The sequence below is a fragment of the Solanum dulcamara genome, chromosome 9, assembly GCF_947179165.1.
Source record: "Solanum dulcamara chromosome 9, daSolDulc1.2, whole genome shotgun sequence".
In the NCBI taxonomy this organism is placed as follows: domain Eukaryota; kingdom Viridiplantae; phylum Streptophyta; class Magnoliopsida; order Solanales; family Solanaceae; genus Solanum; species Solanum dulcamara.
The window spans coordinates 15,154,627-15,226,715 of NC_077245.1; the positions used below are offsets into that span (position 1 = coordinate 15,154,627).

A 72,089-nucleotide genomic window follows, 5' to 3' on the forward strand; every position below is an offset into this window, starting at 1 on the left:
TCTGTAATGAAATTGGTCTCAAGTCAAATTGGAATAATGTCCAATACCAGAAGAAGGAATAACAAAGTGTTTACCCAGAGATGTAACTCCAAAACCCAGGGTTCTGAATAGATTGATGATAGTGCAACTAATTGGTACCACAAAGACTATGCACAGATCCGAGTGAACAATGTCTAAGCTATAAACCGTCAATGAGGCCCAATAAGCTTTAGCCTTTTCCAACCAAATGTTCTTTTTATGACATTCAATATTCTTCCTTGATCTATAAGAAAGATCAGAACCTAATATTTATGTCTACCAAGTACCAATAATACAGATTGTCACAAAGCTCAAGAGAGTCGACCAAATAGATCACGCTGCATCAGAAGCGATTCTTAAATGGCTTCACATTGCACGGTGAACAAACCATAAGTTACCAAACCATATGGAATAGAGAGAGAAATTCCACTTTTTGCCCAATAGAAATGGAATTGAATCTATTGATAATATGAACTTGATCACACCACTAAACATTTGAGGATCTGAACTAATGAAACAAGATGACCATGCTCCTCTCTAAGAGTTGTTCCCTGACATACATAGACTATCTTTGATGCAAGAAGCTAACATAGTGTCCTACCGAGTTAATGATGGTTGGAACTTCAATTTTAGAATGTACTTGAGTGACTGGGAAATGAGTAGACTTGATGAACTGCTACTGCTTTTGGAGACCTTTCAAGGTATGTCACAGTGCCAGGACAGGATGATTTGGAAAGGCAAAGGTCAATTCACAGTAAAATCTTGTTATGACAACTTGATTTCAGGTGAACTACAAGTTAATTTTTTGCCGACAAGGCTGACACAGGAGTGGCTCTAATACCATCTGTAAAGGCCCATACCGCTAGTGATATTTCCTGCTCTGTGCCTAGATCTGCATGGCTTTAAAACGTGTCACTAGAGTGTAAGGCCTGCTTACTTATATCTCTCATGGGTTTTGTCAATGTGAGACTCTTATCCTAAGCTAAGGTGTCACGTACACTCCCTCTTATGGACTCAACGTCCTCGTTGAGGGTTGCCCCACTGCATGAGATTTGCCTACACTCAGCATTAAGGTTTGCCCCGCCTTCTCGGAATTACCTAGACTCAGTTGAAATCTGACCCACCATCGACAAAGCTAACACAAGATTTATCGGAAAGAGGGCAGAGTCACAGTTGGAAGGGAAAAATCAGGAGACAAGCCTACCAATGGGGGCTTTCTAGATGAAGGTGGTTTATGCATCAGTTAGTGATTGTGTTTTAGGCAGTGTGAGGAGTTTTGGGCCTGAGACTGGTTTGAATCATTATTTTTATAAATCAAACTTGGTTCTTTTGTTGTGTCCTTTCTCTTTGTTTGTTTCTTCATTGCATCAGTTGGTTCCTTTCTGAAGCCCATGTTACGTTTCTTTTGTTTTCTTGTGCCAGCAGCTGTTGTTTGTTTGTTTTCTTTCTTTTTCTTTTCACCTTTTTAAAAAATTTCTGAGAAAGAAAAAACTGATACACATGTAAGCTTCCCAGAACAAAAGATCCCTTTTTATTGGAAGTTTATAATTTGAAGATAATGGGAGAGCAGTTGGATGAAGATAAACATCCCAATAAAAGATTTGGAAACCTCTAGCTGCTAAAGTGCCAGAAAAATCAGACAAGAACTTCTCTAGTACAATATGAGGTTTCAAATGTAGATGTCACTTACTATGGAGTGCTGACTTCCAGATTCTTCTCTTGACACAATGGAGGCACTCCACTCCTTAAGCTTGTCCAGGACAGAACAGCTACTCTGTTCTGGTACATGTATCCTCAACCTCATGGGGGCCCGTTTAATGGGGTAATGCTTTTGAAGCTCCCGAATGACTTCCAGTGCCTGTAGAAGTTAATTGATCATTTGCAGGATATTATACCTAAAAAACACACCAACTAAAAAAGCAATCAAAACCTCACAAGATTAAGCATAGTTGTTACCTGTTTCTTTGAGCTACTATTTGGATCAACTGCGAAATGGGTATCATGCATCAAACGTTCAATCATGCTAATTGTGTATGGATGCTGAGTTTCAGGATTGATTGTCTTCTGCATAACTATGGTAGCAATATCCCTGAACTGACTTGACAACTGTGATTCCCTCTCCTTCCCTGCAACTTGCAGCTCCCCTTTGTCCAAAATCTATAATACAGAAAATATCTTTTCCGTAATCTTCTGCAGTATGATTCACGTAAAAAAAACCTTCATAATATGCTTTTCAAAAAGGGGAAGAAATGCTCACCTCCAGACAAATTTTGGTCTGATCATCAGTTCCAAAAGCCCCAATCAAATCTTTAGACTTTGCAAGTACACCCTTCGATACATTCGTGTAAACAGTATGTGACTGCAACACTTCATCCACGTCTTTCTCTCTACACCACAAAAAAAATTCCATCAACCTAACAATACTTAATCCGTCTACTATCAGGTGAATCCAAACAGTTTTTCCCTTAACCTAATTTTTTACTTCAATCCCTTTTTACACTAGTCTATTTTGTTTCTAAATATACAAACTATTCAGTATTTCACAAAAATCAATTAAACGAGGTCAGGAAAACTTACACGCCGGAACGCCATGAAAGGACCTTATTCTTATAACAAGCGATTTCGAAACGGTTACCGTGCTTCTTAAGACGCACAACTGCAACATTGGTAAGTCTCTTTTGGCCTATCGGCTGAACCAGCGTCTTCGACATCTCTATTCTCTCTGCACACTATTTCCTTCTTTCGAGTCTTCGGGGAAGAAAGGCAAAAAGCGGCAGCCAAAAGGAAAAGAGAAAATTACCAAATCAGCAACATCAAACACAAGTCAACAGAGGGAAAGGAAAGAAGAATGATGGTGAGATGCAGACAAACAAATCAGGCAAATACACGGGTCAAAAGAACAAACAGATGGAGTGGCAAACATTAACAACAACATCATTGGAATTCCTCACAAGTGTGGTTTGGGAGTTATATGCACGCACGCCTGAGTTTACTATTACCTCGCGGAGGAAATACTCAGTTCAAAAGTCACAGTTTATAAGAGGAAAATAATATATATAACATAATAAAATAAAATAAAATAAATAAATAAATAAAAATAAAATGCAATTCAAAATTTACAAGACAAGAACAATAACGATAGCAAAGTACTGTGATAAACAAAGGCAATAGTAACAAAACTATAAAGGCATGCCTAGACCTACGACCACCCTAAACCGACACACGGCAAGACACCATTCTATCCCTACTAGCCTTCTACCCTAATCCGCGACTTCCACTCTTTTCTATCTAAGGTCATGTCCTCGGTGATATGGAGTAGCGTCATATCTTGTCTAATCACCTCTCTTCAATACTTTTTCGGTCTACCTCTACCCCTCCGCATAGCCCTCAAATCCAACCGCTTGCACCTCCTAACTAGGGCGTCGACACCCCTCATCTGCACATGCTCAAACCATCTCAGTCTCGCTTCTCTCATCTTGTTGACCACAGTTGTCACTCTCACCTTCTTCCGAATAACCTCATTCCTGATCTTATCACTCCTAGTGTGTCCACACATCCATCTTAGCATCTTTATCTCCGCAACATACATCTTCTGAATATAAGAGTTCTTTACTGGTCAGTCCTCCACTCCATATAACAACGCTGGTCTAATCACAATTCTGTAAAACTTACCTTTAAGTTTATGTGGTACTTTCTTGTCACACATGACTCCAGAGGCTAGCCTCCATTTCAACCATGCTGCCCCAATGCGGTGCGTGACATCATTATCGATATCCCCACTACTCTGGATGATGGATCCAAGATATTTAAAGTTTTTTTCTTGGGGATAGGTTGGGTGGCAAGCCTCACTTCCCTGCCCTCTTCATCCATCGCAACACAAAATTTGCACTCCAAGTATTCTGTTTTGGTCTTGCTCAATATAAACCCTTTGGATTCCAGCGTTTGTCTCCAAACCTCCAACCTATCATGAACTCCGTCCCGGGTCTCATCAATTAAAACTATGTCATCCACAAATAACATACACCATGAAACCTCCTCCTGAATAGACCGTGTCAGCTCATTCATCACCAAGGCAAAAAGAAAAGGGCTCAGCATAGATCTATGATGTAGTCCCACCTGAACAGAAAAATGCTCTGAGTCACCTCCCACCGTCCTAATTCGAGTCTTGGCTACAGCATACATGTCCTTTATCGCCCTAATATACACCATCGGGACACCTTTAGCCTCCAGACACCTCCAGAGAAAATTCCTAGGAACTTTGTCATAAGTCTTTCAAGGTCAATGAACACCATATGGAGATCCCTTTTTCTTTCTTTAAATTTCTCCACCAGTCTGCGCATAAGATGGATTGCTTCAGTAATCGACCGTCCTGATATGAATCCGAACTGGTTCTTTGAGATTGACACTCCTCTCCTCACCCTCATCTCCATCACTCCCTCCCAAATTTTCATGGAGTGGCAAATAATACAACATAAAAATAATAATAATAAGAGAAATCAGACGGAGGAGGAGCTCAATGGAAAGGATAGCAAGAAAAAAAAGGGAACAGAACAACTGGTTATGAATCATTGATAAACCTGGAAGAGGATAACAAAGTTGAGGAGGAGGATGAAAACAGTGAGAACAAACATAAGCAAACACTAAAGAAAAGGGAAAGCTCTAAGCTATGGGTGGAGGCCTCATTTGGTAAACGAATAGATAAGGGTATTGGAACAAAGAAGAAGCATAATAAAAATAACTTGGAGGAGAAGGAAGAGTCACAAATAGGAAGAGAACAAAGAAAAAAGCAGGAGAAAATATAATAGCAAAACACAAACAATGACAACATGTTTGGTAGTCAAAATAAAGACAGTGAACAATCAAGGGCATATAACAAAGAGCAAGCAAACCAACATGAAAATGAAGTAGATCAAAAACATGAAAAGCAGGATAGCACTGACACTCAAAACAGCAAAGCACACAATAGGAAATTAGATATTGATGGAAAGAGGGACAAAATAGTAGAAGAAGAGGAAGAGACACATAAGGAAGAGCCAATTGAAAAACCACCTGCTAATTTTGATGATCCTGAAAAGAAGAAAACAGAATAAATGCACAAACGAATGAAGCAACAAAAGAAAAAGAGGGAGATATAATAGAATGAACACCTGATACAAGAAACCTGGATACTAACAATGAATCAGTCAATAAAAGTGGAAAAGAAGATGACCAACAAAATGAGCAAATTGATATTAGGGATGATGATGCAGAGGATAGTAATGCTAGTGTTCAATTGAATGAAGTAGCAAACAACAGAGGGGATTTGTCACCTAGACAAATATCTAAAGCAAGGACAAAAAACAGACAAACAAAATCAAGCAGAGACAAGAGTGTGCCTCCTAAGGCAGCAGGAGGTGTACATACAAGGCTATCTAGTGCCAAAGCTAGTAATCAATGAATAATTCTTTGATATGGAATATAAGCTCTGTAAACACTTAACAGGCCTTTGATAGAGTGGTAATGATGAATAGATAAAAACAGTTCAATTTTATTGCATTGATAGAGCCATTCCACCACAGGAGACATATAAATATATATAGACAATGGTTGGAAATGGGACAGCTTGGCACAATATTAATGGGAAAATTTGGGTGTTTGTCATAGAAAAATATCAAGTGGTAACAATGATGGATACAGACCAAATGTTAACTCTACAGTTAAATCAAATAGAAGGTATCCAAGAAATTACAATATCTATTATATATGCTAGCACTGACAAAAATACTAGAGTTGAACTATGGGATACACTGTATGATTTGTCAAATCAGATACATACCTCATGGCTTGTGGGAGGGGATCCCTGTTTCGTTTGAAGAGACTGAAGACTTCATACAATGTCTAAATGTTTGTTTACTATCAGACATGGGGTTCACTGGAAGCATATACACATGGTGGAATGGTAGATCTGATGAAGCTTGAATTTTCACAAGGCTAGATAGATGTCTGCATAATCAAGTGTTGATGAATAGATTTCCTAATCTCCAGGTTGAGCACTTGATCAAACAGGGCTCTGCCCATGCCCCTCTTCTGATTGATTTCAAAGAAGAAAGTAGAAATATCAAGAAATCATTCAGATTTCTTAATTTCTGGGTGGAACAAAATTCTTTTCAGGAGGTGGTTAAACAGAATTGGTCTGGAAATTTTGGATTTGATCCTTTTTTTAATGTATATAAAAAATTAAAGAAGGTGAGAAATGCACTATCTAAATGGAGTAGGGATACTTATAGAGATACTTTCAAGCAGATTGCAACATTAGACGAGGTGGTAAAAGTTCATGGGATGGAATTTGAACAACAACCTTCTCAAGACCACAGGGAAAGACTTCAAAAGTTCAGGCTGAACTCATCAAATTTCATGAAGTGGAGGAGAAGTTCTAGAAATAAAAAGCTGGAATGCAGTGGTTTAAAGATGAAAATAGGAACACTAAGTTCTTTCATGCTCATGTAAATGGCAAGAGAAAGAAACTACAACTCACAAGAATCCAAGATGTTAATGGGAATTGGCTGAAAATAGTGGAAGAAATCAATCAAGAAGCTATAAGATTCTACAGTGATCAATTTGCTGAAATTCATACTCCTACAAACTTCGATATTCTGGAGCACATTCCACAACTAATTACTGCAGAACAAAAGAAAGCAATGCATGATATTCCGGAAGCTGAAGAGGTGAAGAAAGCAGTGTTTAGTCTTAATGCAGATAGTACAGGGCAGTGTTGTGAAAGACGATCGCCTTGTCACCAATGGTAAGAGGCGAGGCGAGGCGACCCTTCATCGCCTTTTAGCTTTGTGGTGAGACGATCTTCAAAAGGAGAGAAAGGCGAGAGGAGAGAAAGGCGTCGCCTTTTGTATTTTCTTAAAAGAAGGCGACCAATTTAGAGTTTTAAAAGTTAAAAGGTAATTTTAGGATTTTCTTCAAAATTTGTACAGTTGCACTCTTAGACTTAGACTGCTACTCCAACCAGTACATTCAACTAGATTTCTCCAGCGATCCACCAGACTTTTCCGACGACTCCAAAGTCTAACCAATACATATTTCTTTTTTTCTTCTTCAGATTTCTTCTTCTTGTGTTTCTTTTTTCTTCTTCTTCTTCAGACTTCAGAGTTACTTCTACCTCTATTTTGTTTTCTATTTTTTCTCATTCAAGTTCTAGACTTTTAGTATCTACTATCTATTTTCAGTTCTTGAAGTGAAATATTTGCTAATATGTTATTGATATTGAGATTTTGATTATTTATATATGCAATTAAATATTTTAATTTTTTGATATTAATTGGCGCTGCACTTCAAAAATGTGAGTGGCTCGCCTTGTGGTGAGGCAGACCCTTGTCTCCTTTCGCCGTCCAAAACACAGGTACAAGGGGGGCAGATAGGTTCACTGGAAAAGTCTTATTAGATTTGGTTCCTTAACTATAAACTTATCGATTTTAGTTCTTTAATTATACACTTATCGATTTTAGTCCTTTAAGTATTCAAAAACTTATCAGGTTTGATTTTGTCAATTTTTTATACAAATAACTTACGTTTTATACTAACAGATAAGATTATCTATATGTATTATTGATGCAAGGTGAGAAGTATATCGAGTAATTAACTAAAATGTTTACAAGCTGATTAGACACCGTAACTATAGAAACAAGATTATTTTTTTAGAGAAAACGTCATAAATAGTCCCTTAATTATAGAAGTAGGTCTAAAATGGTCCATTAACTATATATTTACAGGATTTAGTCCTTAAACTATTCAAAAAATTATCATGTTTGGTCCCTTAACTATACTCTTAAGGGATTTTGTCCTTTAACTATTTAAAAACTTATCAGGTTGGGTCCCTTGACTATACACTTGCAGGTCGTAACTATACATTTATTGGTTTTAGTCATTTAAGTATTTAAAAAATTATCAAGTTTAGTCTCTATCCATTTTTTATATAAATAACTTAGGTTTATGTAATACCCCAAAAAAACAATTATGCCAAGACTCGAACCATTCTTCATATATGCATAGGATCGAAATCGATAACTTCTAATTATATATATGAGTTAGGATCGATTACTAAGTATTTAAAGAGTGTTAAATGTGGTGTAGATTCATAAGAGATCTCTAACACTAAGCCGAGTCCAAAGAATTTCTATTTGCTATGCTTTCATATGAGTCCGTATAAAGGTCAACTTCAAATGACCATATCTCTTAGCATATAATGAATTAGATGGATCATGACCTATCAAATTAAAGGTCTTTGAGTCTTTTTTCCAACTCCACCAAGATTGCACTATTTGGAGTTCAGAGTAAAAAGTTATGTCCTCTTAACCAGAAGGGTGCATGCCAAGTCCACGTCGCGGACTTGGTCAATCTTGGTTCAAATTTTAATTTCAGGAAAAAAATAAACTCTGGGGGAGCACATCCGCGTCACGGACCTATTCCCTGTTAGTTCAAAATTTAGCAAAAATTTCCAATTTCAAGTAAGGACAACTTGGATAATTCCATGAACATATATAAACGGACTTGGACTTATTTGAGGGTCATTTTTCACTCTTTTGACTACCCAAAACCATAAACTTCATCCCCCTCCCTTTCAAATCATCCCCTACAAAATTTCTATCAAACTCAACGAATTCAAGGCTCCTCATTGAAGACCAAGCATCAAGTTTTTCTTCAAACTTTACTCTAAGGTATGTGGGTTTCTTCATTCATGAGTTCTTCCACCCATGGAGTCCCAAAAACCCTTTCCAACTAATTCCTTCGAATTCAAGTATTAATTCTTGATGGGTACTTCTAACTTCTTCTTACTAGCATGAAACATGATTGAAATATTGGTAATTGACTCAAATTGCATGAAATTGATTACTACCTATGAATGCCCTAATTTTTTATTTTGGGTTTATGAATTTTCAAATGGGTATTGTTCAATCCTTCTCAAATTGCTAGATTATGGTTCAAATTATTGATATTATGTTCAAATAAGCTTATATTACTACTTAATTGCATAAATTATTGAATTTCAAGTAATTTCCTATCTCAAGCTATTATGGATCTTTGAAATGAATGGTGGGTTATTTGAAGTGTGTTTTGAATTGACTCAATTGATAATGTTTATGCATGGTCCTTTTGAAAAGCATGTTTGAAAAATGAATTGAATAGAACCCACCTAGTTTTACTATGTTTCCAATGAAGTTTGACTTGAAAGCATTTGACTCCAAATGAATGTTTATGAAAGCAATGTCTATGTTCAAAAATAGAGTCTTATGAAATGAAAGGGTGATGAAATGATATGAATGAATGATTATTTATGAAATAAGGACAATTCTAAGAGGTGAGTACCCGAAATATAAGGCTTGGAGGTGAGTACCCAAGTCTAAGCACTAGGGGTGAGTGCCCGGTTCACACAACCGCTTAGTTGATCCACTCAGGCATGACGGAGTCTACCTTGGCAAGTAGTATCCCCCTTTTTTCGGTGTAGGGTAACATCGGGATTCCATGTTATAACTCACATGGTTTATGTCGGTTAGCGGTCTCTCTCACAAAGGTACAAGGTCCCTCTCTTAATGTTTAAGATATTTCATATGATGTCTAGTATATCTATCACAAAATAAAGTATGTGATCTCTTTAAGTTAAAGATTTCTTTCAAAAGGTTTATGATATACTTATTTACGATTCATGGTACTTTACAAGTATATGATTTATTATAATGACTTATGATTACCTCTATAATGTTTAAGTTTCTTTCATGATTCATGATGGTTTCTATATTTCATTGACTAAGCTTCATAACTTCAAATGGTATTTCAAATGATTGCAGGTTCTAGCATGGTCCATTGCATCACCTTATTGTATCATGATATATTGCATTGCATGCTCACATACTTAGTATATTCAAAGGACTAACACATACTTTTGCCTACATGATATCACCATGTAGGGACCGGTGTTCCTCCTCCTCTACGAGGTTAGTTTGGATCACTTGAAGACTACTTTTGGTGAGTTCCCATGTTTCGAGAACAATACTCCTCCCCTTTCTAGCCTATGTTATGTTGAGACATTAAGATACTTATTTTTGGTACTTCATTGTTATTATATTTGAGAGTGAGTCAGGGACATGTCTTAGCCCCCGCCAAGTCTAAAGGTAGTTGTTGGACATATGTATGATGAACCTTGGTTATTATGATTCGTGTTATAATGATCTCCCATAGTCTCTCTTTCCCCTTTTATTTTCGCTGTTATTAATGCCATTACGATTGAAAAGGCTAAATGAATGCTAAGAGGTTTGTTTGAGATATTCTTGGATTTCTCATTCGCCGTGTCACGTCTAGGCCATAGGCTTGAGTCGTGACAGTTTATATTAACGAAATTCATGCCTCAGTGAAATTAGATTTTTAACTCATTTTTTAGTTGTTTCACTTTCCCCACTACTTTTTCTTCAGATTCTCTTACTAAAAAAAAGCCTTAACCTCAACGATTAAAATAAAATTCACGAGAAAAAAAAATATAAGTCATAATTTTATTCAATGAAAGATAAAAGGAACATATTATTGCCACTAATAGCTTGAATATGCTAAAATTTATTATAAAGAGAAAACAATTATTATCCGTTAGATGTGGGAGAGATTTATTTATATTTAGTAGAAACGAATTTTTGCAATGAGAATAAAATTCAAAGTTTTCTCTCACATGTTTCAATTCTACTCCAACGACTTTATTGAAGGGAATTTGTTTAATTTTTCAGAAGTTGAGATTTATAAAATGGTAGACTTGTAAAAAAAATAATAACTTTTTTATTTTGATTAATTTTATTATTCTGTTTATTTTATTTTACGTAGAGAAATTTGAGCAATAAGATCAAATTTCTTATTTTTCTTTTGTATGAAAAATAAATAAAAAAATCCGCGATAATTATGAACTGTTAACAGCTAAAGAAGAGAATATAGCATATTCAAGTCATTAACAACAATTATATGATTGATTTTATCCTTTATTTACTAAAATTAGGACTTATATCTTCTTTTTTCTCATTAATTTTATTTTGAATAATTGAGATTATTGTTCTTTTTATAAGAGTAATTTGAAGAAAAAGTAGCGGAGAGAGAAAAATAACTAAAAAAACAAGTTAAAAATATAATTTTAGGAAGACATGAGTTCAGCTAATATAAACCTAAACTATTTATATTTAAAAAATCACAAAGACTAGACCTGATAAATTTTTGAATATATATACTTGAATGATAAAAATTGATAAGTATATAATTAATAGACTAAAATATATAAGTGTATAGGTAACGCATTAAATATGATAAATTTTTGAATAAGAAGTATATAAGAAGGACCCGACCCTAACGAAATATTCCTCCATGTTTGCTTCCATCGTTCTCTCTCTCTCCTTCTCTCTGACTGACTAACAATGAGTTGTGAGAAGAGGAAAGCAGAAACCCCTGACGAACAGAAAACCAGCAAAGACCATAAAGCCAACTCCTTCTTTGATGTTTACGGCCCTGAGGTCCTTTACTCTAATGCTTTTTTCATCTTATGTGTATCTGTTGTTTATTTAGAAAAAAAAACTTCTTTAATGGAGTACAAAGGTTCTACTATTATATCATGAATGTGAATTCATTTTGCTTATAAATCGAAATGGGTCTCTCTAAAAAGGTCTGAAATAGTTATAGCACAACTTTTCTTGATTTTTGTTGTTGTTGTTATTGTTGTTGGGTTTCGCGAATAATTTGAATTTCATGGGTGAAGAGGAAAAATATAGTAAAGGGAGAATTTATTTGTGGAGCTTGTGGGTTGAGTTAATTTAATTGGGTTGTGTTTGGTAGAATTTTAATTGGTAAACTTGAAGAAAGAGGAGATTTTTGCTGACGAAAATTTAGTTTTATGAGGACATATGGTTTTGATAGTGGGTTGGGTTCAATGGAAATTGGTTATACATGCATTAATTTTGAAAAATAACTAGTCCTGATAGAAGCCCAAAATGTAGAAAAGAGAGATTAAAAAAGAGAGAAAAGAAAGTATCTTTTTTAACTGATAAAAGAAATATCTTTCGTGATTTGCAGATTGAGTTCATTTAAGTGGGTTATATCTTGAAGAAGAGGAATATTTTTGGGAAACTTAAGATTTGTATTAGTGAAAATTTGGAACGCTGCAGTGACATACTATTCCTGTTGTCAGCATCATTTTCCATTTGGCGATTGCTAGTTATTTTTCTTCTGGTGACGATGGTTATGTTGTAGAATTAATTGTGTCCGATCCATTATTATATGTTATTGTGCAAGACTAACTATAATGTCTGTGTGAGTGGTATTCAAGTTTTGATTGTGGTGCAGGCGAGAGCAGATATTGTTTTTAACAAACCAGAAGCCAACTCAACCTTGAATCTTCAAGTATGTTTGTAACATTCTGATCGTGGTTAATTGTTCTTATTTTACAAGAGGTTAGAGCTTGATTTATCATGCTTTATGTGACAACACAGGACGTGCAAGGGCTTGTCACCTGGGTTCTTGCTGATGGGTTCATGCCATCATGGGTTTTTATCAAAGTAATGTATTTCATTCCCTTTTTATCAAAGTAATGTATTTCTTTGCATGTTTTCCACATGTCTTTATATCTGTATCAGATGCACAAACACCTCAGTTTTTTGGAATACGCCGATGAAAATCTGGTGAGGACAGTTTGAGCTGTCCTTACCTTGAGATTTATCATTCAATTTGGTCCATTTTAAGGATTCATTGCTTACTAGATTATTTGAATATTTGATACAGATATATAAATAACCTCAGCCAGCAATGATTCTTTGCTAGGTGATTTGGATTATACTGAAAATGGATATTTAATTGCTCATTTGCATCTCCATACTAGATAGGTGATGTAGATTTTGCTAGTAAGGCACATTATGGAATTAGACACACATAATCGAAGTCTAGGTGTGTACATGGTTATATAAATAAAAAATGGAGTATCTGATATTGTGAAATTTTGTACCGTTAGATTCACTTTCTGACCCACCTGTCCGAAAAGAATCAAATCCTGTCTCCTTTCTTGTCTCTTCTTGACACATGGAATGAAGAAATCGAAGATTGCTCAAAATAGTGAGAACAATGTAAAAACATCAAAAGATCATTTTTTACAAAGGTAGCAAGTTTGTATATAAATCTTCAGCACTAAGGCTGGGATCCCAAATATTTACATCACAGAGCTACATACAACTGAGTAGGCTCAGCAACCAAAAAAAGAAAACCTATCTCTAGGTTCATCTTACAAGAATCCTAAGATGTCTACAATTGCTACAGGATCATCTATATAATCAGAACTGCACCAATAGCAAAAAATGATAATGCAGTTCATTTAATCCTATGTAAAGGACTACTAATACTTTCAAAACATCTTGAATTTCACTCCTTCCAAATGGTCCACCATATCACTGCTGGGACAATTCTCCATCTGTTTTTGTCAGTGCTACCATTTCCCTCATTGTTCCAGCTTACAAGAGCCTGACCTGCCCTCTCAGGCATAGTCCACTTTTACTTTCTGGAAAGCTTCTTCTTCCGTTGAAGTTCTATTCTGCCGAACACTATCAAACTCAGTAATTCTGGTGAGCAGTTCCTTTTTTTTTTTTCTAGATTCCCATATGTTCTTGCACTCCATTCTTTCACTTTGGACTTTAGAGGTTTTAGCTTGGAAGCTAAAATATAGTCAGTCTTCCCTTCAAATACAAAGGATGTCCACCATTCTTTGATTCTTTCATTAAAACCGTCAGTCTCCAGCCACCACCCTTCAAACTTAAAATAGGATTTTGTGTGAATCTAGCTTCCACTTGTTAGTGCAATTGGTGTATGATCTGAGCATACTCTGGGTAAAATCTCTTGCTTCACATCGTTGAAAATTTCCCCCCATTCAGTAGAATATAGTATTCTGTCAATTCTAGATGCGCTTCCCTGTTACTTCCCTTAGTCCAGGTGTTTACTTCCCCTGGTCCAGGTGTATTCCCCTCATTCCAATTGAGTATCAATCAATTCCATGTCCTCAATTACATCAGAGAACTCATTCATGTATGCCGAGGTTTTGGAGCAGTTCTTTTTCTCAGAGTCATTTTTGAAAATGTTGAAATCACCTTTCCAAACCCAAGGTCCTGTGAATAAGCTCCTTACAGCCCCTATTTCCCACCAAACTTCCTGTCTTTCCATATTGCAAGTTGGGTCATAAACACCTGTCATATACCAAGCAAAATCATTTACTCTTGACTTGAAGCTACAAGTCAGAGTATACAATCCTAAAGATCATTTTTTTATATGTTCTTTTGGTGTGAGGAAAGAATACCATGCTGTTTAGATAGTTGGACAAATGTGAATGACTCAGTTAAGTCACATTGACAACTTGCAAATATCTTCTCACTCGGACTTGGTGTTTTAGTTATAGAAATTATTGACCTATCAAAAAGGGAAAAAAGAAAAATAAATTCAATTTTGGACCTATTTCTCATCTTGGGTATTCACTTGTCGGTATGTATAGCAATTACTTAAATGCATTCACAAAGGTTCATCTGTATACTTACTTCCCTTCATTTAGTAATGTGCATTCTTAGACTCAGCTTTACACTTTATTTCCTAATTATTGTGGTTCCTATTTTATTCTCAAAAAAATTAATGTGGTTCTTATTTTTACTATTATGTCAGTGTGTGATGAGTTTGCAGATTCTGCCAGCAACACACATAGCTGCATTATCTTATATGTCATGTGAGTCATTAGGAGAATGACTATTGTTGTAAATACTGTTGAACTTTTTTTGGACTACGTCTGCTCTTTAGTTAGTTAGTAAGTTCTTGTACAGGAGCAGACACCTTCTTTTGCTGTAATTTTTTCCCTTGCATCTTCTTGATGTCTCCTAATGAAATTTCCGTCCTTCATCAAAAAAAAGAGAGTGAGTTAGTTGCAAAGATTATCTTACTTTCTTACTTGGCTTTCTCAAAAAAAAAGATTTTCTTACTTGAGCTTGAGCTCTCTTTGAAACATTATCCAATGAAATTTTGATAATACTAAGGAAATGGTTATGGTCTTACTTGCTATTGTCTCTTAAGTCATTAGCGATTCTAGGTGTTATATATCTTGAATTATTGATATACTTCACATTTGTAATTTGACGCACAGGGAGATAGAATTCTGTTAATGTGGATGTGTTTGGTTGCCTTTGGATGGTCCCCATCAATTTTCCAGTGAATAATATCTTCTTTAGAAGTTAAACACAGTTTCGACTGTTCCTCTCTCTTTTTGCGTGCAGAATAAGCCTTTGATCCCTAAAGTGGTAATGCTGTATGTCCCTGGCCTTGATGCATCTCTATATCTATCACAGTCTAAAGTGCTCAAAGGTTTCAAAGAATGCTGTGGTGTTCCGAGGCCAGTTTTAGCTCTCAGGTTGGTAATAGTTTGAATAATCAATATGTTACTCGTGTTACTTGTTTTTTTTGGTCACTCTTGTGTAAGTGGAAGTTATGTTTTCTTCTACTTATTAGTTTTTTTTTCATGGTAGTTGTGTATCAGATGGAAATCAGACAATAGATGCACTTCTCACGTGCAAATCAAAGAGGAAAAGGAAAGTAGCTGATCACATTTCACCGAAAATTACCCAGTCATCTGAACAAGGTCCGAATCTGATCCAAGAAAAACTTTCCAGAAGTCTTTGTTGCAAGTCTGCTATTTTGATTTCATTTCCTGTTAATTAGAGGTTCATTTTCTTGTGGAAGGAGGTCTAGAAATGACATGTCTGTAATGCAGGCACCATCTCCTCCAACTATATATCAGCAGGATTGCTATGATCTGTGTTGTTTTATAAATTTGTCTGCACCTGTCTAAGATCTATGTATGATACACCTTTTTTGTCCTAGAAGTTTTGGAAAAGTATCATGGATGGTTTCTGCTAGAATGTTTAGAGAACTGGGTGAAAATTGCCCTTTTCTGATCAGTTAAAAATATTTCATCAAAAGTAAATGGGCGAAGCCAGTGTACAAGGGGGCAGGGGCATACCAAATAGTAAAAAGACCTAAGCGATTGTTTTCTACGAAAGACACCCAATCTTCAATACAATAAGGAACCGCGAGGTTGCACCAAAAAGAAATGAGGGATAAGAGGCTACTCCTTAACTGTACAATATTCATCTCTACATCCTCAAAAGCTTTTCTATTTCTCTCTCTCCATACAACCCACTTCAGTGCAAGTGAGGTGACGCTCGAAGCTAAATGTTGTCTTCTTCTTTTCCTGCGTCTCCCACTGACCATTAACCCTTTAATTGGGCCTGAATCGCCCAATAGATTCCAAACCATGTCAAGATTTCCCACCATAACCTCGGAGGAACTGGAGGTGGCACTAGAGGTGGAGCTGGGGGTCCTGTAAGGCTCCTGAGGTGGTAAGGATCCTGGAGGGGACTCAGAAGATGTCTCCCTCTTGGCGTAATGTGGAGATTGTGGTGGGAAATGGAAGAAAACTGATTTCTGGGAACACTGATTGGCCAGAATAGCCTGAAGTTCAGCTTTCCTGTTTTGTACACAACTCAAAAGCAGGTTATGATCAATCAAATGTGGAGTTAACAAAGATGGGATTTAATTTTCAGAAGAGCCTTTAATGATTGGGAAGTTGGGGCATTATCTACATTGTTAATTTACTGGAATCTTTTGCTGCTTATCTGACTGTCCAGACAGACTTAGATGGAAGCTGAATAGCAAAGTGATTTTCTCAGTTAAATCTGTATACTTAAAGTATACTTGAAGCTGAATCAAAGAGGCCCTGAGAATGTGTATTGGCCTTGGAAACAGGTTTGGAAAGTGAATATATTAGTGAAGGTGTCATGTTTTGTCTGGCTGGAAATTAGGAAAGCATGCTTAACCCAAGAAAAATTACAAAGAAGAGGTTTTTTGAAGATACTAGCAGTTCTAGCCAGAAAATTAGGATGAATTGTCTTAGTTTGTTCTTTTTTTTGTGTGTGTAAACAGAATGTGGGGGGAAATAGGGGACCTGGTAGATCTATTAGGCAATATTTGAGATTATAGGCTTATGGATGGGTCTTTATACTTTTTTGGGATCTGTAAAACTCTTAACTTAGCATCTTTTCTGGTGTTAAGTTTTTCTTTTAATACAACTGTTACCTTACTCAAAAAATGAAAAAAGAATGAGTATTATGTAACACAAACATTAAAGTAAAATAGTTGGAATTAAACAGAGTTACATGAGTATTATGCTATAGGAAGATATCTAACAAGATGATAGACAAGTTCCATAGAGCGGTTGTGAGACTAGTAATGTTATATAGGAGTGAATGTTGAGCCTCTAAGATCAATATACATTCACGAGTGCAGATGTTAAAGATGGATGAGACACGCTAAACTGGATATGATTAGAATAACATATGTGATCTGACAAACACGATAAGTAGCATAAATAGAGGATAATTGGAGAAATACATCTGAAAGCCTAGGTATGACTATGATTGTTATAGTGAAAACAATAGCAAACATACCCAACGTGATCCCACAAGCGGGGTTTGGAGAAGGTGGGGGTGTACGCAGACCGTACTCCTATCTTGTGTGAGGTAGAGTGGTTGTTTTTGATTACTGTGATTGTTGAAGGTGATAAAAGAGGATGAGGTAGAACTAAAAATACAGAAAAGAAAGTTATTTCGGAAGATTTAAAATCTTTCGGAATGGATGCATGTTTGGGTAAGAATATAACACATGATAACAATTAATCCCCACATAAAACAATACTAACTAGCTGGAATTAAACTACTTGTTTCTGCATGGGTATGCCCGAGATTCATTTAAAATACACAATGAAATTGATTTAAATGAATAAAGAAGATCATAAAACTGACCCCAATCAACTGATCTAAAAATAGGAAAGAAAAATAACAACCCTGGCAATGTGGGTTAATGCTTACTTGATTGATTGGGTTAGTTATATTGTTGGAGGAATAAATTGAAAAGTAACTTCCTTCCCTCTGCCACTCTCTTATGTTGTTTTTCTGTAATACCCAATTTGGCAGGCACTTCTTAGGCCTCATTTGTTTGCACTTACTCGCGGTCTGAATCTGAATGGTTTACATTGGGATTTAAGTGCTTATTTGGTTTGAATAGGTCTTAATCATTAAGATTTTGAACAAAGTCTTATATTAAAAGGTATTTTTGTTTGGATAATTTTCATAATCACTCTATTTGCAACTTCTCACCACCACCACTAACCAATAATCATCTCTGGTATCACAACCACCATTATCACTTTCATCCACAGCCTCATCGCCAACCACTAACCACCACTGCTTCCAACAACTACTATCAGTCGCTACTACACTTACGACTTCCATCATTTTAATCATATCCACTGCCACCACCACCTTTGTCACTACCGTCGCCACCTTCATCGCCACCTTCACTGCCACTATCAATCACTCTCACCACTGTGCCCAATCCCTACTACCAACCATCTCCATCATCACAACTAGCACCTATGCCAACTACCACCAACACCATTGTCAACCACCACATATTTTTCAGCCACCACCACCAACTCTACCAACTACTAAATTCAACCAATTCCACCATCACAACCATCACCACCACTACCAACCGCCATTATCATGCTAGTCATTACAACACCAACTATCTCCACCATCATGACTATCATCACCACCGTTAATTGCCACTAGCTCCATCATCACCACCACTACTGCCACTACAAACCATGTCCACCCATCACTAGTGAACATAAATGTTATTTAATCAAATAATGATTTTATTAAATTTATATATTTTTCTAATATTTTATTACTTTTTAGTTGAATTGTATATTTATTATGTTTTAAAATAGATAAGTTATGCACATTCAGATATTGAAAAAAAAAACAATTTTAACCATTCAGTGCTCAAAGACCAACTTTAAAACAAATCTTTCGGTGTTTAGATCCAGTGTTATCAAAGGCGCTTAAGCCCTAAAGCGAGGCTCAAAACGTGTTGAGGGTTTCATCTCGCTTGTTGTGCGCTTCAGTGTCGTCATCAAGGCTCTAAGACATACTTTTCCTTGTGAATGAGCATTTCCTAAAGAGACGACGCTAAATCATTGATATTTCACTTGATCGTAAAAACAATCAATTTCTTTTTCCATATATTTGTTATTTATGCTTATAATTATTAGTCTTGGACTAAACATGTATATATTTGTATGTTTTCTCTATTTGCACGCTTTCTCAATAAAGCCCACAAACCTTAGAGCTTTTTTGCGCTTTTCGCTTTTGATAACACTGTTTAGATCTAGAGATGACATCTTAATCATTTAGATGTGCATTCAGATGTGATCTTAATGCAGACAAATGGGGCCTTCATCATCCTCTTATTTATGCAGGTGCTGAGGCTCCCAATAAGGAGACTGTGTCCTTTGCAGACCTCAAGAAGGATATACCATTTCCCCTTAGTTATTACACACTTTCGGACAAGGAACTAGAAGAAAATGGATACTGTTATGAGCAACAAGGTGACATGCATTCCAAGAACTTGAAATTTATTGAATTACTAGGTTAAGATTATTGACAGTTGATCTTGGTATTTCATTACCATGTAGAATTTCTTTCAACGCTTCCTGCTCCTTCAGGAACACCTCCACATGAAGTTTTGGCCCTTGACTGCGAGATGGTAATTTAACAACAATTTGTTCAACTTTATTTGTTCACCACAATGTTGTGATTTAGTATTTAAACGTACTTATATTGCATAATCAATGCTGTCTTCTATCTTCATTTCCTTACTCCTTAGATATAAATATTGGAGAGGATGAGAGCATTTTAATTATGACAGGTAGTCATGTTTTGGATGAGATATGATTTACAGTAGCTTAACTATTTACTGCATATATGTTTCTTTGACTAGGTTGGTGATGGGAGGAGATGTTGGTTTATGTGATTTAATAGTGATGTTTACTCCTTAGATATAAATATTGGAGAGGATGAGAGCATTTTAATTATGACAGGTAGTCATGTTTTGGATGAGATATGATTTACAGTAGCTTAACTATTCACTGCATCTAGGTTTCTTTGACTAGGTTGGTGATGGGAAGAGATGTTGGTTTATGTGATTTAGTAGTGATGTTTATAGTATATAAAATATCAGTTTTGAAGTAATGGTACTAAAAGTTGTGCTCAGACTAGTTGGACTTGGAGTTCTGAAGATGGTAGAAGAAAGAGTTCTGAAGATGGTATGAGAAGTATATACATCCTTTACTATCAGTGTGTTCCACTGCAAATAGTCGTTGTTTTGAACCTCAAATGTGGTCTGTCTTATCTATGCTATTCAATGGTATAAAGGGTCTTCTGCTGCTTGCCATTGCGTATACATTTTATACCAAAACAATAACTTGTAATGTATATTCTTTGGACAGGCTGACTGTATATTATGCTTGCTGTTCTTAATTTGTTTCTCTAACATAGTTACCTTTTTTTAATTTTTTATAAAGTTATATTTACTTGTTTGTCATTGTTCTTTAAACTGGAAGCTTTGCATACAAATCTCATTTCATTTTGGTAAAAATATATGTTTTTGTAGTGTATTACAAGGGAAGGCTTTGAGCTTACCAGAGTGACATTAGTGGATGTTGAAGGACAGGTTTGCTTCGTCTTATTTCTTTTCTTGCTCTATTTTTTGTCCCACACTTGCATTACAATGAGGTAATCTATCTTTTGCTTTAATAGTTCCATTTTCTTCAAAACTGTTTCCTGATCATGTATTTTGTCCATAGCTAGTTTTTTGACTATGTAAAAAATGCCATTTGCCTTGATCTTTTTGATGTTCTATTGTTTTTTGGTCCTTCTGAGGGGTGGTCCTTAATTAGTTTTTATGAACCAGCCTTGTCAAAAAGCTTTTATTTTAAATATGATCCAGCTGGCATATATGCTGAGATCATTTATTTGTATAGTTGAACACTGTCATGATCCAAGCATCTTTTTTCATTAAAAATCTAACAAGTCAGCTAAGTTGTGCGGGTTCTTCACTTTTCGGATTCTCCAAAATACACTACTTTTGGAGAATCCGACACACACCCGTTGTCATTTTTTGAATAGTCCGAGCAACATAGCAAGTCACACACATATATACTGTCATTATCATTTCAATGCTTAACTAGTTCAATGAATCGTCTATATCCTTCCCGCTCTATCTGGGCCTGCTGCATTACTTTAGAATGAATCAACCTGCATATATATTGGGATTGTTGATTTGTATAGTTGAACCCTGTAGTTGTCCAGGCATACTTTTGAACATATGTAACAAGTTAGCACATATATATTGCCCTTTGTACGTGTTTGGGCGAATTTGACGGTCTTTTTTTCTTCTTTTATCCTCCTGTATGGCCATCAAAAGTCTCAACTTGATCTCAAATGTACCTCCCTGGCCTGTTACACGAGATTTTGATGCATGATTAATTGTATCATGGTCTTTCAGATGATATTAATAGGCTACTTCTTTTTCTGTGTCGGGGGGCTAATATCATCAACCATTTGCAGGTTATGCTGGATAAATTGGTCAAACCATCAAATGACATTGTTGACTACAATACTAGGTACTTTTTATGTATGATAACTTCTAAATTTACTTTTGATCACACATGCTAAAAATATACCCCTCTTCCATTTTATGTGACACTAATTTCTTATTTGTCCGTTTTAAAGAGAATGACACCTTTCTAATTTGGGAAATTATTTAATTTTAAACAAGTTTCAAAAGTATTGTAGCCACAAAAATCTATTTCATGCTTAAGACCACAAGTTTCAAGTCTTCCTTTTTACCTTAAGATCCATACTGAGACAAACTATGTTAGTTAAAGTGTAATGGATGGAGTAGCAGATTAGAGAATCAGCGGTTTAAGACCGCACATTTCAAGTTAGATTCACCTGTTAATAGTATCAACATTTTTTTAGATTTTGTTAGTTCCTTAGCTTTATCTTAGGTTACTTGTACTAGTGCTGAAATGTTGTTTGCCTTTCTGCACCGGAGCTAATTGGTCACACCCACTAAATGATAATCTTAAATTTATCAAAAAGTCTTCCTTTTTTCCTTAAGCTCCGTACCGATTCAAACTCTGTCAGATAAATTGGAATGGATGGAGTAGCTGTGGAATTTGCTTTTCAGTGATGTTCAAATGGTGTATCCAAGTCTAAAGCATTGCAAAAGTTAAAAATATCTTTTAAAGGTTAAGTTGGGTCTAAATATATAATTTATGAGCTGAAATTGAAAATTTGCTAGTATGCTCTCCCAATTGTTTCAAAGGAATTCAGTTTAGGCGGGAATGCCTATTGTAACTCAAATGGATCTTGTGGTTTAGTATGCCTGAAGCCAATCTTCAACTCAGATGGCCTAGACTTTGATATCATCGGAGCTGGATTTAGTGCTTCTTTGACTTTTATTTGATCTTTATCAATCAAAGGAATGCCTTGCATGTCAAATTTTCATGCTTGATTTAGCAAGAGTTGACTACTTTTACCCTTTTGATGTTGAAGAAGTCCTGTAAATTCGTTAATTGGATAAATTCTGTTGTGTATTTAGTATTTTCCTGAGCGCAAAATTTTTAGTTTAAGGTAATAGTCAGAACTACCTAGTATAGTCCATAGAAAAGGGTACTGACACGATATACCATTTTTTGATAAGGGAACCAAGCCAAGATATATCTTGGAATAGATTATTTTTGCTTCTTCTGTTTCTCTTCTTTTTATCTATATTATAATGATAATGATCGGGCTAGTGTGTGTGCACCTCGACTATTCCACCAAGTACTTGCTACATCCAACTAGGTCATGTACTGAGTAACTCTGTCCTCCAAAGCTTAGGCAGATCGAAAGATCACTCATCTTGTTTTGTTTATGTTGGGATTTGAACCTTGGTCACTAAGGTATGCACCCACTTCATTTAGGACTATACCGCATCCTTGTCTGTTATTTCTTTCTCTATTATCTTTTAAGTTTTTCGCAATTTGCAGTCTCTCACTGCCACTAGTAATGGGAAGTGTCTTGTAAGACGGAAAGAATCAAGGAAGGGAAAAAGACGCAGAAAGAAAAAAGAATAAGAAAAGGGAACCAAGAAAAAGATATTAACTAAAGAATAGAGCTTCATAGCCAGGGTTTAATCTCTCTCCGCAGCTTCCCCTTTTCAGTTTCTTGTGTTCTTTTAATTTTAACCTTTTCCTTTTAATCATTTTCCAATTCTACATTTGCCTATAAAATCTTTCTATTTCTCTCTCTCTCTTTCTATTGTCTCTTTCATTTTTCTCTTAGTATTTCCACCAACCTTATCTCCTATGGTAAATATTCTCAAAGTTTTAGAACTCCATTAAGATCAACTTGTCTCGCCTCAAACCACACTTTCCAAGCAAGGTACTCAAAAAATGGCAGGGGAAGGGCTATGTGGGTGGTGAAATCAGTGTGTGTGTTGGACTATAATTTTTATCTTCCTCTGTGTTTTTCTATTTTATTGTTATGGGGTAGAACAAGTGTAGTTCCATTCTCGGCTTAGTTAGGAACAATTTGGAAACAGAACTGGAAAGATGATTCAGAAGCAAACTGATGTTTAAGAATACAAAACTCAGCTCAAGGAATTTTTGGGGGCAACCGGGCAAGATAGCTGTTTTCTTCTCATTTTCTGCCTGTGTCTTAGTGTTGCTATCGATCTCTCATAGAACGAGAAGTTTCTGATTTATATTCGTAAGTTCATTTTTAAAGATCCATTCCCAAAGTTCAAGAGAAAGATGAGGGTTATTTCTTTTTTGGGGGGTGGGGGATGTCCAGAGGGAGTCTGACACAGCAGGAGTTCAACTTGCTGAACTGCGTGTTCTGATGTAGGCGAAATAAAATTTCTTGTTTTATAAGCTAAAATATTTGTTAAGCACAAAATTACTTAACGATGAAGAAAAAATAATATTTGTCTAAAAAGAGGAAGACAAAAATACTAAATAAACTCAGGGACTTACCTTCTCTCTCTTGAAATTCTTAGTCCTTCAGTCAGTTATGTATTTTGAAGAACTCTGTACATGAGTCTTTAACTTGAAAGGACATTTTTAGCTAGTTTGCAGTTTAGATATATGTTCTTCCTCTCTTTTCATTTAGTGATAATCTTGCTTTATGTTGAGCAATCTGAACTTTTGCAGGTATAGTGGAATTACATGTCAGATGTTGGATGATGTGACTACCACTCTAATAGATATCCAGGTTTATCACTAGAGCCTTTTGTTTGCTGACCTCTTTGACCCATTTTAGTATTTGGAAAAGAAGCAATCAGCATTAATAGTTTCTTGCAGATCTCTTGCATCTGCTTAGCAGACTGATTTGCTATACATGTCCTATTTGTTTTAGTTAACTATCTTTTCTTTCTTCAGGAGGAGTTCTTGAAACTGGTTCACAAGGAGACCATTCTGGTTGGGCATTCCTTGGAAAATGATTTGTTAGCCCTGAAGATCAGTCATAATTTGGTAATTGATACCGCTGTGTTGTATAAGCATCCAAGAGGATCCTACAAAGCTGCTCTTCGTGTTTTGAGCAGAAAATTTCTCGGCAGGGAGATACAGCACTCAGACACTGGGCATGATAGCGTTGAAGATGCAAAAGCTACATTGGAACTAGCACTACTAAAAATAAAAAATGGTAAGCTATATCCTTTTTTACACATGTTAATGCATCACTAAATATTGTGCATTCTAAACTCTTACGGCCCCTTTGGTTTGTATAGTGGAGACAAGAAAAAGGGAAGGGTGCAGGGTAAAGCTGATTGCATGAGATGAAAATGTCTTTTATGCCTTTTGCCTCTTGCCTTTTTTCCTTTCGGTTTCTCTTGGTCTCTCCTCATTAAGTTGGGCCTATAGATGCTCTGGCCAATGGCGGGTGTTAGCCTGTTTCTCCTGCCCATTGTCCTTTCTTTTTAAAAAAATTTGAAAGGTCTCCTCCATTCTTCTGTTAGGGGAAATCCAAGACTTGGTGTCTGGTGCCATCTCGGGCATCACTTCTGTTGACCCACATCTGCATTCTTCAGTGAAGGTAACAAAAAGAAATCCCCTTTCCACCTGTGACCTTTTTTAGATCACAATCTCCTTCAGCTTCTGAAGGGAATCTGGAGAGCAATGAAACATCTCCAAACCTAGAAATTTTCAGGCGGGCTGTTAGTCTTCTTAGTAGGTGATCTTCCGAACAATGTTTATAGCATTGTTAATTACGTCTGATCCATGCAGCAACGGGTGTTTTCGTCACTCAATTTTAGCCCACGTCCTCCAGTTGGTATTCTAGTAACAAAATAGTGGATACAACTATGCCTCAATTCTAAGCATGTTGGGGTGCATTCTATGAATCCTTACCAATCATTTCAGTCTCCTAAAGCTCATCTCAGGCTGATATTATACAAAATAAAAATAAAAAATAAAATTACGAGAAGCTATCTACATTTTACTGGCATATAAATTTCTAGCATATAATAAGTCTCTTGATAGGACTAGGACTCCTAGAAAACGGGGGACTTCAAGAAAACCTTCTAACATGGATAAAACATAGCTTGTTGTATAATTTCCTCAACTTGCACCTATTTCCTGTATACTCATCTTAACAAATGAGGTCCCTTTTCATCTAATATATAAAATTATGTAGCCCGCACCCCCCGGACGGGATAACACCACTTTATCTCGGGAAATGTACCACACGCCACTCATTGAGTGACACATGTCAAAAGTTTTAAAAAAAAAGAAACCACAAAAAAGAAGATTACCACCACTCGTTTCTCCAACCTCCCCTCAAGTCGCCGTCCAACTGCTGGACTATTATTTGACCACTATGAAAGACCCCAAGACACCCTTCTCTTTGATCTCCTCTAACAGCCCCATCACTAGTTGACGCCATAGAAGCCGGAAAAGGGTTATTTCTCGGTGTAGTTTTTACTGTAGCAGAAGAGCTACCATTTTCTTCCTTCTGCACCAGGTTCATCTGACGTCTCCCAGCAAACAGTAATTATCGTCCTTAACTTGCTTTTAGAGTCCCTCTTTTCTCCGAGACTCATGCATCACAATGGCTCTAGTCTCATTTACTGGTGCTGCCATTTCATTACCCTTTTGGGATTTATCAAAAACTGCATTGATGATTTCCTCAAGTTCTGTGATATCTTCATCTGGGATTTGCTCCACTATTGGACAAACCTCTGCCATTCCTCATCCGTGTCTCTACAATACACGAAATTTAGATACAACTCTTCAATTGGATATTGATCTTAAGAGCCATAGTGGCTTCAACTTTCCCAACTAAATTAATCCTTAATAAACCTGAGCAATTCCATTGCGAATTCCGATATAAACATCAAGAATTTCTGTGGTAACACAATCCATGGCATCAAGGACAAGAGGGATGATAGCAGAATCCTGTGTATTATTCAATTGGTGAGTTTTCTTTAGAGAAAATTGGGGAGAGGGGAGGATGTGTTCTGTCAAGGGGTGGTGATGGTGGTGGAGGTTGGGTTGAAAAAAAGGAAGATTTAAGACAAAGAAAATGGAAAAAAGTAAGATGAAAAATATTCAGACTTTGTGGATCATTTGATTAAATCTGACCATCCAATTTGTCGTTTTTTTTAAAATTCTAACCTCTTCATCACGTGTGAGAAGTGTTGGAAACAAAAAATGCTTGCCACATGTCAAAATTTATGGTGGTGGTGGGGTACTAGCTACGGAATTATCAAGTTAAGATGTGTAAGATGGGTGTGTAATCTCAATTAATTGGCATTGCCTATATTTGATCTTGAACATAGAAACTTAATGCTGCTCTTAGCCTCAGTATAACATGGATGCATTGATGCATGCTAAACACAGTTGTACCTAAATGGCCGCCCTGCATATCAGTCGTTTGCATAGTAGTTAGTGCTCTTGGACTAATTGCACCGCACCCAATGAAATATTAATGAGGCTTCTATGTAAATCGGAGGCAACTGTTAGTTCAAGCTTTTCGAGTACATTATACTAACACCAGATATACAAGCAAGCCATTCTTTTCTTTGAAATTGAAAAAAAGAAAAGAAAAAGAGAATGGCTTGTTTGTATACAAGCAAGCCATTGTTGTGCTTTCTTTCTCCAATCCCTGTTTACCTTCATTTTCTTTTCTCATGTCCTCAAAATGGAGTTCTTTTTGTGCTATTTATGTTGCTTATTATGGCCCATCACCAAATCTTTTTCGTTTTGCTTTTTGGATCAATGCATCCTAGACTTCATTGGGCTGTAACTTCCTGAACTAGGGCCTGATTTTGGCATACCTCCATCTCAACAATTATTGCGGCGGAAGCTTCTTTCAGTTCTGAGTGACTCTGGCAAAGTATCCTCAATCATTGATAATATATCCATAGCGAGGAGATATGCTGCTGAATTGTCCCATACAATTCCAGTATCATCTGACGATGAAGCTCTTTCAAAAGCCATTAAAGAGGTGAGTCAAAAGAATCTAATTTGTTATATTGTTCAAAAGCAGACTGATTAAGAATCTGAAAGCTCACTATACTGGCATCGCTTGTCTTGATAGGTCAGAAATGATAAGGTACAGTTTATCTGGACGCAATTTGCAGAGCTATATGCATACTTGAGGAAGCAAGCAGATGACTCTGAGGAGCTAAATAAAAAATTAGCAGAAATGATAGCATTGCTGACGTGTGAGAAACAGTCTAATTGCAGAAAAAGCATCAAATTTGATGTCACTCCTGAACTGAAGGATATATTAGGCCGCATGAATCGCAGAGTCAGGAACATTTACTCCAATCTTCCTCTAAATGCTATGCTTATTATTTGCACTGGTCATGGAAACACTGCAATAGTTCAAAGGTAAAATCCTCTTAAGCTGGATTGCACAAAACTCTTACTCCTCTCCTGAATCTGAAGTTTTGAACTGAGCAATGTTAGTCATTTACTGGGTTTTAGGGTCAAGATTTAGTTTTAGCCTCTATATATTCAGATGGCTGACCTTGTCTAAACTTTGGGACATCCCTCATAAATTTTTGATAGCTTAATGACATTTATTGACAAAAGTGAGAGTGATTCATGTATAGCAGTATGGAAGTTAACTTATCATAGTTTAGCATCAACTTGCGTGAAAAATTGCGTCTTTATTCACGCTGATTGCATGAACCCAAGGTCATAATCCATGTCTTTAAAGGCTTTTAGTAGTTATTAATTAATGGATACATGTGTTAGATAGTGTAATATTTCAAAAATATTAGAATTTTTAAATTTGTGATTGAAAAAGAATTCAAGATTTATCATTTTGTCTCATATTTTAGTATTACTTCATTCAACTTTCCTGTGATATTGTTGGATTTTTGAGATTTTTTTTTTATTGTAGCCCTTTAATTATTTTTTAACGCGATGTAAAAATCAATACTGGATCGCATAAAGTGTTTACATATGCCAAGATTATTATTATTGGAACAAATCGTTATCCAGCTCAAGAACAAACCCTTTTTTTGTATATACATCAGGTTTCAACACGAAAAAACAAATATCTAATGAGAACTATGATAATCCAGTTATTATTAATCATCTTGATACAATCCTGCATTATAATCCGCGTACAACTGTTCACAAACCAAATGTGTCCTTACTGCACTGTCTAGACAGGCAGTTTGCCTTACCAGATATAATGGTAGTATTCCATGCCAGAGTAGATGCAACCTCTCTGTTTCATAGGATCACAAAACTCACATGAAGTAGTCCTGCTAAACTTCAGTCGTCCAGTTTGACTACAGTATTGTAAAGACGGACATTCTTTTATAATCCGTTATGGTATAAAACTGCTATTTTGTTTATTCTTTATATAAATTTTTAAAAGTACTAAACCTGTTGGTTCTACCAGTGATTATTGCAGAGACCTTTTCTACATCATCATGAAGGGAAACATTTTTCCACCCTCCTGAGGCTCACTGTTTTTCTCTGTTATATGTTCTTTTTAAAGACTTTCTGCTATCTCTTTTTGTCGTTTATCTTCTTCCAATGGTATAGAACGTGCGTTTTTATATTACCAACTGTTTTTTACTCTGTGGTAGGTTGGCATGAACCATGTATAGTTCAGTCTATTTAAATATAAGTATTCCTAAACATGCCCTTCTATTAGTGTTTTTCTGCTACTGGTCCTCTATTGGTATTTGGGGAGGTCGGAAGTTTGTCCATTCTAATTCTGAGTGATTCAAATTTTACATTAGATTCTTAAATAAGTTGCCAGTCTTTTTGTAGATTTAAGGCCTGATAATATGTTATTGCTTAGCAAAACTTGCTAATTATTTCTTTTCCTCAGATTGAGGAGGATTTTGTCAGAGCAGACTGATGCCTCGATGTCCCGTGAGAACATTGTTAAACTCTTGGAGGAGTTGCAGGCGCAAGCCGAAGTTGGTTTGTGCTTTGTAGGTGTCAAACATTGATCATATTTCTCATCCGATCGGATTATATCTATATTCTAACTCTTATTGCAGGACCTTTATTAACCCGGTTTATCAGGGTAGAAATAGAATAGGAATCTGCAAGATGAGGCAATTTCCTATGAGGGGAATTTTTTGATGTAAAGTTGGGTCATTCATTATGTGTAAACTTGCATATGTAAGGTATCTTGTTGCCATTCATCATCTATGTGGCCGTTAACAAGGAACTGAACCAGATTATATTGTATGGCCAAGCTTGTATACTTTCTCTATGTACTATTTCTAGGTTATGTATGCAAATAATTAAAACCTGACTCATATTTCACTGGTATTGTTTGGTTCTTCTCTCATGGACGACCAATTGATGATTGAGGTGAAGACAAATTCCTCCACCAAGAAGTGCTATAAAGTCTGACCCAAATTGATACTAGGAAAAGACCCATTAGGTTCATCTTTGAACTGGTAATATTTCTCTGAGTTGATTTGGAAGACTTTGACCTAATTTAGCTTAAAGTCCAAGATTCATGTATCCAACAATGTTACGATAAGTTTGTACACACTTTGACTAATTTAATGTGCACACTGCTATAGCTACGAGTACGTATCTTAGACTAAAATCAGCTCCTTTGTACTTGGATCCAACCAAATAAAAAGATACACACCTTTGGTTGAGCCAGTATCCAAAACGTCCTCAATTTCTCTTTGAACAAGATATGAACATAGTGTTAGCTTCAATTGAACAAACTAAATCTTTCACTTACAGGCTGAAAAGCATGTGTATCTTTATGCTGCTTAAGCAATCACAAGAAATCACTCTTGATTTAGCAGAATCCTCATACACCAACTTTATACAATAACTGCGCCCTCCGTCCCAATTAAGTTAGAATCAACTACATAAATCTTCACTTTTCCATTCCAGCGTCCCAAATAAGTTAGAATCAACTACATAAATCTTTCACTTTTCCATTCCAATCAACTACATAAATCTTTCACTTTTCCATTCCAGCTCAACCGTCCCAAATAAGTTAGAATCAACTACGTAAATCTTCACTTTTCCATTCCAGCTCAAATTATGTCGTCATCATAACAAAACAAAAATAAAAGTGAACATAAAAATAATAGTGACAACAAAACACAAACTTTATAGATTCATTAAATAAAAAGGTGAAATGGAAGAAAATCGATGCAACTATCGGACTTTACTAAGATCCTGCTGAATTCTCTGGACAGAAAAATAAAATGAAGTGTAAGAATAACTAGCTGAAGTTGAAACTAACATTGGAGAAGACAAAGAAAACAACCAAGAGTTTTATCTACTAATTTCACTACAACCTACATTAGCACATAAGTTAATCTTATCTTCAATAGCATCAAAGTATACAATGCCATGCATTCTGATCATAAACACTGAAATATTATCACAGTCGGTTTTCGCTACAAGTTGATCCAATGCACAGCATTGTTTGTCGCTGAGAGAGCATACATTGTTTCTACCTCCAAGCAGAAGCAACAGTCAAGGTCTTTTCTTCCCACCCGAAATAGAGTGCACCTGCCTCCTCCTTTGCTTTGTACCTTTCACTATATTGCTTGATAAGATTCTGGATTGAGTCATAGACATTTCGGCTAATTGGGCATGGAGTGAAACCAGCCATCATCATCCTAGCTCTCCACTTCCCTGCAACCTCATAACGCTCTATTCGCTCCAATCCTTCACAGGCAACAATGTTGATGATATCACGTGCAAGACATTGCCGTTCTACATTAACTCTCTCTTGACTATCCCTTGAAAGAGTTGCATCGAGAGACTCAAATACAGCACAATAGTAGTTGTAGACTTCTGCAAACCTTTGTAGAAATGGGGCGGTGTTAGTGTTCATGTCCTGCTCAACAACTGTTACCAGCTTCGGATTTAAGCTCTTCACCATCCGCAGAAGCTGGTCTCTTTGGTTTACCGTTGATACACTTTCATCAGGCATGTGATGAAGCTGGAATGCAAAGTTCACTAAAACAGCTTCATCAGGACGGCAGTTTAACATTGCTGGGGTGACTAATACAGTGTTGGAAGGCACTGCTTGAAATTCAAAAGAGATCTTAAGATCTTTGGCCAGCTCTGCAAGCCTCAGACCAATGACATTAAGGCCTCCAATAGCACGTTGGACAGATTCAGGGTCGTCTACCCCAGTTAGCCTCAAATGGGGTGGCTTACCGGGCATACTAGCCAATGTCTGCAATAAAGTGTAATATTGACTTCCTTGGTTAATGTCAAAATCTATGATGTGAACTCTTTTCTCATCTTTAAAGGCCTCCAGGATCGCACCATTTGCTGCCATAAAACCAAACCTAAAGTATGGACATACTTCAAAGAGGACTTGCATAGCAGAGAGTCTCTCGGAAGAGGTGGCTTCTTTGCATTTTAGAGCTTTATACAGACCTCTGCCAGATGTAGCCATTCGAGCTGCAAGAGCTTCTACCATGTAAGCTGCAGTCCTTTCAAGAGGATCTCCCTGGATGGACACCATCTGCCTCAGTTCATTAATCATTGATGATGCTTGTTCAATGTTTCCATCTTGAATGGCAGCAGCACAACTAAAAAGCATCTGCTTTGGAGTTTGAGGAGCAGTTACAGATATTTCCTTGTAGCTACAACTGCTACTGATATTAGAATCTGCTGATGTAGACTCCTTGGGAGAGTCCTGAAGTAACACTGTTCGGATCTGGTTAAACCATTCACCATCTATGTCCATAGTCTCCCCGCGAGCAAATACATCATCTCCTTCAATTTCGTTATCATCAAAAAGTACCCTTTCAAGTTCTTGAAGCTTCATTGTCACCCTTCCATCATTATATTCCGATGAATCTGGACTTTGATTGACAAAGTCTCCTGAATCATAACTAATCTGATTGTAATCTCTTGATGGCTGGAAAGAAGATGAATGTCTCTGGTGGAATGGATTCCCCAAGACATCTGTAGGCGATGTGTTTAGAAGTTCTTCTGAAGGTGAAGGTGAGTCGAGCAAATGCTTGGGATCATAACTGTCTGTGCTGCTAGACTCGGTTGCATACATAATCCCACGTGCATTTTTGGTGTACATGGATGTTGACAAGCTAGAGTTATCATTGTGACCATTTGGAAAATATAGCTTCCCATTTCCAACTGATCTTAGAGATCTAACTAAAGACATGATTCACTTGTTATTCTTGTTCTCAAAACAAAGCTGCTTGAATTTTTCCCTTACAAAAACTGCTTCCTCAATTCAGCCTGAAACTGGTGCGGGATCCCTGTAACTGAATGTCGTATTTGGAAGATATTCTCTCTGCTGCTGAAACATCAAATAGACACACTCCGATTAGAAAAAAGAAAGCAGTAGTGGAAAAGAAGACATTATTAGAAGACAACTTATGGGAGAATCTTTACATACTTGGGAAATGAAAAAATAGAAGAAATACGCATTGTTGCTTCATAGATGCTTATGCACTGGATATCAAATCAGGGACAAATGATTCAACATATGAGATAGAATGCAGTAGGTAACAGTACATTCAGCAGCAGAAAATGATTTTGGAGAAAGAAAATGTACTCTCCTCTCTACAACTATTAAAAATCCTTCGAGCTTTTTAGTTTCACGAACTATAACTATGAGGCCAACAGAATTCAAAAGCTACTCATCAATGATAGCAAATTAGCAAGTGATCTTGCAACCAACAATATCAACTCCTAAAATCACTAAACGGAGTATACTTTGTAAGAAAACTCCTACAAAACCAGGCCATACTTTTTGTGAAGTTACAAGTTTTCCTTAGTTCATTACTCAAGCTCCTTCCACACTTGAAGAACGGCGTCAAAATTACATGTCCATTGTTCACAAAAAGAGAGAATAATATAACCAGTTATTGCTTTTGACACAAGGTATTAAAAAGTTGGAAGCAAGAAGGGATTTAGCCCATTAGAGATTCAACAAAATACCAAAAAGAACATAAACCTCAACAAGAATAAAGCAAACATCCCAAAACCCTTTGATTTCTACAGATCTATCCTCCTCCTGAGTATGAATAAGGTTATCACAAAAAACATACTGTATAGCTGTGAACTCTTTAACTTCTGAAGATCTATTAAGAGCTGCAAGCATGATCCATACACAAATTGTTCTACATAAGTTTGTGAACAGATAAAAAAAAACTACACTTTAAAAACAACCTCCTATGTGAAGAAAATATCAAGAGCCAATCACCAAATTCAGAACAAAAAACTAAGCAAAAATCAGAAAAAACATAGAAAACAAGAACAGCAAGTCAAAGAAGCAAAGGCAAATATACCTGTCTAGTTGAACTCAGAAAGGGAAGATCTTTAAGATGAGTCAGTACACATAAGAGAGAAAAATCAACAACAGCAATCTGCAAATTTCATATGTGAACAGCTAAAAGATGAATTTCAGAATTAGCTTAGAAGAAAAGCAAACCCTTTAAGGGGTTTGACCAAAGGTAGAGAAAATTAAACAAAAGAACAAGTGAACAAATATATTTACCCTTTTATGGTATATATTTCCAATAAAAATATCTTCAGTAGGTACAAATCCTGTAATAAGATAGAAGAAAGAAACTTTCAACTAACCAAAAATTCAGATAAACCCCACAAACAAAATTTGAGTCTTTGTGTGCCAAAAATTCAACCTTTATGAAAAAAAAATCAAACTTTCAAGAATTCATGAAAAAAGGAATGAGAGCACTTACACCCTTTTAGTAATATTTTATATACTTGCAGAGAAGCTTCCTAAAATCCCAAGAAATTCAACCCCTTTACTTTTTCTGGTTCTTGTTTATGTATATACTACCAAGTTGTCTGACTCTACAAGAACAAGTTGTTTGACACAGTAGAACAAGTTTGTGTGTCAAATTACAAAAAGGGTAAAGCTGAGTGATCCATGCCTGTTTTTTCTCTTTTTCAATTTGTCACACTCAAATGATAAATACTATTTTATTTTTAATCAGATGTCTCGAATTTGAATATCTCTTAATATAAAGTCGCCTTTATTAACAAATATTTTACCTATTAATGTGGGATATTTTACGCAAAACGAATTCGAATTTAGTCGGATACTATGATACCAAACATTATATGAAAAATAAAATAAAATTTATCCCCACACGACAAATCAATCTTCACCATTGAATCATAATCTTGTGGACTATGTTTCATTGTTACATGTGAGATGAGCATGAATAACGCGTGTACCAGATGATGTTTTTTCTTTTATGTTGTTTAATTATTGGTTGTGGTTGGTGACGTTGGAGTGTATGTCATGAATTCAAGACACAGTCAAATTGTATTAAGTTTTTTTAAAATTTTAATATCAAGTATTATCCATTGTTCACTTCTAATTGTTTTTAGCATGACTTTGTTTTGGTGTTTGACTTGTGATGTAATTTACTTGAGTTGAAGGAAAATATTTTATCTATTTTTATAATGTAAGAATAAGACTATATACACATCATTCTCTTTAAAAAAATTTATTTGTGAGATGATCATCAATTTTTTATTAGTTTCTGTCGTTCATAATATTCCTTGCTTCTCACAAAAATAACTTTTTAGTGGAAAAGCAGAAACATTTGTTCTCTTCGATTAACTTGTTTATACCTGGTGTTATCTATCATAGGACCTTCGTCCTTAAAGCGAAGAAGGAACAAGATAATTGTTGTTTCGGGGTGGGGTGGTAACATTTAAGACTAATAGCATATTTGAATTGACTTATTTTTAAACAGCTTATAAGTTGAAAACTGCTTATAAGTTTTTTTAAAAAATAGGTGCAGGTTAACTCTTTTTTTTTACTTATAAACTATTTTCAACTTATAAACTGCTTAAAATAAGTACATTCAAATAAACTCAACTATTTATTGAGACTTATTTTAACCACAAAATGACTTTAAGTTAATCAGTCAAACACTCAAAAAAATTGAAAACAGCTTATAAGTCAATCTAAATGACCTCTAAATTACCCTTCAAGAGGTTTGTAAGGGCAAAAGAGACATTTGATAGATTCAGTTGGGAAGTGGTTAAACGCATGGTAGGGATCAATGCAAAATGTTGAAGGCAATCAACAACTAGATAATGATACTTCAATCTAAATTTTCACTTTTTTGGTGAAAATTTAATTTTCTATCTTGTAATTATCTCCTTATTTTCTTTTTTCCTTCCTACGATATCAGGTCCTTTTGTAATTTATAGTATGGTCAATTCTATGTGACCTCCTGTCATTCACAATATTTTTTGTTTCTCGCAAAAATGACTCCTCGGTGGAGGAATAGAAGCATTGGTTTTCTTCGATCAATTTGATTATGCCTACTATTACCTATCGTAGGACCTATGATGCAAAGAAAGAGGAGCAAAAATAAGAAGTTGTTCTCTCCTTATTGTCAAATGTGTTGTATTTTATTTTATAATTCCTTGCTATATACTCTATCTTTAGTTTGTAACTTTTAAATTAAATTATATATGTTATTTTTAAATTTTAAATGTAAATACTTATTTTTCAAGTTTCAATCAAATATTGATCATGCAGCCACTTAATTTGGTATAAACAAATCATAAAACTACATAAAACTAAAAATAAATTTATAAACTATAAAATCAAATTTCCCCAAAAGATATTTGTATTATCTTTTGGAATAGCGGATAATTATTTTTTTCCGAGCGGTAAAATTTTAAGCCTAAAAATACCCTTCAAGAGGTTTGTAAGGTTCCTCAAAAGGGCAATTGAAAAGGGCAAAAACGACATTTGCTGGATTTAGTTGGGAAGTGGTTAAACGCTTGGTGGGGACCAATGCAAAATGTTGAAGGAAATGTCCTTTTTCTCAACAACCTCAATCATTTGCTCGAAATTTTTTAATAACTCAATTAATTAATTATTTAAATTTTTATTTTGTTGATCACCGTTTAATTTCCTACCTTATAATTTCTACTCATTTTCGTGTTCACTACCTATGATTTGATTAATTTTTTTTACAAAAAAGGACAATGGTACAATCATAATTGGTGTTTGAACCAAAGTGTGAAATGAATCTTTTGTGGTATTTTTAGCCCACAAGAACATTCTAATTTTAAAGCATTATAAGTCATGGTCATCCATTTACTTTACCTTATCCATAAAGAAAGGTTTTCAAAGTGCATAAAATTGACATATTTTATATTGATTAGAGAAAATAACAAAGGTCATTTCTTATACGTGTAATATTGTGATAATGAACGAACCAAATGTCGCACTCGTATATAACATGATAACTCTTAGCAATTGGATAATGAGTCAGATAATGACTTTCAGAAATAGGATATGAAATTATATTTTATCAAAGGGATGAAACATGATGTTAGAGAGCAAAAATAGTATTAAGTATCATAATAATATATAGTAGGGACTAATTGTCAAAGAACTCATACATATTCAGAAGATGAAAACGGTGAAAATAAAAATATATAGATGGATGTATTAGGAGAGAGACAAGATTAAGAATGAAAAAAATTGAAACAAGGTGCATGGAGTAAGAATGAAAAATAAGATTGAAATGATTCGAACATGGGAAGAGGAGGAGCTAGATAGACTCTCCAGTGAGATAGTACGAGAAATTGACAGTAACAGATCTAAAGAGAGGTAAATGTAGATTGATAAGAAATTGAAAAAATGTGATTAAATAGGATATGCATGACACATCTTCTGCACGCCGAAGACAAAATCCTAAATATAGAAGAACATGGAGGTTAAAAATTAGAATAAAAGGTTAGTAGGCGAGTGTTTTGTCTCTCTTTTATGCATCGGAGAGCTTGACTCTAGTTTAGAGCACTTTGCTCTTTCTTGTTCCGATTCAGAAGAGGCTGCGCACCTTCTAGTTGGTCCCTCTATTATACTTACAGTCTCCCTACTAGTCATGTGCTATTATTATCGTATTCCTCAATTTTATTTATTATTGTAATTCCTTTTACTTTGTTTTTTAAAAAAAAAAATATTGTCAATATTTTTCTCTTCTTAATATTTCTGTTATAACTATTTGCTCTTGTATCTTTTAAATTTGTCTTTAAAATATATTTTTTGAGTTGAGAGTTTTATCAAAAATAACCTCCATCTTTTTCAAAATAGAGATAAAATCTACGTATTCTATTTTCAAAACCTCGCTTGTGAAGATCACACTGAATATATATATATATACGTACTTGTAATAACACAAGAACTTATCCATATTCAATGTTTAAAAATCAATAAATATATATTAACCATAATCTTTTATTACTTAATTGTCATTACTAATTATTATTTTATCAGTTAATCATGATAAGTTAATATAATTTGGCGCAAATATCAAGTGCGAGGAAACATTTTCTCATGATATATGATTGTATTGGCTGTTTTTTCATGAGATGGATTGTGAATGCCCATACATAAGTTTCTTCTTCCTAATTATTAGTTATGCCCCACAACAAATTTGAACTATAATTTCCCTTTTTTTTTGTGCCAAAACATTCTCAATTGTAAATAGGAAAAAAGGAAAATACTTCTCTATCTTGATTTGAATTTTCTGCAACAGAAAATTAAACTTGCTTAATCAACTTCCAGTGCATAATCATCATTCATCAATTGGTTGAACTTTCTCAACATGATCTATAGAAACTCCAATGGGCTCAAAATCATCCAAGATTTCTCTACAAATTAATCTCTTATCTTGTTTTGCATATTAATTTTAGCAGTGGCGGAGCCAGAATTTTTAATAAGGGGATTCACAACCTAAAGAAGTAGACATATGAACTAGCCGAAGAGGGTTAAATATCTACTACTTATACCTAAGAAAATATTTTAACCATATATAAATAATGTATTTTTTTACCGAAGGGAAGTTTGAATAAACCCCTATCTACAATGTGGCTCCACCCCTGAATTTTAGGTTGGTATTAGTGGTAGCATGTGTTGTGCACATGTGTGCACATGGTGTGAGTGGTGTAAGGTGTAATTAGTTAGATAGTTAGTTAGTAGTGGGTCCCACATTAATTAAGTGATTAGAGGGTTGTTAGAGACTTAGCTTAGCTAAGTATAAGTGAGTAGTGTACAACTATGTGTACTTTCACTTTTTTACTTCTTCTTCTATAGATCTTCTTCTACTCAACAGAAAATCCCCCAAATTCTCTCTCAATGTGTTCATTCCAACATGGTATCAGAGCGGGTTGCAATTTGAGAAATTAAACAGCCATTGGAGCTCGAATTGAAGAACATCGGAGAAGGATCGGAGCTCGAGCTGAAGAATATCAGAGAGGAAGTTGAGAAATAATGGTTGATAATCAAAATTCAGCAACCGATCTTTCACAATAACAATCGTTGAGTGAAAGGATAGTTATAGAACATGGTCATCCCTTGTATGTGCATCCATCTGACACATCAGGATGTGCTTTAGCACCGATGAAACTCACCGAATTTGAAAACTATGGAGTATGGAGTCGAGCTATGAGAGTCTCTCTTTTAGCCAAGAAGAAGTTAGGTTTTGTGACCAGCACATGCTACCACAAAGAAATCGTTTGACGAATAGCTTCATGAACAATAGGAGACGGTGAATGTAATTGTTCTCTCATGGATCATGAACACAATATCGGAAAATCTGTTTAGTGGTATTGTTTATGCATCAGATGCACATCTAGTTTGGAAAGATTTGAAGGAGAGTTTTGACAAAGTGTATTGTGTGAGAATTTTCCAAGTACACACAACAATTGCAAATCTTAAACAAGGAACTGATCCAGAATCGATGTATTTTTCTAAGTTGAAGAAACTGTGGAGTGAGTCTGATTTGATAGCTCCTTCTCCAAATTGTGGTTGTCCAAAGTCCAAGGGCTACATTGAATACCTGCAATAGCAAAGATTAATGCAGTTTTTGAGTAGCTTAAACGAGTCATACAATCAAGCCAAGAGGCAAATTTTGATGAAGTCTATTACACCAACTGTGAATCAGGCTTATGCTTTGATAGTGCAAGATGAAAGTCAGCAAGCAAATGCTGAGAAATCTAATCCAATAGCACTGCAGGTTAAAAGAAATGATAACTTCAAGGGAGGAGGCTCCATGTATTGTGAGAACTGCCACATGAGAAATCATACAAAGAATGACTGTCATAAGATCATTAGATATCCTTCAGAAAGAGATAATAAGCCTAACAGAAAAATAAGAGATAACTATGAAGGGTACAAAAATCATCGTGAAAGATGGAGGAAGGACACATACAAAGATAGATACAGAAGAGACAATAATGAGGGATGGAGAAGAGAGACACATGCTATAGTTGCTAACAATGCTACTCAAGGGAAACATGCAGGTGTGAGTGGATAGTTGATTCTGGTGCCTCTCATCATGTTACTGCCAATGAGAAGTTACTAAACAACACACATAGTACACATGCCAGTAAGGGATTAAAAATGCATTTGCCAAATGGAGACACAGTACCAATCACACATACAGGGTATACTAAATTATTTAGAAAAGAGAAAATATCAAATGTGTTATTTGTACCTGATTTTAAGTATAATCTATTGTCAGTGTCAAATTTGACAAGGAATTATGTTGTTCAGTCAATTTTTTCCCTAATCACTGTATCTTTCAAGATCTATAAAGTGGAAGGGTGAAGGGGATTGGTAGATTACAAGGAGGATTGTACATTTTTCAAAGGTCAGATGAAGATCATACTGAGCAGAGAGAAGTTTAAAGCAAGTTTACCTAGCAGCTGCTGATGAGAGATGCAGTTTATGGCATAGGAGACTGGGCCATCCTTCTATTTCCACTATGAAAACTATGGTAGAATTCATAAATAAGATTGATAACAATGTTCATAACAATTGTAAGATTTGTCCCTTGGCAAAGCAAACTAGAATGCAATTTCCCTTAAGCATTTCTAGAGCTGATAAGCCTTTTAAGTTGATTCATTTAGATCTATGGGGTCCTTATAAAACTCCTACATTTGATAAAATGATCACACAAGATATACTTGGATTTATCTATTGCAATTGAAGACTGAAGTAATTATTGTTCTGAGATAGTTTGTTGCCTATTTTAACACTTAATTCAATTGTAGAATCAAGACTGTTAGGTATGACAATGGTACTGAATTTTTTAATTCACAATGCTATGAGTTGTTACATGGCTTAGGCATAGTTTATCAAAGCAATTGCCCTTACACACCCCAACAGAATGGGGTGGTTGAAAGAAAGCATAGACAGATTTTAGAAATGGCCAGGACAGTCAAATTCCAAGCTCACTTCCCTACTAGATATTGGGGATTTTGTGTCAAGGCTGCAGTTTATTTCATGAATAGATTACCATCAACTACCCTGAAGGGTCAGACTCCTTACAAATTATTGTTTCACAAGAAGTCTTCCCTTGATCATCTCAGAATAATTGGATGCCTGTGTTTTATCACTACATTACCTAGATCAGAAAAGTTTGCCTCAAGAGCCACAACAACTATATTCATGGGATTCTCAGAGACACAAAAAGATTATATTGTACTTGACTTATCTACTAATAAGTTTTATGTTAGAAGGGATGTGGTGTTTAGAGAAACGGAGTTTCCTTTTATCACCACCTCAAACTCAGGTCCTGACACTTTTCTTCAACTAGGTCCAGATACTACTTATTATGATTCTTAGGATCAGGTTTATCCTCATAAGTCTCCAATAGTAGAAGCAAGGGGCCCACTGTCACCTGATAATGGAGATCATGCTGCAGCTCCCACAATCACATCAGGTGGAGATCATGCTGTTGCTCCCACAACCCCCACAATCAGATCAGGTGTACCAAAGGTAGCAGATATACTAGAAGTAGTACAAGAAGAGATTGAGCCACTAGATTTTTATTATTGATCATGTAAGATCATTGACAGACTTAACTGCACAAATTTCATTGCAGGCTGTTGTTATTCCTCCTGTTATTAATGAAAGACCAACTAGGATGACTAAAAGGTCTGGATGGTTAAATGACTATATTTTCCATGCTAGTCATGATAGAGCTAGCACCTATCCTATGGATAAATATGTGTCATATGCAACAACATCAAACAAGTATAAAAGTTATTTGACCAAATTCTCTAATTTGTCTGAGCCTAGAAATTTCAGGGAAGCTTCAAGAGATGGAAAATGGATAGAAGCCACGAAGCAGGAAATCAAGGCTTTAGAAGAAAATCATACTTGAAAAATTGTTGACCTTCCAAATGGAAAGAATGCACTAGGTTCCAAATGGGTTTATAAGATCAAGTATAAAGCAAATGGAAATATTGAAAGATTCAAGGCAAGACTAGTGGCAAAGGGGTATAGCCAAAAAGAAGGTCTTGACTATCATGAGACTTTATTTCTAGTGGTCAAAATGATCACTGTGAGATTTGTGATTGCACTAGCAACATCAAAGGGTTGAAATCTTTATCAAATGGATGTATACAATGCTTTCTTACAAGGAGACCTTTATGAAAAAGTATACATGGAGTTACTAGAGGGATTCAAGAAATAGGGGGAGACTAAAGTGTACAAACTGCTCAAATTCTTATATGGTTTGAAGCAGGTATCAAGGCAATGAAACATAAAGTTGACTGATGCCTTGGTAGTTGCAGGGTTCACACAAAGTCCATATGATTACTCACTCTTTACAAAGAAATCAGGTGTCAATATTGTGATAATCCTAGTGTATGTAGATGACTTGCTCATCACTGAAAATAGCAGTGTTCTTATAGAAGAGGCCAAGAGAATTTTACATCATGACTTTAGAGTCAAGGACCTGGGGGAACTTAAATACTTTCTTGGAATAGAATTTTTGAGATCACAACCTGATATTTCTTTAATCAAAGAAAATACATATTGGAGCTTATATTAGAAGTGGTCTTAGCAGGCACAAAAGCAGTTGCCACACCATTAGAGGTTGGAAACAAGCTAACAACTGTGGAGTATGACAGAATTGCTGAGGTCAAGGGTGATGAAGTCCTGGAAGATGCTTTAAGGTATCAAAGGTTAATAGGGAAACTCCTATATGTCACCATCACAAGACCATATATTAGCCTTTTAGTTCAGACATTGAGCCAGTTTATGCAAGAACCAAAACTGTCATATTGGGAGGCAGCTATTATAGTGGTCAAGTATCTTAAAAATGCACCAGGACAGGGCCTTATATTTAGATTACAACATACACAAGAGCTGACATGCTGGTGTGACTCAGACTGGGCAGCATGCCCAAACACAAGAAGGTCCATCACAGGTTACGCAATGAAGTTTGATGAGTCATTGATCTCATGGAAATCAAAGAAACAACAAACAGTGTCTAAAAGCTTAGTTGAGGCTGAGTATAGAAGCAAGGCAGCGGTTGTAGCAGAGGTCACTTGGTTGCTGGGGTTATTCAAGGAGCTAGGAGTACAAGTACATCAACCAGTGACAATTTGAAGTGATAGTAAGGCAGCAATTTAGTTAGCAGCAAATTCAATATATCATGAGCGTACTAAACACATAGAGATTGATTGTCACTTCATCGGAGACAAAATAAAGGCGAGAACAATCAAGACTGAGTTTGTGAGAACAGATGACCAACAAGCAAACCTGATGGCAAGGGGGCTAAGTAGGCAGCAACATTCATATTTGATGACCAAGTTAGGAGTGTTGGATATTCTGCATCATCCAACTTGAGGGGGAGTATTAGTGGTAGCATGTGCTGTGCACATGGTGTGAGTGGTGTAAGGTGTAATTAGTTAGATAGTTAGTTAGTAGTGGTCCCACATTAATTAAATGATTAGAGGATTGTTAGAGACTTAGCTTAGCTAAGTATAAGTAAGTAGTGTACAACTATGTGTACTTTCACTTTTTTACTTCTTCTTCTACAGATCTTTTTCTACTCTACAAAAAAATCCCCAAATTCTCTCTCAATGTGTTCATTCCAACAGTTGGCTCTCCTCGTAATATTCGCTAGTTGGAATTATGTATGCAATAATAATAATAACATATTTTAAATAATTATTTTATAAGTAGAGTTTGAGAAAAACGATGAAAATTTACATTTCTACACGATAATATAAGTTAACAAAGACCATAAGCGACTTTTACCACGATATATAATATAGGTACAGTAAAAAGATGAGAGAGTCAAGCCAACAGTTTATTCCCTAAAAAAAGCTTTGGCGACCACAGAAATTTTAGAACATAGTTTGATTCTAAATATATTATTCTTCAATCTTGAATAATTGTCTCTTTCTGTCAACCACAAGTTATATATTATTAACTCATATATGAACATGTCCTAGCTAGGCTATAAACATGATGCTTAAGTGAAGTAATAATAATATTGTCCAAGAAATGGTATGAGATTAATGCTCTAATAATATATCTGTTTTTAGTATATTAATATTAAACTAATTAAACCTGCTATTACCATATTGGTTATGTAATTATGTTCTTGTTTTATGTTCCTCCTACTCCACCTAAAGTCGTAAATTCCCAGCTACAGTAGCTCTACAAGCATAGGCATTAGACATATATGAATTATATACTAGATATAGTTATACATGAGTTCGCGCTAATATGAGCTCAATATATGTTACTCTATCTGTCTCAAATAATTTATGCGATACAAATGATATTTAGAGAGTCAATCATTTTTTTTATATATTCATTGAAATATTTGAAGTTGTTAACTTACATCATTTCAAATTATATGTGTTACTCTCCATATTCCAATTTATGTGGCATAAATGAAATTTGGAGAGTTAACTAAATTTTTATATATTTTTTAAATATTTTAAATTGTTAATTATTGTAATTAATAATATTTTTACGTAATTTTCAAATAATATGTGTTACTCCCGTCTCAATTTATGTGGTACATATGAAAGTTGGAGAGTCAATCAACTCTTTTATACGAATTTTAAATATTTTAAATTATTAGTTATTATAATTTATACTTTTTACATAATTTTCAAATACATAACTGAATATTTGAATTTGTTAATTATTGTAATTTATAATATTTTTAAATATTTAATAGATTAAAAAGAAAAAAAAAAAATAAATTGAAACGGAGAGATTACTAATATTTTTAGAAATATTCCCAGCTAGAAGCATGTATGTCGACGGATTACAATCTGTTTTTAATTAATAGAAGTAGGCACCACATATTTAGAGCAACAAATCACCATTGACTGCAAGCACACATATTATTTGATATTATATAAGCACTATTATACAAATACTAAGTGTTTTCTCACAATAAATTATGAGAAAGAGCGAGTGAACCTTATTTTTGATGCCGTTAATTGTTATATATACTACGGCAATTTCAACAGGAAAAATATATTCTTTTAACATGTTATTTGGGCGATGTTTAACTAAATTATAAGTTGATCAAATTAGTTTATAAGCATTATTCGATTTATCTACATATTTAGTAAACCCTCAAAATGTTTTTCAAGTAAATTTATACCACTACGCCATGTAAATCTTCCATAATGCAACGTGACTCTATAATTTCGTCATTGTAACGTTATAGAAGATTCTCACTAGATAATCGATTTTGTAATACAAAATCAAATTCGATTAAATTTGCCCAGTTTTTCTTCATCGATATTATATATATATATATATATATATATATATCGATTTGCATATACATATTAACAATTGGATAATTGAATTGTTGGAGTATTTTTTAGTGTTCAAAATAATTGAATTATTCACTATTTGAGATAGATGTTGAATTTATTTTCCAATTTAACCCTTCATTAATTAAATTTCCAATGTTGAGTTTCAAGGAGTTGATTTTCCTGAAAATTTCTTAGTATATTAATGTAATTTAACTTCCAAAATTCCTGGAGTCCTACGCTACGGCATTATCACAGAAAGATCATTGACCATAATACTTTATATCTTCCTATTTTTCTCATTCATCTTCCTATAAAAATTGAAAAAAAATAAAAAATTGAAAGAGAGTTAAGAGATTTTAGAGTATGAATTTTGTTTGTTAACCAAAAATTTGTTGCCAATTTTAATATTTTTAATATTGTTAGGACCAAAAATTTTACCTCCAAAAATGCTAAACGTATCTAGAGGGAGTAATATGTTTAGTAATTCTAAGGGTCTTTTTTTGGATTTTGTACTAGAAATAAATGAATAAATTAAATGAATATTGAGATTTAGCATGATCATTACTAATGTTTTGGAGTTTGAAAAGGGCAAAAATAAAAAAACATGACTAATTTATGCCTCTTTTTTTTTAAAGATGTGTGTCATATTCCAACAGCTCAATTATTTTGAATTGGAGGAAGTACAACTAATTTTTCTTTCATACATGCAAATAGCTATTCAAATGTTTTTCATCCTTCAACACCACTCAAATACTCTGCATAGAGAATCATATATAGTTGGCAATTAATTTTTATACACAAATAAAAATACATATTAAAAAAATTTATTTATGTCATTATGTAAATTAGAAAAATAAAAAAGGGTATTAGATCAACATATATGCTACCAACTCTCTATTTGTGGTATATTGTACATGGAGTGTCGAGACCAATCCTTCTCTTTATAAAAATCACTTATGAAGAGGTAAAGAGATAAAAGTTGAGCCAATTTATCTATTTCAGTCCTAACAAATGCATCGTGACTTGTTGCTCTGTATGAATCATATACATGAATCAACATGGGGTGGTGCAGTTGTAGACTGTTTTACTCTTAATCAGAAGTCTCGGATTCAAGTTTTGAGAATGAAAAAAATTATGTTGGGAGGGTTATCCCCGAATGAGTCCTGTAGTGCGTGATTCAAATTTAATCGAGGCTCCACAAGCTTCGGACACCGGCTGAAAAACAAAAAAAATGAATCATATACATGAATACATTTGTTCGTGACTAATACAACAGTCAATACCCAATGATGTTTGTCCTTCACATTTAGTGGGATAAACACATTGTCGCATGGGACCAATAGCGGAGCCAGGATTTTTGCTTCATAGACTCCGGACATCGACTGAAAAAAAAAGAAAAAAAGAATCATATACATGAATACATTTGTTCGTGACTAATACAACAGTCAATACCCAATATTGATGTTTGTCCTTCACATTTAGTGGGATAAATACATTGTCGATTGTATGCCATGGAATCAGTGGCGGAGCTAAAATTTTTGCTTAGGGAATTCAAAGTATAAAGAAGAAGTTCAAGTGGTAATGCAAGTGCCCGGTGAGCGTAGTAGCCTCCTCGGCATGCTCTTTGTACAAACAATCATAGGTATTTTATTGGTTCATAAAAGTAAACATTAAACTAATCAAAAATACCAAAAACAAAGATACGTTGATAAAAGTTTTTTTAGTGGATCGACTGTATTACATAAGTTAACTCCTAAAACACATGAAAATTAAAGGATGAAAAGGGAGCGAGACGGGGAAGAAAAATGTTTACCTTAACTTGTTAAATTTAACTTATCTTATCATACCGCATTAAACATTTCTTCATATTTTTACCCTGCTCCATCGAGCATTATTAAAATTTCTTGTGCTTTTTATACTTTTATTTTGTAATGTTTTACTTTATTTTACACTTTATAAAAAATTTAAATTAGTATCTGTTCCATTATATGTTAATATGAAAATCGTCAAGATTCTCTAAAAGTATGCAAGAAGAGAGTTACTAATATTATAATGCATGTTCATAAGATAAATAAACGGCATTGTCAATTTTATAAGTTCATATAGTTCAATTAACTAGGTTAGTCATCATTTGTAAAAAAAAGACAAATGACGAATAAATCAAATAAGTTGAGTTTTCATCTCTCTAAAATAGAATTGAAAAAATAAAAAGAAATTCCATGAATTTTATTAAATAGACATTGTTAAAGGATATTGATGATTTTTAAGTTTCTTCATTCAGTTACATCTAATTTACCTTATTTTAAAAAATATATATTTCTATCTCAATTTCAGGTTTAATATAAGTCGTCATTTTTTAAAGAGTTTATTCAAGTTAGTACATAAAAAAAGAGTTACGTCAAAATAAAATGAATAATAAATATAAGAAGAATAAAAAATAAAAATAAAGAGAATGTGTCTAATAAATTTAAACAAAGGCAAATTAGAAAGAAGAATGATATAAAAGATAAAATTAATTAAAAATGAGAAGAAGATCCTAGCCCAAAAGTTGAGCCCAACTACGCTAGCATTTGATCCCAAATTGTCAAATATTCTTGGCAAGTTATTTTTTGGTGAAGTTTTGGTGAAATTTCACCATGTGTTTGGCCACAAATTTTTCTAAGAATATTTGGTTGTTTCAAAAATATTATTTTGTACTCGTAAGTTGTAAAAATTATTAAAAATACCCATAATTTTGTGTTATTATTTGATAATGAACATGTTCCGTAAAAACAATCTTGTAACATAATTGACAACAATCAATAACAACAAAATAACAATATGGGCAAGAGCAATACACTAATCGAATTAAGGAATGAATGAAATTCTTTTTCGGATGAGATAATAACAAACCCTTGTATTATAAAATCTTCCCACATTTTAAGAACAATCTCTTCCCGACAAGCTTTTATTTTTATTAATAGATAGAGATGTTATTTAATGATGTTGGTTAGCCACGTTATGAGTAAGTTGATAGATAAATATTTATTAAAATTAATAAATAATAGGTGTTTTTATAAAATATAAAATTATTTGGGGTAATTCTTAAATTTTTAAAGCTTCCCAAATTTTAGAAATTGGCCCAAGTAATAACAAATTATATGGCCAAACACTAGTTCCCAAATTCTACGAGACTTTTCCATTTTTCAAAGCATTAAAAATAGGGAAAGGACTTGCTACATGTGGGATTTGAACCCATAACGTAAGAGTAATTCTTGAACCCCTTATTTACTGAGCTAAGTTTTTCACTTGTTTTCAAAAATTCATTTTATATATAGTTATAAAATCAGAATTTAATTTTATATATTATAATTTTTCGATGAAGGGAGTTTGCTGAACATCACCTGCTTCCGCTCAGTATATCAACCATCAACATATGCTTAAAAAGGTAGTTTTAATAATTATTACACATGCTTAAAAAATTGACTTTACTTCATTTTGTTTTACGTTATGATTTAAATTATATTCTACAATATAATGAAAGATCACCTTCAATTAGAAAATTTACTTAAAAGATAGTTTAATTATTACATAAACTTTATTTGACTATATTAACATATATATACAAGTTTTCTCAGATTTTCTACGTAACAACAACAATAATATACCCAATGAAATGGGATCAGAGAAAGGTAGAATATATGCATATTTTACTATTACCTTATGGAGGTAAAAAAATTATTTTCGAAAGACCTTCAGCTCAATTTCAAATACAAATAAGAAAATTTAGCGAATCACAAAGTCTACCGGAAGGAAGTAACAACGCCAACAAAATAGTGCAATAATCGAAACACACAATACAAGGATAAAGTATTGAAAACAATAATAAATACTGATGGATATAAAAAAAAATAAGAACTACAATAATACAACTAGTATAATGACAAACACCAAACACCCTAATTAAGACAATACTACACTACCTACCAACTTTCTACCCTAATACACGTCTTTCGCATGCTCATATCTAAGGTCATGTCCTCGATAATCTAAAGTTGAGTCATATTATATCTAATTATCAGCTCTCTCCAATATTACTTCGGTCTACCTCTGCCTCTCTTCATACCCTCTATAACCAACCTCTCGCACCTTCTCAATGGTGCATCCATATATCTTCTCTTTACATATCCAAACCATCTAGTTTCGCTTCTGTTATCTTATCACACATGCATCCACCCAGATTTTTACACATACTATAAATTTTAACCAAAATGTACCAGTGTCATAGCACTCCTACCAAGATAGATCCGTTCCTGACTACATAAAGTAAATATTCTAAACATAAATAAATAATGATGATTACAAAGTACATACATACGATATCATATAAAATTTCTTAATTATTTTTGTATAATCAGCTAATCCAAATTAAAGTTACAAAGGAATGCAACTTTTTGCTAATTTTTTTTCTTTCAATAAAGTCATTGCAAATTAACGTGGGGGCTACCTAACATTTGCTATTTCATATATGTTTAATTTCTCCAAAGATTTGGTCAAAAAGTAAAACTTAAATTAGAAAGTCACCTTCTGTTTCTTTGATCTGATCCACTCAACAACCCAAGTGGGGTAGTTGAGACTCATTCTCCTTATAAATATTGCAGTATACACGGCTTCCCCGGCCCCTACAATAATAGCCCAATTTAAATTTATAAATTAATTTTTAAAATTTTTAATATTAAGTTATTATATTTTTTAAAATTAATGAATATTTATTATAATTTTATATATAAATTTATATTTTACATCAAAAATATTAGAATTAGGTTAACTTGATATTGCAAAGATAGATCCGCACGCCTCTTCTAGGAAGGTGAAATCATCTCTACACTTTGGATGTACTTCCTTTCTCCGATCATTTTTACTTTGTCATATTTGAATTTGACACATGTATTAAGAAAAGAATAATTGACATGATTATTTTATCAGTCTATCCTTATTAATTGAGTTTTAATATTAAATCTTTAAAAATGATTTGGAGAATAAGTAACTAATACTAAGGATAAAATATAAAAAAATAAATTATTTTTTTATATATTAAAAATGACAAATAAAAAATAAAAAAATATTTTTAAAATAGTGGATAAGTAAAATGAACAGGAGAGCATAATTAATTGGTCAACCATTCATAGTTTTAGGAATATCAATTATGGCCCAATCTTCGAATTATTTTGAGTGTCCTTTTAATACTTGCCATTTTGACTTAGAGGCGTAACAGATTATTCTAAAGGGCCATTTGGCCATGTAGTTTAAATTTTAAATTTGATGTTTTGATTTGAAGTCGTGTTTGTTGGTTTTTATCATTTTAATTAATATTAATAATTAGTAATATTAATTTGTTTTACTTTGGAGTCATAGGGTTGCCTTTCCATGGTCATTTTTGCCCGTTAGTTGGCAATTTCTTTTGATGCCGTTGGAGCGGTTTATTGACTGCATTACCCCATTTTGGAGTTATACCTTTGTCCGTTGAATGATGTATCAAACTGTCATTGATGGTATTTGTTAACCCCCTATTATTGTTAGGATCGAAATAATTAGGTGTCATACGGAAGCTAGCTAAGCAAACTTTGATAGATCATGAGTAAGAAAATAAACGAGAAATATGAGAAATAAATATTTAACGTGTTTCGGTTAATCGATCTACATCTATAAGAGAAGATGAGCAATCCACAATAAATATGAGAGTACAAAATATCGAGAGAAATAACTTCACAAAATTCACTCGAAATACAAAGAAGTTCACACAAGTGTTAACGTAACACTTGTGTCTCACAAATTCTCCCCCTACACAAAACCTTCAAAGCCCTAGGACTACATTTGTGAATGCACATGTTAGAAGGAATATACAAGTATTTATAGAGTCATATGTTGGAGCTAATTTTGATGATAAATGTGCAGGTACTAACACGAAAGGAAAGAAGTATGAATAAAGAAGAAACAAATCAATCCTAGGATCAAGGAGCCATAAAAAAGGAAAGAAGAATCTGAAATGGTTATATCAATACATGAAACAAGAGAGCTGCATAGAAGATTAATCCACCCACGATTCAAGGAAGCTGCATAGAAGGAAAAGATATCAATATGAAGAGAGAAAATCAATTTAAAGCAAGGAAATATGCAAATCATGTTAAGGAGAAATCAGACCCTTAACTCTCGCATGAAAAGCCAATTAAAAGAAGAAGGAAAATCAATCAATCAGAAGAAGAAGATTCTTCTATGGGTTAGAGATCACAAAGTCATCAAGACTGTCCTTATTCTTGGAAAGAAGGATTCACATTCTTTTCCAAGGATCAAATCTTTTGGGTTGCATTCAACCACACCTCCTATAAAGACTGAAGAATAATGGTTGAAAAGACATATGATTGTCCAAACATTCATACAAACTCTGTTTTACTTTAGCAAGCATTGTTATTCCTTGTGAATTACTATGTAGTAAAAAAAGAGAAAAGATAATATTCGAGTGGTGAGACATTGTATCAAAAGACAATGAAAAAGAAGAAGAAGAGAGAACAAGAAAAAAATTGAGTGTAGATCTAGGATCTACTTTTTGTACCATTTGTAACCCATTCGCAAGCTGTAGGAGAACACCCTTGCAACCCAAGGGGACTGAACAAAGATCCAAATTGGATCTCAACTTATATATAAATATTTGACATCACTTCTTCTTTATGTTCTTTATTGTTCCTTTACTATTCCTACTAAAACAGTTAACTGCTTTATTTGTTAGTCAACTAAAGAAAATAAAAAGATTGAATTCACCCCCCTCTTGCACTTTCAATTGGTCAAAGCTGGTCTCACTAATTTATCTATCTTACAATAGGTGAGAAAAGATCATGGCTCAATAAGCTATTGGTGCTTTATTTCAAGAAGTAACCTCTCAAACTAGACCTCCCTGTTTTAATGGAAACCATTTCTCTCATTGGAAGATAAAGATGGAAACTTTCATTAAGTCGTATGATATAAAAGTATGGAAAGTGACCAACTTAGAGATATTCCTAATCCCATCTCAAAGAAAGTAGATGAAGGACAAACTGCAACAACTCCAACTCTAGAGGACTACACTGATGAATAAATATAAGTTATTCAGGTAAACTTCAAAGCAAAGAATGTTCTATATAATGCTATAGGTGGAGAAGAGTATGAAAAAATTTCATGCTGTGAGATTGCAAAAGAAATGTGGGATAAATTAGAAGTCACTTATGAAAAAAATGACAAAGTCAATGAAATCATAGTCAGTCTACTGGTCTATGAGTATGAACTATTCCATATGAAGGAAAGGGAAACTATTGAGAATATGTTTGCACGTCTAAGCAAGAGGGGAGCTAAAAGCAAGAGGAAAAGTGTATCCTCCTATAGAACACATAAGAAGAATTCTCAGAAGTTTGCCACCATAATGACATGTCAAAGTTGTTGCAATTGAAAGCATGAATATGAAGAATCTCTCTTATGATCAATTGAGGGGAGACCTTATTGCTTTTGAGAAAACTCATTTGAACAAGTAAGGGAAGGAAGATGACAAAAAAAATAGTTTCTTTCAATGCCATAGAAGAAATCAATGAAAATGAAGAAGATATTGGAGAAGATGAAATCTCTTTTTTTACTAAGTCATTAATGGAGACCTTTAGAAGATCCAAAAATCAAAGAAAAGGTAAGCAAAATTTCTCTAGAGGAAACAATTTATTGAATATAAAAAGAAACGATGGAGAATGCTATAACTGCGGCAAGTACAGACATATTGGTAGCGAATGCCCTGAAGTTAGAAGAAGATATCCACAAGGAAAATCCAAATCTCTTAGTAGTTGGAGTGACGAGGATAACTCAGAATTTGATCACAATAATTCAGAAAATGTCTGTTTTATGGCCATTGGAGAGACAAGCAAGGTAAGATATGATACTTACCAAAATTGCTTTGAATTAAAAAAATCTTTTAAATTAAGTTGTATCTGATCTAAATAGAACTTTTGAGAATGTTAGATCCATTCTAAAAGAAAAATAAAAATTTAGAAATAAACTGAAAGTTTATTCTATTAAAAGAGATCTTCTTCAAGAAGAAAATCATGATCTGAGAATGCAAATTAATGACTTTCAAAATTTCTAAATCGTAATCTTGTCAGATCTTACCATCCGACTAATATCTATAAGTCCACTAAATCTTTAACTGATTACTACAACTTTTTTGAATCTGAGAAATATTTTTTCAACTCTTGTCACTATTGTGGTAAATTTGGGCATACATATTTCAAATATAGATTTCGTTACTCAAATTAAAATAAATGGGTTTGAAAACCTAAATCTTCATCTAACCAAGATTCAAAAGGATCTAAGAGTACTTTGGTAGCAAAAAAAAGTAATATACTTGTTTTGCAGGAACACCACTCGAAATCAAAAGAAAAATGATATTTGAATAGTGCGTGTTCAAATCACATGACAAACAACAAAAACTTATTCAAATCGATTGCATATTTCAATGGTGGAAAGATTCAATTTGGAGATAATTCAACTGGAACTATCATTGGTATATGTACTATTTCATTTAATGAATCTTGTGATATTGCTAACGTTTATCTTGTGAAAGGTTTGAAATACAACTTGTTAAGCATAAGTCAACTACGCGACTCAAAATTGAAAGATAGATTCAAGAAAATCGAATGCATCGTTGAAGACAACACTAGTAATGCCATCTTTCCTGACAATAGACAAAAATATTTATATACTTAATTATGTAACAAGAAGTTTAAAACACATTTGTTTGGCATATATTTCTGAAGATCCATGGATATGACACAAAAAACTTGATCATGTTAGCATACTACTGATTGAAAAACTTGCTAGACATGAACTTCTTTTAGGACTTCCAAAACTGGATTACTCAAAGAATAACATATGTGATGCATATCAAATAGGTAAGAAAACTCGAAATTCATTTGTGTCTAAAGATGTTTTATCCACACCAAAAAACCCTTTAACTACTTCACATGGACCTATTTGGACTAACAAGAACTTCAAGCATAGGTGAAAAAAGATACGCTTTTGTAATTGTTAATGATTACTCTCGTTTTACATAGATTATGTTTTTGTCTAAAAAGATGATACGTTGAAAATTTTTGAGATTTACTGTGAGAAGGTTCAAAGAGACAAAGGCTACTATATCACTTCAATTAGAAGTGATTATGGAGAAGAATTTGAAAATAAAGCATTCAAAAAATACTACAATAAATAGGGGTATTCAAATAACTTCTCATCTCCAAGATCTCCGCAAAAAATGGAGTGGTCAAATATAAAAATAAAATACTTCAAGCTATGACAAGAACTATAATTTATGAACACTCTCTTTCTCATCAATTCTGGGCAGAAACAGTAAATACAGATTGTCATATATTAAATTATTGTTTGATCAGACCCATCCTAAAAAAGACTTCATATGAACTCTGAAATGGTAAGAGGCCTAACATTGGATAATTTCCTCCATTTGAAAGTAAATGCTTTGTTCACAATAATGGGATGGACAATCTGGGTAAGTTTGATCCACAAAGCGATGAAGATATTTTTCTTGATTATTGAAGAATTTATTCATGTTATATTTGATGATTCTAATCGAATTTGAGAAAGGTATAGTACAAATGATGATAATGTTCAAAATACTCTAAGTGTTGTTATGTTATTCAAAGAGTCAACTGCTCAGAACAGCTAACTGATAGTCTAAGAAAATTATCTCACAGACAAAGTAATTCCAAATGAATGAAAAAGTAAACATAACTATTCAAATAAATTTATTATTGGAGATCCAAATGAAGGTATGAAGACAAGAGCATCTAGTAAGAAAAGTGTTAATACTACTCTTATATCTCAACTTAAATCAAAGAAAGTTGATGAAGCTATGAAAGATAGTCATTGGATAAAAGCTATGAAAGATAGTCATTGGATAAAAGCTATGCAAGAAGAACTGGACCAATTCAAGAAAAATGAAGTGTGGACTCTAATTCCAAAGCTGGAAAAAACTTCAATTGTTGGTACTAAGTGAATTTTCAAAAATAAGTTGGATGAAGCAGGAGAGGTTGTGCAAAATAAAGCCAGGTTAGTAGCTCAAGACTAGAAGAAGTCGACTATGATGAGACTTTTACTCATGTAGCAAGGTTAGAATCTATTTGTATATTTCTTGCATATGCAACTTTTAAATGATTTAAATTATTTCAAATGGATGTTAAAAGTGCTTTTTAAAATGATTTTATTGAAGAAGTATTTGTTAAACAACCTCTAGATTTTGAAAATCCTGAATTTTCTTATCATATTTTTAAAATATCTAAAGTCCTATATGGTCTTAAACAAGTCCCTCGTGCTTGATATGAGAGATTAAGCTCTTTTTTAATTTCTCATGAGTTCTCAAGAGGGAAAATAGACACTACATTTTTTATCAAATGCTCCCCTTTTGAAAATCTGATTATTCAAATTTATGTGGATGGTATTATTTTTGATAGTACTAATGTTGTTTTGTGTAAGGAATTTATAAATTTAATGAAAAGTAAATTTGAAATGAGTATGATGGGTGAGTATTGCAAATTCAACAATCTGACAAAGGTATCTTCATTAGTTAAAGAAAATACACAAAAGAACTCATTTATAAGTTTGGAATGAGCAATGTAAAAGCTATAGAAACTCCTATGAGCCTTACATGTTCTCTGAATATGTACAATGTAGGTAAACCTGTAGATGAAATCAAATATCGAGGTATGATTGGATCATTCTTATACTTAACTACAAGTCGACCAGATATTATGTTCAGCGTTTGTAAATGTACGAAATTTCAGTCGGCACCTAAAAAATCTCATTTAACTACTGTAAAATGAATTATTTGATATCTTGTGGAAACTATTTCTCTTGAACTTTGGCATGCTCACTCTACTAATTTTAATCTTAAAGGTTTCTCAGATACTGATTTTGCAGGTGACAAAAATGATAGAAAAAATATGAGTAATACATGTTCGTTTTTTGAGAATTCATTAATTTCCAGGAATAGCAAACAACAAAATTGTGTCTCTAAATTCACAATTGAGGTAGAATATATTTGCTTTATGTTGTACTCAATTATTCTGTATGATTCATCAATTAGTAGATTATGACAAATTTGCTTTATAATGTGCTCAATTACTCTGGATGATTCATCAATTAGTGGATTATGACATATCTTGTAAACCTGCTCAATTTTTTTGTGATAACTTTAGTGCTATTTGTCTCTCTAAAAATTCAGGGCCTCATTTTAGAGCAAAATATATTGATATCAAGTATCATTTTATTACAGATTATATTTTAAAAGGAGATGTTGAAATATCTCTTGTTAACACTGATTGCTAGTTAGCTGATATTTTTAATAAATCTCTTCTTTAAGAGAGATTCTTTTTTCCCCAAAAATCTTTGGGAATTAATGAGTATCCTTGTTGAATATTTACTTTGATTATATTATCATGTTTATGTCTGCTTTTATTTAATTACTGCCGGCGGTTCCTTTTTTTAGGTAATTATTACCTGATGACTCACTTCCATTAAATCAATCTCGTCGCTTGTCTAAAAAAATTTCTTTTACCACACTCTTTCTCTTCATCTTCCTTACACTCTTTATTTTTAACCCTCTTCGTCCCCTTTTTCTAATTATACCTGTAACAAAATTCAATGACAAAAACCTCTAAATCTTTTCCTATTCCATCTCGAAAAAGTTCTAGAAACAAAGAGAAGAGTGTTGTTTCTTCTCCTATTCCGACTGAATCTAATGCTTCTGAGTATCAATCCCTCTCATGCTCCTCAGAATCTTTCCATCCTCCTAAACTCTCCATTGAAGAGGAAGTGGGCAAGGATTTAAAAAAAAAGGTAAAGTTCAACATTGACAGTTCTCTAGACGTTTAAAGCGATTTCAGGAGTTTTTCTCATAAATCTTTGTTTCACTCTCTCAAATCTAAAATTGTTGTGCATGGTTGTATTGTTGATATCAATCTTCTATTCTCTCTTAATTGTCCTATTAAGGAATTTTTTGAATATCAAGATTGGACAAATATCTTCTCCTCTACGTCTAATATTGTGTATGAACCTCTTGTCCATCTATTTTACTATAATCTTAGGTCTTCAAAGACAAGTGATTTAAAGACTCTTGTGCTTGAAAAAATGAATGTGCTTGGAAAAATGATCTTTCTTGACTGTGATATTTTTTATGCCATTTTTGAAATTAGTTGTTTTGATATCTCTCCTCCTTCCAAATGCTCTTGGTCTTCTGATCTTAGTGTATCTTTTAAAGAAGCTAAAAGGGTCATTCCTTTAGAATCCACTGTAAATATTTCTTCTCATTTATATCCAAATGATGTCTCTTTTGAAACTAGAGTAGTTGCTCACATAACTGCAACAACTCTACTTTCTCGAGCTGAATCTCACTCTACTTTTACTACTCATGATATTTTTGTAACCAACTGTCTCTTGTTCAAACATCGACTCTTTTTCTTCATCCTCAACTTCATAGTTGAGCTCAACCTTTGATACCTCAAGTCTTCCTTATGGGATGTTGATCACTCACATCTTGCAAGCTAATCACATTTGTTTTGATGACTTTTCTCCTATTCTTGTCAAACAATGCTACAACTCCAAAGACTTTGGGTGCATGGGGTATGTCAAATCTAGTGTTTACTGGCTTTTTAAATCTAACTCTGGTGAAGAAATTTGTTCCTTCTTCCTCCAAGTCCAAACCTTCTCCATCTGACTTTCCTTCGTCCTCTCATTCCCCACCTCCTGCTCAAACTTATCCTAAATTATTGGAAGACATTCTTGATAAGCTAAATGAAATGGATGGAAAATTTAAGTCTCTTCAAGATCCTTTTCTTACTTCACATTTTCAGTTGGACAAGCTCAAAGAAGTCATTAGAGAGACAAGTACAGATGTGGCCAAGGTGCGTCTCAAGTTGGATTACGTCATCAAAGAAGATGTCAAGATTACCAATCGTGTTCATGCTTGTACCTAAGGAGTGATTACCTCTATTTCTACTCAATTTGAACTTTGAAGCTCTTAAGACTGACACAGTTAACATATTTACCTATTTCCTCCGCAACTAGTGTTAACTGCTTTTACTTGTTAAAATATTTTTTGGATTGTGAAGGGGCAAAAGCCCACAAATGATTTCTCATTTTTTTGTTACTTCTGTTTTTGTTTGTTTGCAAAACTTGTTCTGATTATGATACCATGTTATTAATTGATACTTTATGCCTCTATACTTGTTGGTTTGCTATGTCTGTTCTATTTTTTTTTTGCTGATGTCAAAGGGGGAGAAAAAAGATTGTCATAATGACAAGTACATGGCAATTAATCTACAATTCAGGGGGAGTCAACTTAACTCACAAATTCAGTGGGAGTCTACTCGTAAAGAAAAGTCGACTACTTAATTTGTTGTCATCATCGAAAAAAGGGATATTGTTAAAGCTAATTTTGATGATAAATGTGCAGGTACTAACAAGGTAGGAAAGAAGTATGAATGAATAAAAAACAAATCAATCCAAGCATTAAGGAGCCATCAAAAAGAAAAGAAGAATCGAAAAAGCTTATATAAATTCATGAATCAAGGGAGCTGCATAGAAGATCAATCCATCCATGATTCAAAGAAGCTCCATAGAAGGAAAGGATATCAAACTGAAGAGAGAAAATTAATTTAAAGCAGGAAAATTTGCAGATCATGTTAAGGAAAAATTAGACCCTTAATTCTCGAATGAAAAGCCAATTAGAAGAAGAAGGAAAATTAATCAAAGATTCTTCCAATGGTTAGAGATCACAAAGTCATCAAGATTTTGTCCTTATTTTTTAAAAGAATGATTCACCTTCCTTTTCAAGGATAAAATCCTTTAGGTTGTATTCAACCACACCTCCTATAAAGACTGAAGAATAATGGCTGAAAAGACATACGATTGTCCAAACATTCATATAGACTATGTTGTACTTTAGTAAGCATTGTTATTCCTTGCGAATTACAGTGTAATAAAAAAAAGAAGAGAGAATATTCAAGTGGTGAGGTATTATATCAAAAGACAATGAAAAAAAGAAGAAGAGAGAACAAGAAAAAATTGAGTGTATATCTAGAGTCTATTTTTTGTACCCTTTGTAATCCATTCACAAAATTTAGTAGAACACCCTTGCTATTCAAGGGGACTGGACTAAGATCCAATTAGATTCCAATCAGTATAAAAAATATCTGGCGTCACTTCTTCTTTATGCTTTTTATTTGTTCCTTTACTATTCCTGCTAAAACAGTTAACTGCTTTATTTGTTAGCCGACTAAAGAAAAGAAAAAGATTCAATTCACCCCCTCCCCCTTTCTCTTGTACTTTCATCATAAAATTTTTCCTACAAGAAAAAGAACTAGTCAAATATGGAGACTTTGCGTTTTCCTTTTAGGAAAAGGAAAGCTCAATTATAGTAAGAAATTCAAGGCAAAAAACCAACAATTATTTCACTCTTTATTCCTGCATTATATCTTGCAACATATGTAACCTCTAGGCCATTTATCTTCTTTATTTATTTCACTATTATCATCTTATTCATTGCTAAGAAGACTTGCTCACCTATAAATAGATGTGGTTTTCTTTGTTTTTAAGTACAAAAAATATAGAGTGCATAAAAGTTAGTCAAAAAGAGAGTTCTTATTAGTTGAAATGAGGTGTTCTTTTTGTGAAACTTTGGACTCAATCCTTGTTCAGAGTTTGTTGAGTTATATTTTGTAAATATGCTGTTTATCTTGAAGGGGACAAGTCAAGAGGACTACTGTTGAACCGGTGAAAAGATTTGCTGTAGTGGGTTTGAATCTTCTTAAATAGAGCAAGATATCCGCGTTTCAACCTGAAGAAATTTTATTTTCTTTATTTTTTATTTTTCAGTTGTAATTTGTAATCTTGTAATTTCACCAACAGTGTTTTATTAAAATATTTGAACAAAATTTTAATCTTAACTTAATTTTTTTATTTCACACTCACCTAAAGGGTAGGATTTTTAAGTTCTAGTTTGTGATTTTATTTTTAAAAAATAGTTAAAACTTGATTCATAAGTATATATTTTATAAATAAAAACTCATAATTTAATATTTTATAAATAAAAACTCATAATTTAAAAGTTTAGGAAAAAAGCTCACATTCGACGTGAAAATATTTTTTGCACCATGTAAGAGGATTATATTAAAGAATACTCTTTAAAGTATGTAATAACATGTAATCACAATCACTTTTTTTTATTAAAGACACATGGAGATATGCGATTTATTAATATGGTACACTAGTTATTTTGATACTGTATTTATGAACTATGATTTACTTATTTGGTAAAGTTATATAAAAATTTAAAAAGTTTTGATTAATTTCACAAACTGTGAAATTTTTATTTTTTTCTAAAATAAATAAATACAACTTTTAAAATTCAAATTCTGTCTCTCAATTCAAATCAAACTCTACCAAAATCAATGATTTCAACTCCATGTCTACGCATTCTGAGAAATAGGAATCGAGTTAAAATATCCTGATTTTGAGCACGTTAAGGTTTACCTAATTCCATCTCCATAAAAAAATATATATGTAATTGTCAAAACTATAAATTGTCAACCCCTCTGTTCTTATCTAATCATAGATAATCGACTTCATTTTTTTTCTATTCGTGTTAAATATGAATGAGACTCTATCTTCACAAGATAGCAGTAATATTTGTATTTACTTTATTCTATATAAAGTCCACTTATAAAATTATAATGAATATATATTATTTTTAAATATAAATAAATTAAATATTTTATTAATTTTTATTTAACTCATTTTAGTCTGTCCATATCCAATTCAACTGTTGCGGCTCCTAATTCTACACTTTCTTGGTGTGAATGGCCTAGTCAATTATGATTGAATAAATGGCACATTATTATTAGTTTAAAAAAAAGAGGTAGGGGATAATAACGTTAAATCGACAGTTTTCTTATAACGTGGGACCATGGGCTGAGCCATCTTATAATCACGGGTTTATCAGAATTACTTTTGATAAAAAATTATATTATTTATGTATAATTAAAATAAATTTTTTATGTATATATAATAAATGTTGAATCCCCTTCGATTAGTTCATTAATCTATTTTTTTCAAATTTTGAACTCTTTCACTAAAAATTTTGACTTGCGAGTTTGGATAAACACAATCTCAGCCCTCAAAATCTGCCCCTTCTTACAATTTTGCAATATTAATGGAAAGTTTTCTATACAATAAATTTGGATTCAATTCGTATTGTCTTCCTTTTTCCTTCTCCTTTCTCTACCCTAATCCCCTAATATGTGAAAAGTCGAATTAAAAAAAAAGGAGTCAATGTATACTACAATTTAAAGTTTTAATTTATTGGTTAAAGAGATAATACACAAGTATCCCTCAACTATAATTGAAATTGCTAGAACACATCTTAATTATACACGTATCCTATTACCCTCCTGAATTATTTTAAAGTCTAATAAACACACTCTTAAGTGCTGAGGTGGCACAAAAAGTGTGTTCACTCTCTTTGAGGCAGTGAGAGACGAAAAAGAAGTATAAAATCTGACTAATTTGGATACATGTTCATTTTCGATTGGACATTTTCATTATTAATTAATACACATTAGTAGTTAACATTAAAACTTAATTGATATCTTTTTAATTAATATTTTCTTCTTTCATTATGAAATAGAGCCCAATTTTATCATTTTTAGAAATATAAATATTTTTTTCACAACACAGTTAAATTGCCGGTGATCTTTTTCCAGATATTACATCAATTTGTATAATATCGGAAGAATTTTTTTATTTTTTTTACTCAACACTAAACATGAAATTCGATTTTTTTTTTGCATATTAGAGATTTAGTTTAGGCAATATATGGTGAGTACAATTTAAATTAAATTCTTTTTTTAAAAAAAATTATATTTTTTTAGATTTGATGATTTTTTAATTTTTTTAGATCTGACGATGCGCTGATGTGGCACTGACATGGCCCTGACGTGGAGGCGAGTGTAAAACACCTCCCTTCATGTGAGTGATTATATAGATTTTAGGGTGTGTTTATTACACTTTAAAATAATTTAGGAGAGTAATAGGACCCATATATAATTAAGATGTGTCCTAACAATTTCGGTTATAATTAACAAGGTACTTGTATATCATCCCTTGGTTAAAATTTATTTTTCCGCCTTATAATCTCCTCTTCAATTATTTTCCTTCCTCTCATGTATATTTTAATTTAAAAAACGTCCACATATTCTTTGGGCATCTTTAAAACTACTTGAGATCATAATTATATGTAGCCCATTGAACTTTGGGTCAATGTGATACACTTCATGAGAAGTGACCTTATAGTGTACCCACTATGCTTGGGAATGAATCTAGAAATTTTCACCCCTTATTCTTTTTTAGGGTAGTTATTTAGTAAATATTTTTTTAATTTTATTTTTGTAATTTTTTAATCTTTAGATCATGACCTAAAGATATATAAAGATTTTTTTAGCAAGTCATAAATCTAAATCTAATTATAAAAAAAATATTAGGTTACGATCTAAGCTTTTATAAGTTGATGCGAACACTATTTAATAATCTAATATTTTGTATATAAGATTGACAAATGTATAAGCAAATTTTTAAAATTGACATTCTTTTCATCTTTTATTATTTGAGTTTTAGCATCCAAAAATTGATCTTGCAAAGAAAGTATAGTGTGATAACAAGTAATTTGTGATCAATAAAAAATACCACATAATTTTGCACCCATCAATCTTCGATCCTCACCTTAAATAATTTCATTTGGGTCTTAACATTTTCTGGAAGGATAATTCTTAATTTATCTTTAATCTACATTTTTGCAAAACATGGAGTGCTATTTTTGAACTTTCCCTTAGTAATTTACACCAAAAAGGCCCATGGTCTGGCTCATTTTGGATTGATAATCAAATTAAATGGATCTGGCCCATCAATTTTCCTAATTCAAACATGTTTTATTTGGGCCAACTACTTATTTTGGAGATAAAAACATGAGGAAATTTCGCAAATAACCACTATAATAAATTTAATTAGGCCCCTTAGCTATAGTTTGCATATTTACGGGTTGTAGCTATAGTTTAAGTGGTCTCGTTTGAATAATTCTTGGATAATTGTGTTGTTTTTGTATAAACTCTAAATAACGAATTTATACAAACACAAACATCTGAACTTTAAACAGTTATACAAATTATATTATATATAATTACATTATACAAAAGTTTACAAATTATACTATACAAATTTTGAATTATACAAACGTGTGAATTATACAAACTCGAACCATAATTAACGCTAAATATTAGTGGTGAATTGTAAATTAGCTAAACTATTGCTATGTTAACTAATCAACTAGTGTATGTTTGTTTATTCGCGTAATTTTCTAAAGGAAAAAAACATAAGTATACTATATAAGATTTAGTATTACAAAACTTAATAGTAGTTTTCGCTTTTCAAAATTTAACAATAGTACTTTATTAAAATCTAACAAAGGATTAAAAAGCAGCATGATTTATACTTTTTTCAGTATGAAAGATGACAACAGCCATTCAATCTTGATTTTAATATGAAGATAGATGATGTGAAATCTTGATTCAAAAAAAAAGCAGTGTATGGAATGAGCATATTATATCATCTAAATTGAATTTAGAATTCATATATATCAATTTGTACATTTATTCCATACACCAAAATAATTAATAACATATAAATTTGGTGAACACCAATTTTCATACCAATTTTCACATTCATAATACACATTTCACGTATATGTGATATATAAGAAACCACTTTATAAATCGATTGCATACAATATATGATCTTAAGTATATCCCCTAAATTGAATATTACGATTCATAAATACTTGTTTGTACACCTATTTCATAAACTAAAATAGTGAATGAAATATAAAATTTGGTGAGCATGAGTTTTTAGATGTGTAACTATGTATCAAAGAGATATATACGTTCATATATAATATTTATACGTTATAACTCAACGAGCTTCTATTTTTTTTCAATCCCAACCAGCTCAAATCTCATCTAGATAGTCTCAAACTTTAGATATGAGCTCTTCTTGACGTTTTGAGTTTTTTGATATATTATGCACAAGATATGATTCATGTTTGAGACAGACCGAATTGAATTTTAAAATTTGAGTTTCCAAGCTCTTCATTAACGGATTTCAATGGACATCAACACAAACCTTCCTCTAAATAGCACAAATTTTAGGCATGAGCTCCTCTTGATGTGTCGATGCTTTTGATATATTATTCACTCAAAATGATTCATGTTGGTGGCAAGTTAAATAGTAAAATTTGAATTTAATCACATATAGAGATCGCAGAATTGCAGAAGTCTGGGATAACATTCCTTTTGCGCATATAATAAGATGTTACATATTAATAACTCAATCAATTCTTCAAAAATATATTCTATTATGATAATAGCCATAAATATCGAGTGTATGTTATATTCTTGCAACTTTCAAAACTCTTCAATGACGAATTTCAGATTTGATAATGATAGATTTTGTGTTAGGTGAGGCTCAGAGTATTATTATTTTCAATTTTTTTTGACCAGTTTGATAATTAAAAAAAATCCGAACTAATAAAAAAAATAGAAGAACAGTAGCAAATTAGGAAAAAAGTATTGTTTTGATTCGATGGTTGAATGTCCGTAATTTAAATGTAAACAAAGTTCTGGAGGATTTTGAAAATTGAGCCATTTTCGATAGTTGATTATTGGGCTATATATATGCAAATACATACATTACATATATTGCGATTTAATTAATTTGACTGTATAACTTGATCGGACTGTTTTACGATAATTTTTTTATGTAAAAATATGGGGGACTATATTAGCTGCAAACTAGTTGCCGTAACCATATTATATACGAATGTCTAAGGGTGTTAAGTGGGCCGAGCCGAGTCAGATCGGACCACCTTTTTTTTGGATCACCGGAGTACCTGGCCGAGCCGAGTCAGACCAAACCCTTACTGGGCTGAGCCGAGCCGGTCTGAACATTGAAAAAATCATGAAAAATCCTTCCATGACCCATTAAGTGTATAGGGACCGGGCTCGCTGGGCTTATTTTTTTTTCGGCGTTTATGTATTCGAAAAGTTGAGTCAATCATGAATATTGTGTATCATTATCTATTTAATTTAGAAGTAATTATAACAATTTATATACTCACGATATACTATCTATGATAGTGATATAGTTAATTATATATTATATATAAATATATATATATATATATATATATATATATATATATATATATATATTTACAATCTATGTCTAATATACTAACATCATACTATATATTATAGTGATATAATTAATTATATATTATATTTATACTTACAAAGTATACCAAATATACTCACAATATACTATCTATTATAGTGATATACTTACATTATAGATACTTACAATGTATATCTAATATAATCACAATATACTATCTATTATATTGATATACTTACATTATAGATACTTACAATGTATATCTAATATAATCACAATATACTATCTATTATAATAATATACTCACTATATACTCATAATATACTATCTATTAGTATGTATATACTTATATTATAATATATATATATATATATATATATATATATATATAAAATATAATCACAATATATACTATCTATTATAATAATATACTTATCTTATATATTATATATACGTACAGTGTATATCTAATATACTCATAATATACTATCTATTATAATAATATACTCACAATATACTATCTACTAATATGTATATATTTACATTATACTATATATACGTACAATGTACATATAATATACTCACAATATACTATTTATTGTAGTGATATACTTACGTTATATATACTTACAATGTATACCTAATATAATCACAATATACTATCTATTATAATAATATACTTATCTTATATATTATATATACCTACAATGTATATCTAATATACTCACAATATATTATCTATTATAATAATATACTCACAATATACTATCTATTAGTATATATATACTTACATTATACTATATATACGTACAATATACATTTAATATACTCACAATATACTATCTATTATAGTGATATACTTACATTATATATACTTACAATGCATGTCTAATATACCCATAATATACAATCTATTACGTACATTATATATTATATATGCTTACAATGTATATCTAATATAGTCACAATATACTATCTATTACTTACATTATATATTATATATACTTAAAATGTATAACAAATATATACTCATAATATACTATTTATTATAATAATATTTTTTCAAGTATTGAAATCTTATAGTGACTACAAATTTAATTTTCATTAGATGATTATGTAAAGTAAAAATAATTATTTAATTGAATCATACAAAATTTATTGGGAAAAAAATTAAGAAATGCAAAGACTTTGACTTTATTAATATATTGATAAAATTCAAAACATACAAGTTACAAACTTACAATTAGTTGTATATAATAAATTATAACTTCTACATATTTCAAATCATTTTTTCCAATTTATGTGTATTAAGATTAACAGAAATTGACTCATAATTTTCAAAATCAACAAATTCATAATTTGGACTAGCTTGTGCCGAATGATCTCCAATTCACATTATTTCTTCAAGTTCTTCGTCTTCTTCCGTGTCTTCTTCTCTTCCTTTATTCCTGCGCTCTGATCTAATTCAATCTCCGAGAAAAACGAAAACATTCATGGCATTACTCCCCAAAGTGTGTCGATTGTCTTCGATCTGCTGTCTTCCTTGACTAAATGCGCTCTCCGATGCAACAGTTGACATTGAAACATTTAGCACATCCCTAGCCATGGTTGATAATACTGGAAATTGTTTTTGATTGTTCTTTCACCATTTCAATGTAGTGACACAATTTTCATCATAGGTCTCTGCAGTCTGTCTCAAATAATAATTAAGCTCGCCCCGATTTATGCTCTATTGTGATGTAGGCTGTATTCTATTCCAAATAGATAAATTAAAAAAACCATGGACAGGCATACCATGCGCTTGCCTTTTAGAAGATGATGGTTCGTTAGAAAGACGAGATAGAGGAACATTATGACTAGGGGTAACATTATCAAGTAAATCGATATAATGATTATATAATGTTTGAATATAATCATTTGTATCACTCATCGCCTTAAACATACTAGGATTTTCATCTTTTCCAATTTCTATAGAAGTATATATAAGGCGAACACATTCAGACATAATATTAGATTTCATATACGGATTTAACATAGCACCAATTAAATAAATAGGAGGAATAAGAAACAAATATTTTTAAAAAATTTCTATCATTCCAGCGATTGTTTCTTTGTAATCATCTTTTTTTATATTCCATAATCAATACAGAAATTTTGGCTAAATAAGCTAAAATATTAGAAACAGTAGTATAATAAGCATCGAAAAATTCAAGAGTAGCGAAATAAATTTTTTCTAAAAACAAAACAACATCATCAATTTTAGTCCAATCAGATCCTACCAACATGACTTCGAAAAATTTATATGCATATTAATTAAAAGTTGTAGTTTTAGGAGTTTTATAAATATTACAAGTCTTTAAAAAATCATAAGTCGATTTTCACATAGTCTCAATTTCTTCAGGTATTAATCTAGGTCTAAGATTATTTTTCTCGCATTTTTAAAAAAATTAAGTCTAGCTTTTCTATTATTTCCTTGAATAAAATCAATTGCATGGCTAATTATTTTAATTGTTGGCTCAAAAAAATAAAGTCCATTTTTTACAATTAAATTATATATATGACAAACACATCTAACATGAAAAACATTATTTAAAGGGGGGAGGGGGGAGCTCAGTTTTCAAAGAATTAATAGCAGCGGTGTTGTTAGATGTATTATCAAAAGAAATACATAAAACTTTGTATTCAAGACCATAATATTTTACAACAATTGATATAGAATCAGAAATAAATTGTGCATTATGCCTTCGGTCTTCATCATATTGAAATTCTAAAATATATTTTTGTATAATAAAATCACTATCTATGCAATGACATGTAATAGTTAAATAATCCTTTTTATTTATAGCATGACCAAGATCAGAAGTAAGTGAAACTCTACATGAAAGATTTGTTAATAACCAACGTAAATAAGATGCATATTGTCCATGAAGTCTAAAAATATATGATTTACAAGTACTTCTAGGGATACCGTTAAACATGATATTATAAATTGATTGTATATAATGAATAAAAGCATCAGAAGAAGTAAATGAAAAAGGTAGACAACCCACAGCTATCATTTTCGTTATCTCTTCACGGTTCCTCATTTTATTATACGTCCCTGTTAATTTTTCGGTCTATGGATTTATTCTACCTTGTACTGGCCCAGTAGCACCCCCTATTCGTTCTTTCCAACTAGGATGCTCATTGTCTAGGTGTCTACTCAATTGACCCGTTCCACCTCTATTACCCCCGGTCTTATGCTCGAATTTTTTTGACACTCTTTACATTGAAATTTTATTACTCCGGCTATGCATTCAAAATAATATCATACTAAACTAATTTTTTTTCTTTCTTTTACAGATCGTGGAGGAAGATTAATAGTTCTAGATTGAGCATTACCTAAATCTAAATCAGGACTAGTTGGTATAACATCCACATCATCATTATCATCTTGTTCTATTTCTACTTCAAATTCATTTGTTTCTTCTATAACGTATGTTTCTTGATATTCATTTTCATTCATATCATGTGCACCTACACCTATTTCTCCAAATTCACTAGGTGGTGCTTTAGGCATACGAGAATAATTTCTACTTGTACTACCTCTATCGGAAACACTTTTTTTCTTACTACCACTACTTCCACCGGGACACAAATTTTTAACACTTCTACTTATATTTTTAAATCTATCCATTATGCAAATTAAACTAATAAAAATTATAAACACAAAAATTAAATATTTAAATATATTAAAATTAATTTACTAAATAAAAGCAAGAGAAGGAATGATTATACAAAATTGCCAGAATCAAACAAAGAATCGTAAAATTGATGAAATGCTGAACAATTGAAAGTTGAAAACTTCCACTTAATGTTGTTAATTGCAAAAAATAATAAAAGATTGCTATCACTTTAAGAGAGAATTGAGAGAATTAGATGATTGTTGGTGAAAAAAAATGATTAAATGTTGTAGGTATTTATAGAAAAAAAATTGATTAATTAATTTTTTATTTATTTTAAAATAGGCATAAATTCAGATTGGCATCGTTGGACCCACCGACTCTTTTTGAAATCTGGCCCAAATCTGCAATTTCCGAAAAAAAAATAATTCCTGAGCATGGCCGGTCCCGGGCCAGTACCGATCCTCTTATCGGGCCGATCTTATCGGTCCGAGGCCAAAAATAGATCGGACTGGCTTAATTTATTTTTTGTGTTGGGCCGGTTCCCGATCTGGTCTCCCCATATCGGACCCTTAATGGGCCGGTTAGGGGCCAACCGGCCTATTTGACAGGTTTATACGAAACTATTCCTTATCTAATATCTATAATACATATTTTTAATAGAGATACATCTTCATATTGATTGTTAAGTTTAAGAATTCTTCCTTTTATTTTTTTGACACAAACTTAATAGAAATATGAGGGACTTTGAAGTATTCTGTGTAATTAATTTTTAACTACTTAATATAATTACATTAGCTGGGGGTAATACTATAAAGGGGTGCTATATAATTATGAAAATTTTCCATGCAATTAAGAAATTTAATTTACCATCTCAAAACTGTTCATAACATAATTGTTTACAAACTAGGGAAGGGAAGAAGAAAATAAAGAGAGGGAAAATAGTGGAGAAATAATAGATGTAACCTTTCCTTATTTGATTAAAATTGGGAACTTGAAATGAAGGGTTGGGGATAATATGAAGTGGAGAAGATTTTTCTACTAAGAGAAAATTTATTAGGTCCCATTAAAAAATGCAACTCCTATATGTTTTGTTTAATTTTTTTTAATCACCGAAGTATTTCAACCTTTTTCCTTTTTTTCTTTCCCTTTCCAACTTCCTAAGTATAGATTAAAGTCAAAAAGTTACACTTTGGCTTAAGATAAAAGCAAGCACATTATCATGGATATATCATTTAAATAGACACTCTTTTGGAAAGATCAATGAGTTAAAATTTTTTTTTAGGTCGCTAAATCATATTAACCTTAATAAAATAAGAAATTCTTGAAATTGATGGTAGCACTATTGGTTACATAAATATTGTTGCAATAATATCTATACCAGCGTTTTACCTATAGCAATAACAATTATTTTTAGGAAAGATTACACAAATCTCATAGTGTTAAGAGTTAATTACATTCTATCCCTATTCTTGTTTAAATTATAAAAATTTCTTGAATTTGATGGAATCTGAATACATCCCAAAGAGCCTTGATACATCGCGTAAGTGATGTATCCTACTGATACATCGTGTAAAGTGATGTATCCGACGTCCCAATATATCACGTAAAGTGATGTATCCTACCGATACATCGCGCAAAGTAATGTGATGTATCTGAGAATAGGAGAAAGTAGAGATTTTTGTAATTTTTTCAAATGGTAGGAAATTTTAAAAAATATGGTAAAATAAATTGTGTGTTTAGATAATTTTTCCTCTTTTATAATTGTATGTTTGCTATGTGGAGGTTATATTTGGGCCTTACATTGATATTCTTTTCAATTCATTTGAAAATTTCTTCGATCCGAAATACTGAGGTTTAGATCTATATCAGTTGCCAATGAAATGGAATACATTGTTCTATTAAAAATAATCTTTTTATAATACTTGTCTTTTTTGGTACTGTAATAAATGGTTTTATAGAAACGTAATTTCTAAGACTATCAATAATATATATGAAGATTTAAACCAAATATTTTGATACTTTAATATGCTATTTATGACCCAAAAAAATTGTATGAATATATAGATCAATCATTGTCACTAAGTGACTAAAATCTACGAAATAAGATATAGTTACAAATTTCTTCCATTTATCACTATTTTTTAAATAATTTTCAAGTAGCTTTAAAATGTGTGCCTTAGAGTTAAAATCTTTATACATTTAATTATGAATTTATTGAAAATTGCATATATTAACTTTATTTAATTTTTAATTAGTGAAATATGCATATCTTTGAGAGTTTAAATATAAAATTTTGCAGTTTTTATAACATTAAGAAATGTTTTTTTTGGGATAATTTTTCTTATAACAACCAAATATATATTATTTAAACGTTAAATGATATTATAGATGTATAATATTTAGACGTTACATAATTTTTTTTTTAAAAAATTATCAAAATACACGAGATTGATTGTTATAGAAATTTCAGACTGTATTGAGAAAAATGAAATGTTTGTTTGACATAAGTAATTAAGAACAAATTAGTTATCTATATTTAGCCTCCTTGAAATCTTGCATCTGCCAAAAATCATGTTTCCAACAAGAAGCGATTCAAGTTCAAGGGTGAGTGTGTCAAAAGGTCTTGATTACAACAAGCCTTGTTGAAAATATTTCTTTATTCCAATGTAAATAGGCATCAAGGATAAGTGAAAGAAAATTCAACATGCATAAATTTAGTCCATTTTTTGATTCTCTTGTTGGCTACTTTTTCCCTGTAGTTTTATTTCTAGAAGAAGTTTGTCATTGTTAACTTTCTGTTGAGATTTCTAGGCCAGGGTATGGAAAAAATTCTGTTGGGAGCGCCACTTTCGAATGGGTCCTGCAGTGCGCGATCTGGATTTAGTCGAGGGTGAAAACCCAAAAAAAAATTAAAACTTTGCTTCTTGGCACTTTCTGAGGACATTCATGACATATTTGACAAAGTTCTTTTATGTTGAGCATACATGACTATGTTA

General features: G+C 32.8%; 3 protein-coding genes across 10 annotated transcripts in view; 1 reads left to right on the plus strand and 2 right to left on the minus strand.

The window, feature by feature from the left end:
* LOC129904032 (uncharacterized) overlaps positions 1-3,005 on the minus strand; it is a 4,951-nt gene extending 1,946 nt beyond the window's left edge. Inside the window, exons 1-4 of the mRNA XM_055979561.1 lie at positions 2,596-3,005; positions 2,276-2,405; positions 1,975-2,175; positions 1,709-1,876 (exon numbers count right to left, since the gene is read on the minus strand). Of these exons, the coding sequence (XP_055835536.1) occupies positions 1,709-1,876; positions 1,975-2,175; positions 2,276-2,405; positions 2,596-2,729 (633 nt within the window). The 5' untranslated portion in view covers positions 2,730-3,005. The remainder of the gene's footprint in view (positions 1-1,708; positions 1,877-1,974; positions 2,176-2,275; positions 2,406-2,595) is intronic.
* An 8,356-nt stretch (positions 3,006-11,361) lies between these two features.
* Positions 11,362-29,747, plus strand: LOC129903059 (small RNA degrading nuclease 5). Its single transcript, XM_055978539.1, has 14 exons — positions 11,362-11,543; positions 12,370-12,426; positions 12,516-12,581; positions 15,318-15,451; positions 15,567-15,679; positions 19,424-19,552; positions 19,640-19,710; positions 20,617-20,676; positions 21,573-21,628; positions 24,206-24,266; positions 24,434-24,698; positions 27,313-27,500; positions 27,594-27,889; positions 29,355-29,747. Exons 1-14 carry the CDS (start codon positions 11,448-11,450, stop codon positions 29,476-29,478), a joined length of 1,716 nt encoding a protein of 571 aa, XP_055834514.1. The 5' UTR covers positions 11,362-11,447; the 3' UTR covers positions 29,479-29,747.
* Positions 29,748-30,597: 850 nt separating this feature from the next.
* Positions 30,598-34,353, minus strand: LOC129902473 (scarecrow-like protein 1). 8 transcript variants are annotated; one of them, XM_055977725.1, is made up of 5 exons: positions 34,204-34,353; positions 33,999-34,048; positions 33,790-33,867; positions 32,895-32,950; positions 30,598-32,792 (listed from the first exon to the last, which is right to left on the minus strand). In XM_055977725.1, exon 5 carries the CDS (start codon positions 32,655-32,657, stop codon positions 30,966-30,968), a length of 1,692 nt encoding a protein of 563 aa, XP_055833700.1. In that variant the 5' UTR covers positions 32,658-32,792; positions 32,895-32,950; positions 33,790-33,867; positions 33,999-34,048; positions 34,204-34,353; the 3' UTR covers positions 30,598-30,965. The 8 variants fall into 8 exon arrangements, with proteins under 8 accessions (XP_055833700.1, XP_055833698.1, XP_055833696.1 ...); XM_055977723.1 differs by having other exon boundaries at positions 30,598-32,795; XM_055977721.1 differs by lacking the exon at positions 32,895-32,950.
* Between the last annotated feature and the right edge of the window lie 37,736 nt (positions 34,354-72,089).

What these genes read in the sequence shown, in the direction of transcription:
- LOC129902473 (XM_055977721.1), bottom strand. Translation starts at nt 32,657, where the DNA reads ATGTCTTTAGTTAGATCTCTAAGATCAGTTGGAAATGGGAAGCTATAT.
- LOC129903059 (XM_055978539.1), top strand. Translation starts at nt 11,448, where the DNA reads ATGAGTTGTGAGAAGAGGAAAGCAGAAACCCCTGACGAACAGAAAACC. An exon ending in TTGATGTTTACGGCCCTGAG is followed by an intron (nt 11,544 to 12,369) that starts GTCCTTTACTCT and finishes ATTGTGGTGCAG; the next exon opens with GCGAGAGCAGATATTGTTTT. An exon ending in ATACTGTTATGAGCAACAAG is followed by an intron (nt 19,553 to 19,639) that starts GTGACATGCATT and finishes ATTACCATGTAG; the next exon opens with AATTTCTTTCAACGCTTCCT.